General features: G+C 46.3%; 1 long non-coding RNA gene across 1 annotated transcript; it reads left to right on the top strand.

Moving 5' to 3' along the window:
• The first annotated feature begins 17075 nt into the window (after window positions 1-17075).
• LOC102410215 lies at window positions 17076-55811 on the top strand. Its single transcript, XR_006543201.2, has 4 exons — window positions 17076-17302; window positions 26723-26905; window positions 30149-30326; window positions 54806-55811. It is a non-coding gene; the product is annotated as an uncharacterized LOC102410215 (long non-coding RNA).
• Window positions 55812-72089: the final 16278 nt, after the last annotated feature.

Genomic DNA, 72089 nt, shown 5'->3' with positions numbered 1-72089 from the left:
ACCCAGGTCTGAACTTCAGTCACCTGTCTTGGAGGCAGCGTGCTTTTACCAGACAGTAAGCTTTTATTTGCTTTACTGCTTTGCAAATTCTGGGACCCTGCTGCTTTCTCCCCTTTGTGAAGATCCCCAGCTGTCCCCCCCTTTTAGGGCCATCTCTGTGCTTGCAAAGCAGCCGGCAATTGTGACTGCAGCACCCCCAAGAGTCTCGCATCACAGTCAGGATGCTCACGACTTTTGTGTGCACCAGTACCAGCCAGCCGTCTCCCAGCCCTCCATGATCATGAGAGCAGAATAAGGCTCCACAAGGCTCTGTGGATTAAGCAGAAATGAGTATTAGCGTTTAGGCTGGATGCTCCATTTATATTGAGGTATACCAAGTTAAAGGGCCTCAGCAGGTGCATAAGTGTGTGTCTATAAACCTTGCGCAGAATAGACAACAGTGGTGTGTCTGTTGCTCTGTATCCGTGCACCCAGGGGAGGAGGCTGACCTGCGGATGAGAAGCATCGTCTCTAGTCGGCTCTGCTTCCAGGCTGATGCAGGAGCCGGTGGGCTGGTTCCGTTCCTCTCTGTGCTCCGCTCGCAAACACCCTCGTAGGGAGCGTATGGATACCTCGCAGCCATAGGCAGAGCCACTGTCTTTAACCTTCTCACTGGTCCCAGCATCATTCAGAGACAATGGAGCTTTTCTAGGCAACCCAGGGATCAATCAGCGAGGCTGGACTGTGTGCCCCTCGGGGAGTGCCTTGAATCTGGGCCACGGAGCAGAATGTGCAAGCCTGATTCCCAGCGAGAAGGAAAAGATGGGGTTTCGTTTGGGGCCCGAGAGGAAAGAGAGTCGGCTGTGGAGCCCTGAGAAACACCAGTGCTCCACGAGAGACCAAGACACCAACGCTGAAAAAAACCTCCGTAATGATTTCATTCTAAATGAAATCTTCCTTGCTGCCACTGGTCCCCAAAGGGCGAAATGTTATTTGTAAAGGTCAAAGTGAAAAGGTTACTTGGCTTTCGGAAAATGACTTTCACCAAATAATTAATTAGTTATTAGTTAATTAATATGCTGCCTCATTCCAAGGAAGAATTAAAAGCAGTTTATAAAAAATATGTGACAGAGGAAACTAATTTGGGGAAAATGAGCCAGGTGAAGTCAGCATATACTTGTGTGCACCCTCAAATGCTCACTCTGCCTAGAGATGTTAGAAAGTCACATAAACGACAAGAGGTAGGGTTTGCTTTCTCCCCAGCAAAGAGAGAGAAAAATAACAACAAAAAAAGAGTTTTACAATAAAGATCTATCTGTGTTAACTTTAATTTTTTTATTTATTTAAAAAAGCACTCTTTTCGAGATGGGCAGTCAATTACATATGCCTTGAATGTATTTCTTTAACATCTTTGATGTACTATTTAACCTCCAATAAAATGTTCTGAAAAGAATTCACTATGGTATCTTTTGTTTTAAAAGTAAAAAAAGCTAATCTTGAGTCCATTAGAATTTTATATTGGAGGAATAGTGTTATGATATTCTTTGACAATTTTTAATCCTAGCACTTGGCACTCACGTCCTATATTTACTTCCCATAAGATAATTTGACAGTTTGCGGCATATAGATCACGTCTGCTTCTTCCCAGTAAGTCACAGGAAATCAATAAGTGATATATGTTTTGCTGTTCCTTCTATTTTTTGTTTAGGTAGTCGAGAGGCAGATTGTATAAAGAGTTCAGTAAGGTTCCATATATTTAAGAGTATAGAAATTCATGCATGAAGCCCCAAGTAGGTTAGTGATGTGGTTGCCGCATGTCACCCTTCTGGTCTCAGCTTCTCATCTATTAAATCAGGGGATGGGATTTAGTTGATCTCTGAGCTGCCTTCTAGTCATACATAAAATTCTGTGTTTTGAATTTTCTGTCATCTAGAGAATCCATTAATGTACGCATGATTTTTAAATATCTAGTTATATTTCAATTGGTGAAGAACTTGCATGGAAAGGAGATTACAGGGCCTGCTATTATGCAGTGTAAATCAATAAAATGAGAATGTATCCATTGACAACATTTGTATTTTCACCTATTACAGAGCTGTGCCATCTCTTTGAATACAATACACTTTTATGCCCCATTAAAGCATGCCTGACATAGCTTTCAACTACTTGCAAATGCTGAGAAGTTGAAAAACATAACATTTACAAAAGATACATCTGGTGCATATTTATATAACTTGGAATAAGGAATCATTTAAATACTGCTGAGCCATCTCCATATTAGGAGAAACGATATTCCAGGTCCATATGTGAGACAGCTAGTAAAATACATGTAGGTTTAAATTTCTCTTGGGCGTTTTTTTTTTTTTTAATTTATTTAACACACGCTAGAAGTATGGAAATATTGATTAGGGCTTAATTCAATTGGAATTTCTTTCCCCCTGAATTTTATAGATTGCATCATTAACTCTAGTTTCTGTTCTAGAAGAGATAAGTTTTGAAAGTAGTGTTTTCTACTTAGGAAACTCGCTTTCTTGGGTGTGTTAGTTCTTAACTCAGGAACCAGTGGCCCAGTAACATCCAGAGGTAAACTCCAGGGGCTCTGTGACTCTCCTGAGTTGATATGCAAACGTTAGGAAGTGTAGATAAGCAGATGACTCCCCACCCCCCCCCCCCGTAAGAGATCTAACTTACGTCTGTATCTCAAAGAGGCTAATGGTCCTGGTGGAGCAGAAAGACTTGAAATCATAAGAAATACTTGGGGTTACCCCTTACTAGTCATCGAACCCACCTTCTGCAGGACTTATCTGTGAAGCAAAAGGATTGTAGTGGGTAACCTCAGATGCCCTGCCCAGCACCTGCATTCTCCAGCCAGAAACTTACCTCCATCTATCCATGCTTAAGCCACCAATGCCTCAGCATCTGTTCTACCCACTGCATCCATCTGTAGGTTGCTCTTGTGGAGTTTCTGTATGAGGCTAGGCTGAAGCAAGCAGGGCTGCATGGATAGCAAGTTGAGGGGGGAAAAAAAAGCACACCTAAAAATTGTACAGTTCTAGAATGCCATGTGGCACAGCATATGAAATATAACTTTTACCCTCCAGCTCACACACACACACTTTAATTAATGTTATGGGCTGTGCTTTAAACTGAGAGAAGTGAGAAAACCAAGGTTAAGGATGCTCTGTTCTTCACTGTGTAGAAGGAAGAAAGAGACAGCTATGTAAATGAAGGCTTTCGCATCTCCTTGTCAATTTCTTATCTGTTGTCAGTTTGAATGATTTTTAAATCAGAAGAATGCTGAAGATCTGTTTTCCCATCAGTTTTTGAGCCCAAGGAATTTGGAGCTGAAGTTCTGAGCCAGGAAACAGTCCTGTTTTGAATTCAGAGGCTCTATTGCTGAGCGCAGATGCCAGGCTAATGATAAATTCCAAGAGGTTCGGCTTGATATTTCAACCCCAAGGTCAGAGAGAATTCCTTCCTTGGAGTTGGGCAAATGAAGAAAGCCAAGGTGGCCGGAGCCTGTCCAGCGGTTACCCTGGGAGAGGAGCACCCCGCCAGGCTGCAGTGACGTGGTCAGCCAGGCGAGACGGACCTTTTCTAAGTAGAATATTGTGGTAATGGGCACTACTGGCCTCAGGAAATACAGTAACTCTCGATTTCTATATATTTCACATGATGTAGCTTTGACATCCGCAAGGCTTTCTAAAATTTTCACTTTATAGTTAGTTATGGCGGTATCATAGAGACCCAGCCTCTGAAGCTGACATGATCTATTGTGCAAAAATTCTTAATTTGAGAGGTGTTTATGGGACAGATTCTCTCAGATTTATTTATTAATGAACCCTTGAGATGGACCATGCCAGGGTGCGCTAACTCTACACACATGTCGCAAGCCAGATTCCAATCTCAGAGGCCGGCACCCACTCTCCCTTTCTTTCATTCCCCACATACTTCTCTATATTGCAGGTTTATTAGAAACTCATTCAGTACAACAGAGGTGATAACTTTTTCTGAGTTCAAGCCCCCACGGAGACAGTTTTTCTGGGGGAGGGTCCTCTATGGAGATGTCTGTGGTCACAAACTTCATACCAATTCTGACAAATCATATACATCATGACGTGTCCTGATGACACTAGGAAATCTGAGAACATAGGGATTTATTTATTATTAATTCATCTTTCTAACGGCTGACAGAACTTTTCATGACCAACTGAAATGATAAAAAAAGAGACATGATTAAGTATTGAAATATCACAGACCAAATTTCGATGAGGAAAGAAACAAAAATGTATTTTTTTTTCTAAAAGACCTTAACTGTAATGTTCCAAAGCCTTGTCCAGAGAAAAACTACGTCCTGCACTGAATGTTTCCTGAAGCAATTGAGTTATGAACCTGCCTCTCCCGTTGTTCACCTTGATGGAAAGAAACTCTGGTTCAGTCTGTGTTTCAGGCAACCCCAGGGAAGGGAAGGTCTGAGCCAATTTGGGTAATGAAGCCATGCTCTCATCTTTGGAAGAAAGTGGAGTAAAAGACGGCCAGCACTCAGTGGCATTCGTCTACGTTAGAGGAGATCTGAGTGACCCAGTTTTGTACCCTGAAGCTCCCTGTCTGGTTGCCTCTGATTCTCCTTCCCCACCCCGCTACTCATCCCCTGGCAAGAACAGCCACTCTGGGCTTTAAATGACATTTGAGCTTTCTACCTCGGAATATTTTCAGGGGAAACTCTCTGTGTATATGGATAAAGCAACCAAAATAAAATTGAAGTTCATGCGGTGGGTGGTTTAGGCGTAAACTATCACCCCTTCCATCAACAATGTATCTGTTTATTCATAGGCCTTAATGCTATTTGACTTCCAAGAAGAACTGAAATAAATTATGTCCAGAGCTCCTTAGAAGAAATACCCTTACAGGTTGAAAGTGTCCTTACCTCCACAGGGTAAGTCCCTCCACAGGGACTTCCTAGTTGCCCTCTGCAGGAGATCATAAGACATCCCAGGAAATGGAAGGTAATGGAGAATAAACAAATGAAAAAAGATCTCTGCCACTCCTGCCAGGCACCTTATCCGGACTTTCCTAAGTCCTTTCCCTAAGGCTTGGGTGGTTCCTCCATACTTAAGTACATACCTTATTCTGATTTGGAAACCTCATTTGTCCATCATGGTAATTTGGGGGCTGGATAGCACGATTCAGAACCGGGGATAGAATTCCACCTGGGAGAAGTTATGCGTTTGCACAGGTGAGAATTGAGACTCCCTGCTTGATCTCTAATCTGGGGTCTGTGCCTAGTGGACATTTTCTTCTGTCTCTTGAACTTCTGTATTTATTTATTTATTTATGTGAATTCCAGAGCAGTTTTGCTGAGTAAATGTGAAACAGGCTTCAGGATAGAGAGAAAAATCAGCTGTTCAGCTCCCTCTCTGCTCGCCAGTGAAAGCCCCGAGACTGGAAATCTCTACGATTCTTCAGGTGTGATTTAGAAATCAGGACCATGACTTTACAAAAATGGCTGGGACAGTTTCCTAAACTACATATTTACCTTCTGAGATGGAAAGCATTATCATTTTAAATATAGAAACATTTCCTTTATTGACTAGTCCTTTTAAGAATACAAGGTCTCAAATTTCCATTTTTCCTCATATTATCAACTAGAAGGTTTTTTATTTTCTGATGAGAAAAATGACTAAAAGAGATAAGGAAATGTGCTTTTTAAAAGTATGAGTCTCCATAGGAAAAGGCATGGACTACTAAATTATGTCAATCAAGTGGCCTGCCTTATAAAATTACTCCTTCAACTTTGGGATTTTATGGGTATTTGCTGTGCCATACTGAGGGTTCCTCTTGTAGATACAGAATTTAAGAAAAACCATTTTGCCAATGATTTGCTGTGAGGGAGCAATGCAAATTAATTACTATGGAGGAAAGTACATTATGTGTCTATATTCTTAAACAGCTGGCCTGTTTAGACCAAAATGAGTGATAATTCATCTATAAATTCCAGTTAAGTTGGTGAACCAGTTAACTCAGTAAACGAATTAAGTAGAGTTAAATTAAAAAAATAAATTGGATGGTTCAAGGAGATCAAAATCAAAGAATGCTCTAAAGGAGTCTGGACATGTTTTTCCAAGTGAGGAATTTCTTGTGATGCCATTTGCAAAGAAGTGAAGATAGAGCTTGCAAACATTTTGTGTTTTTTTTGGTCAATTATTTGAGATGAATGTGTACATCTTGGGGTACATAAAGTAGGAAAGTAACTGGAGAAAAAGGCTTAGCTAGAAACCTGGAGGTTTGCAACCAAGATATTGTTTAGAAAGCTGCATATGTTTTGAATATTAGAAGGCTTCCCTCTCTCCTCTTTCAGTTATGCTGTTTAAGGTAGCTCATGGTTTTTATCAGTTTTCTTAACCTGAGTCAGATGAATTGGCCTCTGCTGGTGTTTCTGGTGCCTTGGCTGCCTTTCCAACTCGTTTTCTAAGGAGACAGTATGTGTATACTTTTTTTGCAGAAATAATTTTGGCCATTTCAACCTCTCGGTTTTAGTTTTTTTCCCCCTTCCCTTTTGCTGTGGATTTTCTTCCTTTGGTCCTTACCCCTTTTTAGTATTTCCTGGGCTTCCCTGATGTCTCAGATGGTAAAGAATCCCTCTGCCAATGCAAGAGACCTGGGTTTGATCCCTGGGTCGGGAAGATCCCCTGGAGAAGGGAACAACTGTACACTCCAGTACTCTTGCCTGGAAAATCCCATGGATAGAGGAGCCTGGTGGGTTACAGTCCATGGGGTGATAAACAGCTGGACACGACTGAGCGACTAACACTTTCATTTTGCTTTCACTTTCCTTTAATACTTAAAATCAAACCTCTAATGCCCACAGTTGCTATTCTTTGCTTTGCTCCAAGGTTCCTTTCTTTCCCAGTGATATTGCTGTATTTCTTTCCTGCCCCACCACCAAGGTTCCCTCTCAAAATCCTTGACCACCCTTTATCCCTGCATCCTTATCTCTTCCTGTTCTCTCTGCTTTTATGGACATGGTCTGTTGTCTTCTTCCACTAGAGTTCTCCCAAGCTATCGGACATTTCAAACCTGTCTATGTTGACAGGCAAGTAATTTTCATATGATTTTCTTTCGGACTTGCCCCCTCATTTTTTCTTTTATGAAGTTGCTCAATCCTGTCCTCTTCTCACAGGCACAGACACTGTCTATTCTTCCTCACTTGCCTTCTTGGGTTCTTTGTCTGGTGGGCTTTGGGTCCATCCAAGGGACTCTAGGTGGAGAGTTCTGATGAGCCCACTTCACAGGGGCAGCTAAATAGATGGCACATCCACACCCATCCTTTTGAAACAGACTTGGCTCGTCCCAGGAGGCCCCCCAGGTGGAATGTTTCTCTGTGTAAGCGTTGAATCACGGGAGAGAAAGGCAGGTTCTGATTGGGGTTCTCCCCTTGCCACTGCTGGTTTCACCCTCGGGAAACATTGGATTCTCTGCACCTCTCTGCATTCTTGGAGATTCTAACACCCAACTCTTAGAGTTTTTGTGTGAGCTGTGCACTGGGATGTTTCCAGTGAATGTGAGTTCCCTCTGCTCTTAGAGACTGCAGAAAACTTAGAGCTTATGTCAGACACAGCAGACCCGGGAGATGAGATGGGAGAAATAATGCCGTAAATGTAGTGCTTCTAGCATTTCAAAGAGTATTCAGATTGTCCATCTAGCTTCATCTTTACAATGATCCTGGGGGCTGCTGAGGACTCTGGGCCCCTCGACAGTGACCCACTTGGGACCACTGCTGCCATGCAATTCACTTGGGAGGAAAGAAATGCCCACTGAAAAGCCATGTGGATATTATGAAGGCAATGGGGACGAAGAGGTCCTCCCGAGTGTAGAAAATTGGAGCCATTCAGCCCGTTAGAAGACAGGAGTTTTATGTTTCAATCCCAAGTTCAGAGAAAAGAAAACCTTTCCTTTTCTTTCCTCTTTGCTGTTATTGGCAAGGCTCTGTGAGACGGCGACTCACATAGAAGACACACACTGGGCCAAATTTTCAAAGAGCCTCTATGCTTTGCATGTGTTAGATTTTTCATGCAGAGCTGAAGCTCTGGGTGGTGGGGAAGTCTGAAGGGTGGAGGGGAGGGTGGGCACAGATGGCTTTTCACATTTGCCACCTCACTTTGAATGTGGAAATGTACTAATTTTGTGAGACTTGGTTTTCTTAAAAGTAGAGTTCCTTAAAGGAGGCTTATATCTTGAGCAGTGCCGTCTTTAAATGAACAGTTCTGCAGATGAGATGAGAAGGAATCTGTCTGATGGACAGTGGTGAGAAGGTGCTGTATTGTTGGAAATAAAACTCAGCCAAAGAGACGCCACATTACCTTGCCATCCAAGTGGGTTATGGTGACTTCCAATTGCTTGCAGGTCATGTCAAACCTTTTTCCTGAGCACTTTTTGTCTCAAAGAGAACTTCGCTAGGGAACGATTAAATGTCTCAGAGTTAGCGATTCGATCACAGAGTCTTTTTGAGGATTTGGCTCATTCTCAGAAAGATGTAGATTCTTTCTTTCCCATGTGACCACCACTGACTTTCAACTCTCTTGTTTTGGCTCTTTGCCAGTTGTATCTGTTCGGGTAGAGAAGGTTATGCTGTGAAAATAGAAAATAACCATCAAAATCTCAGTGACTTACAATAACAATTTTTCTCCTTGATCCCATTTCTTGTCCATCGTCGATTGCAAGGGTGTCCTTCAATCGTAGACATTTATGGATGCAGGATGGCGGGGTCTTTGCTGTACCTGGTCCCACACTCACCGCAGCAGGAGGTAATGGGACCTGGGGAAGCTTGTCCTGACTTCTATAGCTTCTGTCCTGAAGTGACACCTGTCACTCCTCACATCTCATTGGTCAAAAAGTCACGTGATCACACCTGACTACACAGTGGTCTGGTCCATTCAATCCTACGCTGAGCCCAGAAGGTGGGGGAAGAGAAATGCAAATAAACTGCCTATGAGGATCTCATCCTCAGTTACACAAAACCATACAGGACAAGGATTTCTCTCTATTTATGATAATAGGCCCTTACAGGGCACATTTCTCTGTCCTAGACATTTTCAACCCTGAATATTCATTGGAAGGACTGATGTTGAACTGAAACTATAATATTTTGGTCACCTGATGCAAAGAGCCGACTCATTGGAAAAGATCCTGGTGCTTGGAAAGATTGAGGGCAGGAAGAGAAAGGAGTGACAGACTATGAGATAGTTGGATGGCATCACTGACTCAATGGACATTGAGTTTGAACAAACTCTGGGAGATAGCGAAGGACAGGGAAGCCTGGCGTGCTGGCAGCCCATGGTTGCCAAGAGTCTGACATGACTGGGTGACTGAAAAACAGCAACAAGACGTTTATGAACCTCACTAAAAAAGTGTCTCATGTCTTCACGAGAGTCTTCAGGAACTGGCTGTTTGGCCTCCTTGGATGCCTATAATACTCTGAAATGGTTTCAGTGGCCATGATTAGAATGAAAATAATAATGAAGAATAAAAACTCATTGGCAGAGAGAAACACCAATCTTAAACAGTTGCTTCAACTCCACTTCTGTTCTTTCTCTTGAAAGTGCTTTTCAAGTTTTAATCGAAGAACATCTTTGTGATCAGATTAACCAAATATTGACCCTCCAAAAGGAAGCTAAGACTCAGAGAAGATCGGTAGAGACCTTTCAAGCCTCTAATATGTGAGTTGAAGTGTTTAACTATTTTGGGAAATGACTAATCACCGACACCATCTTCACCACCACCACCATCATCACCCCTCCACCTCCATCACCATCACCACCACCATCACCCCTCCACCACCTCTATCACCATCACCACCACCATCGCCCCTCCACCACCTCTATCACCATCACCACCACCATCACCCCTCCACCACCTCCATCACCACCACTACCACCATCACCCCTCCACCTCCATCACCACCACCATCATCACCCCTCCACCACCTCCATCACCACCACCACCTCCATCACCACCACCACAATCATCACCCCTCCACCTCCATCACCACCACCATCATTACCCCTCCACCTCCATCACCACCACCATCATCACCCCTCCACCACCTCCATCACCACCACCACAATCATCACCCCTCCACCTCCATCACCACCACCATCATTACCCCTCCACCTCCATCACCACCACCACCTCCATCACCACCACCACCATCATCACCCCTCCACCACCTCCATCACCACCACCATCGCCCCTCCACCTCCATCACCACCATCATCACCCCTCCACCACTTCCATCACCACCACCATCGCCCCTCCACCACCTCCATCACCACCACCATTGCCCCTCCACCACCTCCACCACCACCATCGCCCCTCCACCTCCATACCACCACCATCGCCCTCCACCACCTCCACACACCACCATCGCCCTCCACCTCCACCACCACCACCATCCCCCTCCACCTCCATCACCACCACCACCATCGCCCTCCACCTCCACCACCACCACCACCATCCCCTCCACCTCCACACCACCACCACCATCCCCTCCATCCACCACCACCACCATCGCCCTCCACCTCCACCACCACCATCGCCCTCCACCACCCACCACCATCCCCTCCACCTCCACCACCACCACCATCGCCCTCCACCTCCATCACCACCACCATCCACCACCTCCACCACCACACCACCATCCCCCTCCACCTCCACCACCACCATCCCCTCCACCTCCACCACCACCCCCACCACCTCCACACCACCACATCACCCTCCACCTCCACCACCACCCATCCCCTCCCCTCCATCCCACCACCCCCTCCACCTCCACACACCATCGCCTCCACCTCCACACCACCCATCCCCCTCCACCTCCATCACCACCACCATCCCCCTCCACCTCCATCCACCACCATCCCCCTCCACCTCCACCACAGTCACCATTGCCGCCATCACTAGTGCCACTGTCATCACACTTGTGTTACCTGTTGAATGTTTCTCTTATACCATCATGGAGGTCATAACATTGGTAAGACTTTTAGTAATCATTTGTTTTATTCCTACACATTACATAAATCTAGGAATTAAAAGGTCATGGAAGAAAGTGACAACTCAGAACTGTGTTTGGGACTGAGTTTGGATTAAACCTGTCACCCTCTTCAATTTGAATGTGTTTTGTTGTTGTTGTTGTTTTTTTTTCAGTTTTTTCCTGTGCTATTTTATCCCCTCATTTAAACTTGAAAGAGAACCAGAGCTAAAAAAAATGACACACTCCATGACCTCCAGGTCCCAGGAAAAGGCAGAATTTACTGAAGCACCAACTTGAATTCCTTTACCACACGCATCACTCAGGTATGTTTTTTTTTTGAGTGCACAGGTGTGGCCAGGATTTCCAAAGTTGAAGCTGTTTTGTTTTCTTTTGTTTTCCCTGCCAAACTCTGCCCAGCAACCAGCAGGGGAAGCTAGAAGGACCAGTCTGAAGGAAAGTGGCACAATTACCCCGTGAATCAGAATGCTTTGGCAGAATTGTGGCAATTGGCAGGTTTCTCTTCACGAGATCACCCATCTGCTCTGATTTGGGTGTGATGCTCAGGGCCTCTGGGGACAGTGGTCAGAGTGGGCTTTCTTTGGACACGTTCCCATTGCCCACTGAACTGAGGAGATCAGGGTTCCCTCGTCGCTTTGGCTTACGTGGGAAGGATGGCATCTTGAACCCCTGCCCGCAGCCTGTGATTTAACAATCCTTTGTGAGGCCCCTGGGATCTATGTCTTTAAACACTGTTGCTGGTTGAGGTAATGGTGGGGAGTAGAAGGAATCTGGCCCAAAGCTAAAGCCCTAGAGCTTTACCCCACCCCCAAATATTAACAAAACAAGGATGTTATTAAATTACCAATCCTGGCCCCAATTGAATAGATGCCAAGAATTCCATGCTCCCACCTCACATTATATGTTTTATTTTTCTTCTGGGGATTTGTTTTCTGAATCAGTTTACTTCTTTGTGGTCCAATAATCACCAAATGGAATTCTCCCCATCTTTCATCCTTCATCATTAGGACAAAAATATAGTATCATTTTCTGGCAAGAAGTAAGTATCTCAAAATTAAAGACAATATTTTGTGACCAAAAAAAAAAAAAATCCCTCAAGAGCACTATTTTTCTGATGAATCAGAACTGGAAGTGATTAAGGGCTCAGCGCCTGAAAACAATATGCCCTCATGCCCATTCCTCCATTGTTGTTAGGACATCAAACATCCTCTTTTAAGTAAGTGAAGGGGGGTACTTGACAAATTTTTTAAGTGAGCCATAGATAAGTGCACCATAGATAAGTGCGTTGGCATGGTTTGAGGAAATGCATAGAAGAAATTAAAAATATTTATTTTATTGAGCTAATATTCCCTGCTGGAGATTAGAGTAGCAAATGGAGCCCACAGCTGTAAGAAAGATACTATTCATCAATTTAGTTTCTATTTATTTAGTCCGTAACTGTCAACTTGAACTTGAGTAGAAGTTTTAAATTATAACTTACTGAATGCTTGTAACAGTGTTCCTCAAATATAGAATCTCAGATTGTATTTTCATAACAAAATACTTAATCTGATTTTACTTGAATTTTTTTTTAACGTGTTCAGAATTCAAAATTTCTGAGAATCTTTAGGCTGACTATGATTTTGGTATGTTGTAGAGAATTATGACTTTAAGATCGTGTATTTTGATCATGCCAGTTTGGAAAATTCCTGATGCCATTTATAATGTATTTCAGAAGGAAACATTTTAAAAGGCATTGTTTAAAAAATCAGGGCTAGCTGTTTTCATCGCAGGCTGCTGCCTCTTAGCTGTTGGAATCAGAGCACACTCGTTGCAAGTGGCTACGGTCCGTCTAGTCACCAGTATCTTCTTCATGGATGTACTGCTATATACAACTTAATTCTTATTTTAGATTTACAAAGGGAAGGATATCTGGGATGCAGATATAGGTCCCAAGGTGGTCAGGAAGCACATAGCAGCTACAATAGTTAAATTTCTTTAAACAATTTAAAAATTAGTTATTAATTTTTAAAATTTAAAGTTTTATAATAATTATTTCGAATTGTAATTGCTTTCAAAGTTGTGTTAGTGTCTGCTATACAACAAAGTGAATCGTGTATATATATCCATCCCCTCCCTCTTGAACCTTTCCCTCCGACCCCCAATCCCATCCCTCTAGGTCATCACAGACCACCAGACTGAACTCCCTGTGCTACACAGCAGCTTCCCACTAGCTATCTCTTTTACACGTGACAGTGTATATACGTCCATCCTAATTTTCCATTTCATCCCACCCTCCCCTTCGCCTCATGTCTGCATGTCCATTCTCTGCATCTGCATCTCTATTCCTGCCCTGCGAATAGGTTCATCTGTACCATTTTTCTAGATCCCATGAATATGTGTTAATATATGATATTTGCTTTTCTCATGGACCTTGAGTCTGTCATACAGGGTGAAGTAAGTTAGAAATAGTTAAGTTTCAGCAAGGAGTTACTGTGTTCCAGGGAATCCAGTAAAGAATTTGATGTCCTTTATTCCATGTGGAGACAGTGAGTATTTTGCAGTAACTGTGACTATCATCATTTTACAGGTGAGGAAATGACCAGCTCAAAGCAGATACTAATTTTCCCTGCCCCCTCACCCCTACCCCAATGAGCTGGCACGTGCTGGAGGTGGTGCATGGCAGAGCTGCACTGCTCCTAAGAGGTTAGTCTTCTTCACTGAATGCCTGGGTGCTGTGGCGCTTCTTTTGCAGTGGGAACAGACCTGAGTGTTTAAAGATGGTCTTTCAAGTTCCTCAGGGAAAAGGTGGTAAGTGCAGACGACTGACTTATCCTCTTCTCCCCCACCATAGAAATTCTCTGCAAAACATCCGTGCATTTCCAAGTAGCCTTTTCCATGGACGAGCTCACGTGGGCATGTGTTCAATTCAAGTGTACTTTCCTCCAGGGGGCTCTTCCACAAGATTACAAAGACTGGGAACCTCGCCCATGATTATTAATATTTTTTAAAAATTTCTTCTGGCTTCTATCGGGGCCCTATCAGTTTCAAAGATCGCTGTCAGGGGTGGGAGCGACTGAAGTTGAAATGGCCTGAAAGCGGAAACTTCTCTTCAGAGCTGTGCAGTTGGTGGAATATTCATAGAGATGTAATCTGACACAGGATACAGAGTTGGTGTCGAAACTCAGCTCCAAACCATAGTTGCTATTTGTCAAACTGGTCTCTCAGGGACCAGCTGGGGATAAGGTAAACGGAGGTGAGGGGGTTGGGAGGGGGGCTGACTGAGCTGCAGAGTGACTGACACAGGACTGCAGGAGGGGCTTCTGGCCACAGGAATTAGGGTTCTGGGGGGTGTGGGGTGGGGAGACAAGAGGGCCCAGCCTTTCGTGTATGGGAAGGACCACCTCTCCCTCAGATGGGAGAACCCTTTCCCTCATGCTGCCTGTGTTTGAAGCTTGAACTTTGGAGGAATCGCTACAGAATCCTTATGCAGTTTGGCCAAAGGGGGAAGTGACACCATTTGCTTTTTTTCCCTGACAGTCTTCTGGCCAGGATATTGATGAAAAAAAAACAAAATATGGCACTATGGATCCCAATGAGTGTCACCTTCCGATGCTGAAATTCAATCATAAAATGAACCAAAGGGACCATCTACTGATGATCCACATTTCCTTTAAAGAATGCACATATCTCTCTCATTTCTTTTTCCCTTCTAGGAACTCTACTCATCTGTAGTTAATCTAAGAATTAACATTTAGCAAAATACTGCCTCAGTGCCTTAAATGAGGTACGTGCCATGTGGGTCTGTTGAGGACAGTCCTGTGCTAATGAGGTCATGAGTTCAGTCCCCAGGAGGGCTGACTCACTTGTCCATGGTCCCCCTGTGGACCCCCTGAGGGTCACTGGTCACCAGCGACCTTCTGGGGAAGAATCAACACAAATTCTTCACTCTTTGTGGGAAAAAAACAACTCAAAGCAGATGCCTTGAGTAGACTTGGAGCATGGCAGTGGTCCCAGGGGTGACAAAATGGTGCCCCAGAGGCTGCAAAGACTTCCTGCAGACTGACAGTGCCTGGGGCGGCCTCTGTGCTGGGAGAGCCTGTGCCGATGTGGGGAGAGGGGGCTCCATCCTGCAAGGACAGGGGAATGTCTTCAAGAGACAGCCGGGGGCGGCAATGGCTATTCAAGAGGCAGATGGAGAGGATGCTTTAGGAGAATTTGGTTGAATTTTTGTGTGTGCTAAGTCATTTCAGTCATGTCCAACTCTTTGCGACTCTGTGGACTGTAGCCTGCCAGGCTCCTTGGTCCACGGGGTTCTCCAGGCAAGAATGGCAAATTATCAATCAGAGCAGTACCACCAATATGTCCTCCTACCTTTGAGAGGTTAAAGGGTCTGGCCACTGTCCTCCCTTGTTGAACAGAGTATTGTTCATCCTTAGAAATATTTGCTCTTCCATAGGCAAAAAGTATATCAATGTTACTCTACTGTATATTTCTTTTACTAACAGCAAAACTATTTTTTATGTGACCATTTTAACATCTTTTTTTAGCAAATTTCCTATTAATGTTCTTAAGACCCATATATTTGAGGGGCCAGTGTATGTAACCTTCTCTACTTCATGGGCTATTGTAAGAACTGGTTGAAATAAACGCCTTGAATATGTTTGAAACCTACCCAGCAGTGCACAGCTGTGTTGAGCAAGTTTGTGGTCTGTAGGGGGAGAGTCAGAGGGAATGGCCACCTGGAGATGGCTGGGCTGAGCCGATGGGCACCCAGTGAAAGTGTGGGTGGCTCTCTCTGAGGACTAGAGGGCAGAGGCACCTGGGAGGAAGTCAATGAAGCCTTGACCTTGAGATTCGTTCCTGAGAGAAGGCTGCTGGAAATAGACAAGGTCAGAGGCAATATAGGGGCTGGCAACTCGAAATGGGAGCCAGTTAGAAACAGAGGAGAGGAAAAAAAAAGAAAAAAGAAACAGAAGGGAGCAACATGGGCCGGGGAGTTCAAGGAAGCCAAGGAGACGGTGCTCAGGGCTGGTCTGGACCTCACCAAGGTAGGGGTGGGGCAGGCACCTCTTCAGATGTCCTCAAACCATCATCCGGGAGAAAACACCAGCAATGTCACTTCTCTGAAAACTCATCTGAATCCCAGTGTGTTTTCCCAACGCAGGTATGTTTCTGAAGAGAACGGGAATCGGTGCCGCTGCACACAGGTGTGGTCCTTTGTGGTCCCACCCGTCTTCCCAGAAAGTCCCTGGAGTAGCCAGACCTAAGAAAGGCAAGTAACATACATAGATAAGCAGCCATTGAATGAAGATGGGATCCTGCGATAAAGTCCCTCCAGCATATGCACAGCCCCACTGATGTAAAATTCTATATATTCATTATATAGTTATGAACTTCCCAGGTGGCTCAGTGGTAAAGAAGGCAGGACATGCAGGAGATGTGGGTTCGATCCCTGAGTTGGGAAGATCCTCTGGAGAAGGAAATGGCAACCCACTCCAGTATTCTTGCCTGGGAAATCCCATGGACAGAGGAGCCCGGTGGGTTACAGTCCAAGGGGCCAAAAAGAGTGAGACATGACTGAGCGGCTGAACAAAAATAACAGCAAATATATAATTATATATACATATGTTATCGTAGAAGGCAATGGCACCCCACTCCGGTACTCTTGCCTGGAAAATCCCATGGATGGAGGAGCCTGGTAAGCTTCCGTCTATGGGGTCGCACAAAGTCAGACACGACTGAAGCAATTTAGCACTTAGCTTAGCAGCACATATGTTATACTAATGTATGTATACATAAGTTATAATTATATTATACTGAAGTTGTACTTCAGTGGTAGACAACTGAAGTGACTTAACACACACACGTTAAGTATAAATGTATGTACTATACATTGTATCATTTATATAACACAGGGATATAGGTGTATGTGTGTCTGCCTCTGGTAGTCTTCAGAGAGTGGTAGTGAGGTGTGATGGGGAGAAAGAATTATCTTTGTTTTTAATCCATTTCTAAGTGTTGTTTCCCTTGTTACAACTATTAAATAGTCCTTCTTTAATTTGGAAGTGATCCAATCAAGAAAACAAAACGTCCACCCCGCATCAGGGTTGGCAGTTTAGGAGGTGACGGGAACTGAGTTCTGCGATATTGCTGTTGCCAGTGGTGACTTGCACAGAGGAGCCCCTGGAGCCCCTGAGAGCCACACCTGGCCCCTCGGACACCGAACTCATGGCCGCCTAGCACTCAGATGATGGGGGAGCTGTGCCTTCTTGGCAGGCAGGACCCTGCCAACAGGTAAGACTTCCCGGCCTGGGAGTAAACACAGGCAGTCCTTCCAGATCAGGTGTGTGTGTCTGTCTGGCGGAGAGGAGGCAGGGATCAATTGCAGGGGAAAGAACTTGAGCTTGTGCACGAGGAAAAGTGAGAGCTTTTCCTCCTCAGTTCAAGAGCTGCCTCAGCAGCCAATGACAGAGTATCTGCCTGGGGTTTTATGTTATTTTACACCAGGTAAAGCTGCTTTCAGCCAACAATATTCCCTGTGCCAGGGACTATGCACGGACTGGGAGAAGAAGTGGAGGACAGACTGTGATGATCTCTGACTTTCTGGAGGCTCAGCTGAGCTGGGGAGATGGATGCTGCATGAGGGACTAAGCTAACAGAGGAAATGATGCTCTGAAGGAAGTGGAAATGGTGAACATCAGGGCTGGACTGTTTTGGATCTGAAGGCAAAGCAAGCACTTTCTGAGGAGAGCACCTTTAAACCAAATTAACAATTGTGGTGCTGGAGAAGATTCTTGAGATTCACTTGGACTACAAGGAGATCCAACCAGTCAATCCTAAAAGAAGTCAAACCTGAGCATTCAGTGGAAGGGCCAATGCTGAAGCTTCAATACTTTGGCCACCTGATGCGAAGAGCCGACTCATTGGAAAAGACCCTGATACTGGGAAAGATTGAAGGCAGGTGGAGAAGTGGGCAACAGAGGATGAGAAAGTTGGATGGCATCACTGACTCAATGGATATGAGTTTGAGAAAACTCTGGGAGATGGTGAAGGACAGGAAAGGCTGGCATGCTGCAGCTTATGGGGTTGCAAAGAGTCAAATGTGTTTAGTTAAAACTGAAGAACAAGAGCAACATCAATGAGGAGACAGGACCAGCAGGTGGAGAAAGGCAGGAGGCACCTCAGCCTCTCCCCAGAGTGACTGCAGAGCAGTGAGCTGGTCAGGATGAGGTCTGAGAGGCTGGCCGGCATCGGATCACATCTGCCCTCATACATGCTTTATGGGTTTAAAAAAAATCTGTTTAAAATTAATTTTTATGAGAGTATAGTTGCTTTACAATGTTGTGCTAGTTTCTGCTGTACAGCAAAGTGAATCAGCTATATGTATATAGACATACCCTCTTTTTTGGATTTCCTTCCCATTTAAGTCACCATAGAGCATTCCCTGTGCTCTACAGTGGGTTCTTATCAGTTATGTTACAGTTATCAATAGTGTATATACCTCAATCCTGATCTCCCAATTCATCTCAACCTCCCTGTGCTTCAGATTTAGAAGTTTGATTTTACCCTAAATGTCAAGGCAAGGTAAAGCATGCTCAAAATCCAACATCTTAGCATCTCGCTGAAGCACTTCAAGTTACTGGGTATAAAGATCTGTCGACTGAGCACAAAATAAACAGATTGATGTTCTATGAGTGGAAATAATCCTGTTTTACTTTATTCTATTTTTAAACTTTTGTTTTGACCCCAATTACATGAGAAATCATTCCCATTTAGATTCATTTTCATTAAAAGACCAAAGCTTACAGTGATGAGAACAGAAAGTCTGATGTTGAGAAACCGGCCTGAAGTGGAAGGAAAGGTTGGTGAGACACTGTCTCCATGACCTGGATTATGTGAAGCGGTTTCAGAAACCATCACCTGTCATATAGACGAAAGGCTTGGTGAGGCCACACCCCCGTGTGAGGGCCCAGGAACGTGTATCTCTGTTCCAGGGAACTTTCCTGGTGGTCGTTTAGGTGCTCAGTCGTGTCCGACTCTTGAGACCCCATAGACTGTAGCCTGCCAGGCTCCTCTGTCCATGGGATTTCCCAGGCAAGAATACTGGAGTGGGTTGCCATTTCCTTCTCCAGGGCATCTTTCCAACCTAGGGATCAAACCCGGGTCTCCTGCATTGCAGGCAGATTTTTGGATTCTTTACCTTCTACCGCATAATATTTTGGTGAGGATGAAAAGAAGAGAATGAAAATATCTAGCACCCAAGAGACATTCAAGAAATATTAGCATTTTTATTCCTTTAAGTAAGTAAGTAAGTGTTAGTAGATCAGTCATGCCTGACTCTTTGTGACCCCATGGAGTGCAGCCCACCAGGCTCCTCTGTCCATGAGATTTTCCAGGCAAGGATACTGGAGTGGGTTGCCATTTCCTTCTCCAGGGGATCTTCCCAACCCAAGGATCGAACCTGGGTCTCCTGCGCTGCAGGCAGATTCTTTACCGACTGAGCTACAAAGGAAGTCCTCTCAATAATTTAGGGCTTCCCTAGTGGCTCAGATGATAAAGAATCCACCTGTAATGCAGGAGACCAGGGTTCAATCCCCACCCACCTCTTTGCCCCTGCCCAGGTCAGGAAGATCCCCTGGAGGAGGAAATGGCAACCCACTCCAGTATTCTTTCCTGGAGAATCACATGGACAGAAGAGCCTGGCAGATTACAGTCCATGGGGTTGCAAAGAGTGGGACATGACTGAGTGACTAAGCACACACACCCTCAATAATTTAATGAACCCTTCCAAAAATAGAACTTCCTTCAGAGTAGAATCCTACCCATTTTTGGTTGATGGACCATCCAAAAGGACACCAGATTCTTTTGTTTGACTCTTGGTAAGTTGACTTTTCGCTTTATAAAGGAAAAAGGGGAAACCTGTAGTCCTTCAAACAATGACCCCTTTTAAAGCCTATGTTGGACTCCGATTTCAAAGAATATTCTTATTAACATAGTTCCTTACAAATGGAGTGCCACTCATCAAATATTTATAAGGAGTAGCCTGAGAAGCCAGCGCAGCGCTTGGCAAGCCTGGGGACATTTCCCACATGCACTGTGGGGTGGCCTAGGCAGGGGACACCCTTTAATTTTGTGACATGGTTTGGGGGCTCCAGCACGCTCTGGTCTTGGCATGGTTTCTCCCGGCTCTGGGCCTGATCCGACCCTGTTCAGGACTCCCATGTAGCCCGGCCTCGCAGGCAACTCACTTTGAAGTCCACAGGGGCTCTTTGAATAGAAAACATACACAACGGGGTGCTGATGCAAATAGGAATCTAGGCCTGATGTACGTGGGGAATAAAGGTGCTTCTCACCCCAAATATTAGCTCTTTAGCCAGGAAACGACGGTTTGATCATTAAATAAAAGAGCCCCCCCTTACCTCAAAAACTCCACAATCTACCACCAAAGCTTCTCCATCCATTTGCTCAGAAATGATAAACCTGCTAATTACCTGCGAGTTTTAATTAAGCAACAGATACAGGCAGTGCAGGGCTGACTGGTTTGGCTTCAAGCATATCAATAAAATAAACATTCTCAATTCCAGGGCAACTTGCTCAGTGATAAAAAAAAAAAAAAACAAAAAACGAAAAACTAAACATCACTATCTTTTGAAATATCACTCATTGAGTGTGATCATTTAGAAAAATATCTCTATTAGAGATAGTTAGAGATGTTTTTTGGTTGAAAAATGCGATCACCGATGGAGTGCAAAGCTGTGATTTGTAGACAGGCTAAGTAAATTAAATCACTCACTGTCTTTTTTCCTTTTTCTTTTTTTCCAATGGCTTTAAAAGTTAAAGGTAATTTGCAAGGAAAACGCTCCGTTTGAATTGGTTTGTAATATCTGTTAATGATCTTTAAAAAATCCACTTATTCATAATTCTGCCCCTGAGGGAATAGCAGTGTGCTATCAGAAAAATTTCTAAAGTCTGAAATGTCATTAGCAAGTGATTTCTTTGAAGTAAAAAGCCCCGAAAAAATAAATTATATAAGGTATACAAGTGCGCAGGACAATCACTTTGATGAATAATATCTGTGTTTTTCATGCCGAAAAATACAACAATTGAGATCCAGGCTGCTAAATTACAGAGCCGTCTTTTGAATTACCTCCGTGTAGGCATACCTGCTCTGTTTATTTCACACGTATATTGAGTTCTCCCATATATTTATAGACTGTTGATGTAAAAACAGTAGTGTTAGGACCAATTTTGATTATATTCCTCGTGTTTACCTTTTGGAAACACAAGGTGTTGCCTAAATACAAGGCTACAGGTGTGCCATCCAGGAGGAAAACAATGGCTTGTTTGACTGCAGCACCCTGGATGAAGAGCCAGGTGTCCAAACGGAGGTGCAAACGCCAGGCAGTGCCTGCATGGTTCACTACTAGATAACGGAGCTGTGAAATCCCACACCAAAGGGAAAATTTCCTTCCTGACCCCAGCTGGCTATCAGTTTTTTTTTTTTTTGCCTGGAAGCAGAGGCGTCTTTGTAATATAATAGCAGACAGTGTAACTGTGGATGCTGTTTCAGCTGCTATAAATAGCTAATCTTTTTTTTTTTTTTAAGGGAGGAGTTGGATTTTACTAAACCATTGGCTAGAGGTTAATTATCCATTTCATAAGAAAGTATTTCCTCCTAGACAGCCTCAATTTGTTACCTTTTAATCCCGCTTTACATAATAAGGCTGGAAATACAAGCGTCTCCTCCAGGTCCTTCATTGTTGACATAATTTCATACAACGGCTCTTTCATTTTTTTTTTCCCCTCATACATTCCTCACCTCTTTGCTCAACTGCAGAGGGTCCGAGTTTTATTCATGGTTCCTCAGGGAAAGGCATTCACTTTTCCCGATCCAACTGACCTATAGTCATAGGTGTGTATGTGTGGTCTTTTCCACTTTCTGCCCTGGAACCAACATCAGGAGGGCACATTGAACCCAGGTTCAGTTCAGTCAATCAGTCATGTCCGACTCTGCAACCCCATGAATCGCAGCATGCCAGGCCTCCTTGTCCATCACCAACTCCCGGAGTTCACCCAGACTCACGTCCACAGAGTCAGTGATGCCATCCAGCCATCTCATCCTCTGTCATCCCCTTCTCCTCCTGCCCCCAATCCCTCCCAGTATCAGAGTCTTTTCCAATGAGTCAACTCTTCGCATGAGGTGGCCAAAGTACTGGAGTTTCAGCTTCAGCATCATTCCTTCCAAAGAAATCCCAGGGCTGATCTCCTTCAGAATGGACTGGTTGGATCTCCTTGCAGTCCAAGGGACTCTCAAGAGTCTTCTTCAACACCACAGTCCAAAAGCATCAATTCTTCAGCACTCAGCCTTCTTCACAGTCCAACTCTCACATCCATACATGACCACAGGAAAAACCATAGCCTTGACTAGACGAACCTTTGTTGGCAAAGTAATGTCTCTGCTTTTGAATATGCTATTTAGGTTGGTCATAACTCTCCTTCCAAGGAATAAGCATCTTTTAATTTTATGGCTGCAGTCACCATCTGCAGTGATTTTGGAGCCCCCAAAAAATAAAGTCTGCCACTGTTTCCACTGTTTCCCCATCTATTTCCCATGAAGTGATGGGACCGGATGCCACGATCTTCGTTTTCTGAATGTTGACCTTTAAGCCAACTTTTTCACTCTCCACTTTCACTTTCATCAAGAGGCTTCTTAGTTCCTCTTCACTTTCTGCCATAAGGGTGGTGTCATCTGCATATCTGAGGTTATTGATATTTCCCCCAGCAATCTTGATTCCAGCTTGTGCTTCTTCCAGCCCAGTGTTTCTCATGATGTACTCTGCATAGAAGTTAAATAAGCAGGGTGACAATATACAGCCTTGACGTACTCCTTTTCCTATTTGGAACCAGTCTGTTGTTCCATGTCCATTTCTATCTGTTGTTTCCTGACCTGCATACAAATTTCTCAAGAGGCAGGTCAGGTGGTCTGGTATTCCCATCTCTTTGAGAATTTTCCACAGTTTATTGTGATCCACACAGTCAAAGGCTTTGGCATAGTCAATAAAGCAGAAATAGATGTTTTTCTGGAACTCTCTTGCTTTTTTGATGATCCAGCAGATGTTGGCAATTTGATCTCTGGTTCCTCTGCCTTTTCTAAAACCAGCTTGAACATCAGGAAGTTTACGGTTCACATATTGCTGAAGCCTGGCTTGGGGAATTTTGAGCATTACTTTACTAGTATGTGAGATGAGTGCAATTGTGCTGTAGTTTGAGCATTTTTTGGCATTGCCTTTCTTTGGGATTGGAATGAAAACTGACCTTTTCCAGTCCTGTGGCCACTGCTGAGTTTTCCAAATTTGCTGGCATATTGAGTGCAGCACTTTCACAGCATTATCTTTCAGGATTTGAAATAGCTCAACTGGAATTCCATCACCTCCACTAGCTTTGTTCGTAGTGATGCATCTTAAGGCCCACTTGACTTCACATTCCAGGATGTCTGCCTCTAGGTCAGTGAACCCAGGTAACTGCAGACTACTATTTAAAAAAATTTTTTAATTTATTTATTTGGCTCTGTTGGGTCTAAGTTGTGGCCCTCAGGATCTTCCATCTTCACTGGGGCGTGTGAGATTTTTAGTTGTATCATGTGAAATCTTAGTTTTGGTGTGTGGGATCCATGGGTTCCCTGACCATGGATCAAACGCAGGTCCCCTGCCTTGGGAGCATGAAGTCTTAGCCATTGGACCACCACCAAGAAAGTCCCAAGATTGGTTTTAAAAAAGATCTTCTACACTATTTTCTGTGTTAGTCCCTCCATGTGCTTCACTGAAGAAATCAACACTTGAAAATTTTGGGGATTCTTTATTGAGGTTCCACATATGGAAGCTGCAAAAAGCAGAAATATGTGACTCCATGGATGATCCTGGTGGGAATGCATCCCAGTAACCACCCCCAGGTAAGAAAAAGAACCAGCCATTGTTCCCAATGGCCTGGTGATGGTGTCCCTTCTTCCTCCTCAGAGATAGCCGCCATCCTAATATCTAATCCCATAGATTGTTTTTTCTCTTTTCTTGAGCGAGTGAGTGAAGTCGCTCAGTTGTGTCTGACTCTTTGAGACCCCATGGGCTGTAGTCTACCAGATTCCACCATCCATGGGGTTTTCCAGGCAAGAATACTGGAGTGGGTTGCCATATCCTTCTCAAGGAGATCTTCTCGACCCAGGGATTGAACCCGGGTTTCCGGCATTGTGGGCAGACGCTTTACCATCTGAGCCACCTGTTTCTTGAGTAACACTCTATAAATGGAATCATATGGTATCTGTTCTTTTGTGTCTGGCTTTATCCTTTCAACATCAAGTTCGTGAGCTGTATCTATGTCGTTGGGTATAATTATAGTATTTTTTCCCTGTTGTATTTCCTTCCATTCTAACAGTTACAAAGCATAGTTTACCCATCAGTTTCCTCCTGATCAATGTTTGGGTTTTTTCAGTTCTAGGCTAATTCCGAGAAGGCTGCTGTGGGCTTTCTTGTGGATGTCTTTGGTGGGTGTGCACATGCATTTCTGTTGTGTGTGTAGACCAGAGAATTTTGTCAGTTTCTACTCCCACCAGCAAGTGGGAGAGTTATGCTGCCCTACTTCCTTGTTCATATCTGGTTCTTAGTCTTTTTGATTTTGGGCTCTCTGGTGGTACCTAGTTGATTTCATTGTGGTTTTAACTTGATTTATTAGATTTACTAATAAGTTGAACATCATTTCATGTACCCTGGCTATTTGGGTATCTTGAGAATGGGTTTTTGCAAATGTCCTGCTGATTTTCCTGATGTATTGTTCATCTTTTCTTTCAGATTTGTAAGTATCTTACTGAGATACTTATATTGTGAATATGATCCTTTTTTGTTTATGTATATTGAAAATATCTTATACTACCCTGAGCTTGACTTTTCACTTACTTTATGGTGTCTTTGGATGAGTAGAAGATTTTAATTTTATAGTACTTTAATGTACCAATATTTTCCTTTATAGTTAATGCTTCCTATGTCCTATTTAAGAAAGCTCCCCACTCCAGTACTCTTGCTTGGAAAATCCCATGGATGGAGGAGCCTGGTAGGCTGCAATCCATGGGGTCACTAAGAGTCGGAGACGACTGAGCGACTTCACTTTCACTTTTCACTTTCATGCATTGGAGAAGGAAATGGCAACCCACTCCAGTGTTCTTGCCTGGAGAATCCCAGGGACGGGGGAGCCTGATGGCCTGCCGTCTATGGGGTCGCACAGAGTCGGACACGACTGAAGTGACTTAGCATAGCATAGCATTGCTTTCCTGATGGTCATGAAAATATTCTTTTGTATTATCTTCTGGAAACTTTATATCAATAATTTCACCTTTCTCATTTAGATCTGTAATCTACATGGTATTGACTTTCATAAGGTGTGATATTGGGATCAAGTCTGTTTATTCCTCCGTCATATTCACTTACTTCCTTTCTCTAGTACTCTGAAATATTTTTGCCATAAATTAAGTGCTCACTTGTTTATAGGCTGATCATATGATTTTCCCCTTTATTTTGTTAATGTGATGAACTGTGCAAGAAGTTTTTGAATGTCAAACCAGCTTTGCATTTCTGGACTAAACTGAATTTTGTTATGATATTTATTTTATGTATTACCACATGTTTTGATAATTTTACAATATGTATAAAAGAAATTTACTTGTAATTTTTTTTTTAGTGTAATATCCCTGCCAGGTATGTTATCATGATTTAGCTGGCTCATGAAACAAATTGAGAAGTGTTCTCAGTACATTCTCCAAAAATTTAAAACATGAATGCATGTGTGTGTGCTCATTTATGGCTGACTCTTTACAACACCACAGACTGTAGCCCCCCAGGCTCCTCTGTCCATGGGCTTTCCCAGGCAAGAACACTGGAGTGGGTTTCCATTTCCTCCTAATCTAATATAGTGATTGTATGTAGTTTGTCCTAGCGTCAGTCCTGGGTCAGGAAGATCTCCTGGAGAAGGAAATGGCTACCCACTTCAGTACTCTTGCCTGGAGAATCCCATGGACAGAGGAGTCTGGCAGGATACAGTCCATGGGGTCACAAAGATTCAGACATGACTGAGCAACTAACACCTGTCCTGAGTATGCTACTCAGGTTTCTCCAGAGAAACCTACCAATTGAATATATGTGTGTGTGTATATATATATATACACACACACACACACACACACATATAAGAGCAGACCTACTATAGGAATTGGCTAGCACAGTTACAGAGGCCAAGAAGTCACTTGATCTGCTATCAGCAACCTGGGAGCCAGGAAAGCTAATGGTGTAACCCTGTCCAAATCTGAAGGCCTGACTACTGGGGGGTTGAGGGCTGGGGGGTGGGCAGTGGCATAAGTCCTGGTTAGATTCTTTTTAAATTGAAGTGGAGTTGATTTACAGTATTATGTTGGTTTCAGGTATACAGCACAATGATTCAGTATTTTTATAGATTATACTCCATTAAAAGTTATTACAAGATAATGGAATACACTTGTGCTATGTATAGGGTTGCAGAGAGGTGGATGTGACTGAAGTGACCACATGAGCACACACCTGGTTGGACTCTGAAGGCCCAAGCACTGGGAGCTCCCATGTCCAAGGGCGGGAGAAGACGGGTATCCCAGGTGAAGCAGAGAGAAAACTCACCCTTCCTCTGTCTTTCTATTTTGTACAGACGTTCAGCGGATGGGATGCTTCTCACTGCAACATTAAGGGTGGTCCTTTTAACTCCATCTGCCCATTTGAAGGCCAGGCTTCTCCAGAAACACCCTCAACAGACAAACCCCGAAATACATTTCACCAGCTCTCTGGGCCTCCCTTAGCCCCATCAAGTTAACCCATCATACCAACCATCACAGTAAGTATTCATCACAATTATATTTCATTCCAGGTTTCTGTATATTTTGAATTAGACTTTAGGCAGAAAACTGGTTTCGTGTGAGTTTTGCATGTACGTGCATGTTCAGTCTTGTCCAACTCTTTGGGACACCATGGACTGCAGCTCAAAAGGCTCCTCTGTCCATGGGATTTCCCAGGCAAGCGTACTGGAGTGGGTTGTCATGCCCTCCTCCAGGGGATCTTCCCAACCTATCCTGTGTCTTCTGCATTACAGGTGGATTCTTTACTGATGAGCCATCTGGGAAGCCCATGGGAAGGTCAATAGGAGTTAGACTGTTTTCTAGGAGCTCTCCCATGGCACTTGGCAGTAAACATACGTGCTCAAGGCTGACCTTTGTCACTGAGTCTCAATCCTGGGCCCATTGTCAAGGTCTATCTTGGATTTGAAGAGGAACCTGTGAGATAGCAACTTTCTGGACATAGGGCAAGCATTCAGATAAATACCTGATCCCAGTGAGAATCTTCAAAACCAATTTCATCTCCTCCTTTTGACCCTTTGATCGCTGCTCCACAGACCTGTTCTTTTTAATCTCCTTCAGTACCGTGCATCTCATAGCTCACCCATCTCTCCACACCTACTTGCTGTGGTCCTCTGGGCTATGGCATTGCTAGTACACCCAGTCTTCATTTCATCCTCCTCTCAGACATCCAAGTGCTCACTTCAAAATGGAAAGCTGGTGGGTCTTCCCTGGTGGCTCAGTGGTAAAGAATACACCTGCTGAAGCAGGAGACATGGATTCAATCCCTGGTCCAGGAAGATCCCACGTGCCGCGGAGCAACTAAGTCCATGCGCCATAGCCATTGAGCCTGTGCTCTAGAGCCCGCGCACCTGACAAGAGAAGCCACTGCAATGAGAAGCCCAAGCCCTGCAGCTGAAGGGCAGCCTCTGCTCATCACAACTAGAGAAAAAAGCCCGGGCAGCACTGAAGATTCAGCACAGCCAAAAAGCAGCATAGAAAGCTGGCTACCTCAGCCCTCGTAGAGAGCTCCTTGGTGGCTTTGCGAGGTGGAGTGCAGGCTCGTGAACAGGCACCCGGAGCCCCTCTGGCTGGGCTCTGCATCCTCGCCAGCCTGCCCCCTCCCCTGCAGCATCTCCAGCTGCCCTTGGTTCTCAATGTGTACGAGGGGCCCTTTTGCACCAACCTTTGTGTGTGTTGCTCCTCCCACCAGGCATGGGCTGTCCATGGCTTCCTCCTGGACAACCCACTGTTTAACCATCAGCTCAGACCAGGACCCTTGAGCCCTCCCAACTGGCGCTGTGTGGTCTCCTGGCTGGGGCCTCATCTCTGTGATGAGATGGTGAGCTCTTTGCAGGCAGGGTCCAGGGCTCAGCCTGGTGGAGAGCAGGTGTTCAGTAAACATGTATAAATTCAAACAGAATGGACAACACTGACTAGGGGACTGGTTTGTATTTCATTTCAACTTTATTCCTTTATTTATTTGGCTGTCTTGGGTCCTGGTTGCGGCACTCAGGATCTTCCTTGCATCATATGGGATCTTTCTAAAAATGTATTTATTTTTAACTGGAGGATAATTGCTTTACATTATTGTGGTGGCTTCTGCTATATATCGATATGAATCAGCCATAGGTATACACACCTCCCCTCCCTCTAAAACCTTCCCATTACCTCCCCCATCCCGCCCCTCTAGGTCATCATAGAGTGCCAGCCTGAGCTCCCTACGCTGTACAGCAGCGTCCCACTGGCTCTGTGTGCATATGTCAGGGCTGCTCTCCCAGTTGGTCCCACCCTCTCTTCCCCACCATGTCCACAGTCTGTTCTCTATGTCTGTGTTTCCCTTGCTGCCCTGAAAATGGGTTCATCAGTACTATCCTTCCAAATTCGTATATATGTGTTCATATACACTATTTGTTTTTCTCTTTCTGATGTCTTGCTCTGTATAATAGGCTGAATTATCTTTCTAGATTCCATATCTGTGCTATGGAAGTTAGTATACCATATCTGTTTTTCTCTGACTGACTTCACTCTGTATAATAGGCTCTAGGTTCATCCATGTTACTAGAATCTTCTGTTGAGGCACACCAACTTTCTATTGTAGTGCACGGGCTTAGTTGCTCCAAGGCATGTGGGATCTTAGTTCCCCGACCAAGCATCGAACCCATGTTCCCTGAATTGCAAGGCAGATTCTTAACTCCTGGCCCACCAGGGAATTCCCTTATTTCATCTTTTTGGAAGCCTGAGATGGACTAGGATGGCCCAAATGCCATGCCCAGAAGGGAGGCAAGAAGGCCCAGGCAATGGAAAATCCGCTGATGCAATCTCTTCCTCTTTGACTAAATTCAACTCAAATAGTGGAAACTCTCTTCCGATGGCATCCGCTTTCTGTAGAATGGATTAGTAGCAAGGATTTCCTATACAGATTTTTCCAGAGTAACAAATTCAAACCATTTACTCTAAGAATTTTAATGAAAAAAAAAATCCTGCTTAAAAGGCATCTGACTGAGATGCTTCCCCTTTTCTCTTATTAATAAAAGAGTTTACACAGAAACTCTGTAAGAGATCGTGTAAGAGGTTTGCAAGGATTGCTGAAGTCCCCACTAGACGTGCACTCTCACTTTGTGAAATTGGCGACACCCTCCAAATGGTATCACAGAAATGGACTTTCTGGGGCTCGTCTCTATGAATGGGTTTTAGCTGCACAGTGGTGCCATTCATTTTATTTGGCCCACGTATTGCCAGTCCATTCTAAATTTGGCCTTAATTATTTTTCCTTTCACAAAAATATTTTGTGGGATCTTTTTGAACCCCGACAACTTCCTTCTTGTCCCTTAAACCAGAATCCAGGAGTGTTATTTTTGTTCTCCTCTAATTAAAATAATTGCTTGCTTCTTTTTAACTAGATTCGTGCAGTTATTAGCCTAATACATGGATGGGTGCCACGCGGTGCTTAAGAGACAGAATGAGAAGTGATCGTGTAACTTCACATGAAAAAGATTCCCTAGTGCCAAGGAGCATATTCCCTTTTCAGCTGGCATTTTAGAAGAGCCTTTAGTAAATTTGCGCACCCCCCCTACACCCCACAACCCCCTTGCTAAAAGACGATTAACTGAAAGAATAGTTCTATTTTCTTCGTTAGGTACACAGCTCACCCAGGACAATTTGAAGAGGGGCACTTGATATGCTGGGCAGGGTACAAAGACCTGGGCTCTGGTTTTAATTTCTGCCCCTGTTTTGTCTTCCAGAATAACTGTGTGTGAAGGGTGAAAGCCCCATGTCTCTGAAGCCAGTGGGTGTTCACAAGAGGATTATGGGAAGAGGGACAGAAGTGCCTGGATGTACTGTTCAGAGCTGGCAGGACCGGCCTCTAAAAGGAAGACTTAAAATGATGTTTTTGACATCAACACTTTCCCCAAAGTTGATGTAAGTCCTGGGGTTTTGGCAAAGGCCCACAGGCTACCTCTGACCTGTTGTCTCTTTTTAAAAAAAAAAAATTATTTATTAATTTATTTTTGGCTGCACTGGGACTTTGTTGCTACACAGGCTTTTCTCTAGTTGCGGGCTACTCTCTATTTGCGGTGCATGGGCTTCTCATCTGATGGCTTCCCTTGCCACAGAGCACGGGCTCTATGGTGTGCGGGCTTCAGTAGCTGTGGTGCATAACCTCAGTCGTTGCAGCTCAAAGACTCTAGACGGTGAGCTCAGGAGTCAGGGCACATGGGCTTAGTTGCTCCATGGCATGTGGGATCTTATTTCCTGGACCAGGGATCACCTGCATTGGCAGGCAGATTCTTAACCACTGGACCACCAGGGAAGTCTCTGTTGCCTCCTTCTGTAAGTTAAGATTCATGGGATCACCAAGGCCACAGCCATTTGTGGATGTGTTGTCTACAGCTGCTTTTGGACACAACGTGGAGCAGTGTTGACAAAGACCACATTGTCTACAAAACCTCAAAGATTTGCTATCTGGTTCTTTGCAGAAAAAGTTTGCTGACTCTTGATATACTCCACCTGATTCACTGAGCATCTGCTGAAAGTCTACTCCAGGTTGAGAAATGTGTTTATAGGAATGTGAATAGTGGTCTTCCTTTGGTGAGATGCTGAGGACCTTTGGTGATGTGTTTTTGTCCCAGGTGATCAGTACAGGTGCATCGGTAGCAGGAAGTGAGAAGGATGCAGTGCAAGAAGTCATGGTTTGAGAAAAGGTTCTGCTGTGATTGTCTTGATGGCAGGTGGTGAATCATGGCTGGGCTCTTCCTTTGTCTGCTGCCTGGAGGAGGAGGTGTTAATGACTTAGAGTGCACCTTTATTAGCTACTTCAAGACCTATGTGTGCGTGTGTGCTTATTCGCTCAGTCATGTCTGACTCTGCAACCCCGTGGACTGTAGCCTGCCAGGCTCCTCTGTCTGTGGGATTCTCCAGGCAAGAATACTGGAGTCAGTTGCCATTTTCTCCTCCATCAAGACCTATGTGCTGTGCTGTGCTTAGTCGCTCAGTCATGTCTGACTCTTTGTGACCCCCATGAACTGTAGCCCTCCAGGCCTCTCTGTCCATGGGGATTCTCCAGGCAAGAATACCAGGAGTGGGTTGCCATGCCCTCCTCTAGGGGATCTTCCCAACCCAGGGATTGAACTCAGATCTCACACACTGCAGGTGGATGCTGCTCCAGAAGATCTTCCTGACTCAGGGACTGAGCCCATGTCTCCTGCATTGCAAGTGGATTCTTTACCACTAAGCCACCAGGAAACCCTGCAGGTGGATTCTTTACAGTCTGAGCCACCAAGGAAGTCCATCAAGACCTATGATCACCTTCAATTAAAAAAAAACACCTAGGGTCATCCTGTGGACTTCTGCTGCCAGGCCAAAAGATGGGCCCCTCTGCCACCAGTGGGTGGTTGGGTGAGTCAAGTGGAGAACTCAAGTAGAGCAGAGGGTCAAATGTTTTCTCAGTCATAAGATACTATGTATAAAAGTATCTTATACTATGTGGCATAGATACTATGTATAAAAGCAGTGAATAAGTGTTATCTTTATTTGCCATGTGAAGAAATGAGAATCAGTTTAGTTAAGATCTAGTAAGCTTACTCCATGGCACCCCACTCCAGTACTCTTGCCTGGAAAATCCCGTGTACGGAGGAGCCTGGTGGGCCCCAGTCCATGGGGTCGCTAAGAGTCAGGCACGACTGAGTGACTTCACTTTCACTTTTCACTTTCATGCATTGGAGAAGGAAATGGCAACCCACTCCAGTGTTCTTGCCTGGAGAATCCCAGGGACGGGGGAGCCTAGTGGGCTGCCATCTATGGGGTCGCACAGAGTCGGACACGACTGATGCGACTTAGCAGGAGCAGCAGCAGCAAGCTTACTCCTTGGAAGGAAAGTTATGACCAACCTAGATAGCATATTCAAAAGCAGAGACATTACTTTGCCAACAAAGGTCCGTCTAGTCAAGGCCGTGGTTTTTCCAGCGGTCATGTATGGATGTGAGAGTTGGACTGTGAAGAAAGCTGAGTGCCGAAGAATTGATGCTTTTGAACTATGGTGTTGGAGAAGACTCTTGAGAGGCCCTTGGACTGCAAGGAGATCCAACCAGTCCATTCTGAAGGAGATCAGCCCTGGGATTTCTTTGGAAGGAATGATGCTAAAGCTGAGACTCCAGTACTTTGGCCACCTCATGCAAAGGGTTGACTCATTGAAAAAGACTCTGATGCTGGGAGGGATTGGGGGCAGGAGGAGAAGGGGACGACAGAGGATGAGATGGCTGGATGGTATCACTGTCTTGATGGACATGAGTTTGAGTGAGCTCCAGGAGTTGGTGATGGACAGGGAGGCCTGACGTGCTGCAGTTCGGGTTGCAAAGAGACGGACACGACTGACTGAACTGAAATGAACTGAACTGAAGCAAATGGAAGCACCAGAAGCTGTTTGCTGGTTTTAAACACTGCTTTCCAGGGCTCCATGTGCCTTTGTGCGTCGTACTTCTGGCCACGGTTTCAGGCATGTTCAGTTCTTCAGTTAGTTTGTCTCTTTCTCTTTCCCTCCCTCTCTCTCTTCTGTCTTTTCTTCACTATTCAGCAATATTTATTCATCTGCTTTTAACTGGAAAAAGAGCTGAATTTTTCAGGGAGAGTGATGATTATTTAAAGAAGAGGTGGAAGACTCATAGGATGGTTTTGTTCTTGGACTCCTGGGCTGGAGTCCTCCGGAAGTAGATTTCCTCACAGTTTCTCCTGAGCTGCCCAAGGGCTTGGTCCTTATCTGTGATATAAAGAGAGAAATGGAGTGGGGAAGGGAGAGTAGTCCTGTCACTCAATAGCGTGTTGCTGGAGACATTGTTTTAGGTTGTGTGTGTATGTGGGCACATAACATACGTGCACACGTGCATGTAAGCATGCATGTCTGTGTACATGTGTGTATACTCGCACATGTGGATGCACATATATACATATGTGTGCATGTGTGTGGGCATGTATATACCTGTGCATATGTGAATATGTGTGACTGTGTGTATATATGTGCATATGTGTGTTTACATATCAAGAAAGAAAAGAGGAAAAGAGATGAAATATTGCTAGCAGATTTCACCAACAGATACAGGATGGGGACAATCTAGGTTTGGAAAATTTGAAAGTTGAGATTTTGTACATGAAGTCCCAGGGAATCCCTATCAGAGACATTTTCAAACATGAATCATTCATTTAGATGATGTATATTAAATAGGCCAGATATGGACTTACTTGGCTTTACTGTCCCATACCGTCTTCAGTCACATTGTAGTCCTTCAGTAACGTGTCTTATAACTTTTGACATGGTGATTATCAAATGTGTGAGGAGGAAGCAGCCTGAACCATAATACAGAATGTGTTGTGTCCCAGTAGGAGATTTGCCAGTATTTTCCCTGATAGTCATAGTCAATTCTGTTGGCTACTTATGCTCTTCAGGTAGGCTTGCACCTAAAAGTCACATAATTCTCTGAAACAATGGTGCAAATAAAGTTGCCTCATAAAAATAAAACAAAGTGAACCCTCCAGAATCTTTCATGGTACAGCTGTCAACTGCACAGACCTCTGGGAAGTACAGTAGAAAATCCTTCTTATTCTTCTCTTTCTCCCACATCAGTAACTCACACTCTTGCTGTCTGAATTTGGAGGAGGGGCATCTGATCCTGCAATTCAGCATTTAAACCATGCTGTTGTTGTTCAGTCACTCAGTTGTGTCCAACTCTTTGCGACCCCATGAATTTCAGCACACCAGGCTTCCCTGTCCTTCACAGTCTCCTGGAGCTCACTCAAACTCATGTCCATGGAGTCAGTGATGCCATCCAACCATCTCATCCTCTGTCACCCCCTTCTCCCCTTGCCCTCTTGAAGCTGTGCTGTTCCTCCAATATTCCTAGGACCCAGGATGGTGCTGTTCTCAGAAACGTAATTTGTTTCAGCACAAAAAGCATATTCATTGCAGGATTTAACATTGATACAGATAACACTTTTCCTCTCTAAGAAATTGGTGAGCATTAACCAATTTATTTAACTTCCCTGCCATGAAGTGAATTCTCTTCCATTTGCTGTGGGAAAACCCTTCTTTTTCTAATTCTAATCTTTTAGCAGGTATTCTACTGAGAAATTGTCACCACGCAGGAAATGTTTTGTAGAGGGGGGAATAAATCTTTCAACACAGTGTAAAATTCCACCGAAATAGATGACCTCCATTTCCACAGTGTCTAAGCCTATTTTTAAGTGATTTAGCAATGCTCCTGAAAAAAGTAAAATCTCATTGAAAACGGTGGGAACTATTATTGTTACTACTGCTATTACTCCCATTGCCATGTGCAAAGTTCTTGATGATTTATGTGCATTATTTTGAGTTCCTCAGAAAGGAGAGCTTGAGGAAAAGCTCATATGCTATCTGTTCTGTGGAGGTTCGATCCAGGAATAGGATATGATGAAGGATCTTGAGATGGAGAGTTACCTTGGATAATCTGTATACTTGCTCAGTCACGTCCGACTCTTCAGCGACCCCATGGACTACAGACCGCCAGGCTCCTCTGTCCATGGGATTCTCCAGGCAAGAATACTGGAGTCTGTTGCCATTTACTCCTCCAGGGGATCTTCCTGACCCAGGGATCGAACCTGCGTCTCCGGCATTGGCAGGAGGGTTCTTGACCTCTAGCACCACCTGGAAAGCTCTGGATTATCTGGATAGGTCCTAAATCCAGTTGTCACTGTCCTTTTAATGAGAAGAGGCAGAGACAGAGGCAGATTTAATACATGGAAGAGAAAAAGGCAGTGTGAACACGAGGCAGAGATGGCAGTGATGGTGTGATCACCAGGCAAGGGACGTGGGCCTCACCGGGTGCTCAAAGAGGCAAGGAAGGGCCCCTCCCCCCAGTTTCCAGGCAGTACAGCCCCTGCTGATGGCTCCATGTGCACCAGTGATGCCAATTGGATACATGCCTGCTGTGTGAGCCGCCAAGTTTGGGGTAACTTGTTACAGCAGCTGCAGGGCGGTAACGCAGGTGCGTTCTCCCAGAGCATGAACTATGAGGTCTCAGGGGAGGCTGATCTGGAGGAGGAAGGGGAGGAAGAAAGTTTACCTGCCAGTTCTCACCTCTGATTGGTCAACCGCTTCCCTGAGGGGACGCTGGGTGCGTGTGTGCTCAGTCACTTCAGTCGTGTCTGACTCTTTGCGACCCCACGGACTGTAGCCCACCGGGCTCCTCTGTCCATAGGATTCTCTAGGCAAGAATACTAGAGCGGGTTGCCATTTCCATCTCCAGGGGATCTTCCTGACCCAGGGATTGAACTCGTGTCTCTTATGTCTCCTGCATTGGCATGACTTTACCACTTTTGCCACCTGGGAAGCCTGTATCATTTGCAATTACACCTGATTTCCTTTGCTCAGTTCTAACACTTTACCTATTGATGATGGTGATCATCATCTTCCTCCCCACAGTCACCACACCAGCAGATCCCCTTACCCTGGAAAGGCTTCTCATGACAGTTGCTTTCACTCTACTGCTCAGAAGACACGTCTTTCAATGAGCTCCCCACCAGGCATGATGCTGAAATCATATTTCCAGGGGACAGAGATAGATGTGGTGTACTTATCTGATTAAACTGCCTGTTGTTTTAAATCTATTTTCACAGAGACTCTTTCCTCCAGAAGACAGTCAGTGACACAATGCATTAAAAATTATATCTGTATCAGTGGTTTCCTCTGTGGCATTTCTGTAGTGTGTGCACGTGTGTGCGTGCACGTGTGTGTGCGCGCGTTCTAACCTCGTGTCCCCCGTTAGGATGGATACGCATGTGACAGTTATGAAACACTTACAGCTAAAACAATCAAGTTTGGTTACATACGTTATTTATCTTTATCTACAGTGAATACATTTATTGTCTTCCAAAAAAGATTGTCTAGAACTATGGGAATACAAGAAAAGATATTTGCAGTCAGATGTCTGGAGGTCAAAAGCCAATGCAGTTCATAAAGGGGGAGGGAATTAAAGATTCCAAACCCACATGAAAAATTCTTCCTAACAGATGTTAGAGCTTTTAACTCAGAAAGTTTGTCTTTTCAAGCACGTTGTGGAGGGTCAAGGATTGATTTTTATTTTTAAAAGATTTGTTTATTTATTTTAGTTTCGGCTGCCCTGGCTCTTCATTGCTGTGGCTCGGGCTTTTCTCTGGTTGCGGCGAGCAGGGGCTACTCTTCCTTGGGGTGTGAGGGCTCCTCACTGCGGTGGCTTCTCTTGCTGCGGAGCACGGGCTCCAGGGAGCTCTGGCTTCACTAGCTAAGCACGCATGCTCAGCAGTTGCAGCTTCCAGGCTCAGTAGCTGTGGCTCGAGGACTCTACAGGGCTAGCTCAGTACTTCTGGCTCCCGGGCTCTAGAGCACAGGCTCAGTGGTTGTGGCTCAAGCACTTGGTTGTTCACGGACCAGGGATCAAACCCATGGCCCTGCATTGGCAGGCTGATTCCTAGACGCTGGACCACCAGGCAAGCCCTCAAGGATTTAGGATTAATGCTGATTCATTGTCACTGAATGTTTATAACATCACTTTGACTAGAGAGGTACATGATATGAAGAACAGTCAAAACTTAACACATTAAATTGTTACATGGGTACATACTTCTTGACCAACTAAAAAATGATGGAATTATGTGAAACACCAAATACAGGAATTACATTAAAATGTAACAAGAAAGCCCTCCTCACCCAGTGAACGGCAGACCCACCTCTGTCACGGGCAGGTCAGCAGCAGGCCTCTCTTCCAGACTATTTCCTAATATTTCTGCTTTTCAGCAGGGCCTGGGGACCACGATGTTGGATATCCCAGCCCTTGGCACTGCCCGTATTAGAACCTTTATTAATCTTTGAGTTCTTTGCCTCCCCCCATCTTACCCAAAGAATAATGCCTCCCCCAGAATTACACAAAAATCAATGGCCAAGTTAATTGAAATCTGGATCTCTTAATGTTTTCCTCTTTCTTAAGTGATTGCTTGGTTTCTGAAGAGTGAAGTTGAACTCAGAGGATGGCTTTAACTGGTGGGAAGGGGGATGAATTGGTAAGAGAATGGATAGATCATTTTCCAAGTGACTGACAGACATATAGGATTTCCTTTCAAGTTTTACATGGGGGCTTCAGGAATGTTGGGTTCCCTGGTGGTTCAGACAGTAAAGAATCTGCCTGCAATGCAGGGGACCCAGGTTTGATCCCTGGGTTGGGAAGATCCTCTGGAGAAGGGAATGGTAACCCACTCTAGTATTCTTGCCTGGAGAAGCCCATGGACAGAGGAGCCTGGCAGGCTGCAGTCCACAGGGTTACAAAGAGTCGGACACAACTGAGCAACTAACAGTTTTCTCCAAAAAGGTAAGTGCCTGGCCCTCCACTTCCTCTCTCTTTCCCCAAAAGCCTGAAGACCCATGCCTCCTGACCCCCATCACTGGTTGGGTCATCTTGGACAAATTCCAACTCATTGGACCCTCTGTTTCTTCCTCTACAAAGCAGAGATCAAAATATTGGTCCCACTTGCCTCAGCAAATTGACGTGAGGATCCAGTGAAGTAGCATTTACTTTGCATGTTATGGGCTTCCCTGGTGGCTCAGACGGTAAAGAATCCACCTGCGACACAGGAGACCCAGGTTCAGTCCCTGGGTTGGGAAGATCCCCTGGAGAAGGACATGGCAACCCACTCCAGTATTCTTGCCTGGGAAATCCCATGGACAGAGGAGCCTGGTGGGCTATAGTCCATGGGGTCACAAAGAGTCAGACAAGACCAAACAATGAACACTTTCAACACTCGTTGAAACACTTGTTACAGACTGCTATAAAATATAAAAAGTAAGGCAGGAGGAGCCAAATTACAGGCCAAACACCTAGGATATGAAGACTCCAATTATCAGGAAAGTGAGAATCCTTAAAATAAAGAAGCTGGACACCTTTCTAGTGGTCAGTCACCTCCATCACCTTCTTTCTTCCTTCTTCCTCCCCAGGTTCCTTGGGAGGAGGAAAGAGAAGAGGCTGACCTCCTTCAGAGCATCTCAAGCCCTTTAAGAAACCAGCAGAGCCGGAGCTGGGCCATGTAAATGCCATGGTCACTAGTTCCATCCAGTAACACTCCTGAAAACTGCTAGTTGCTCAATTGTGTCCGACTCTTTGCCACCCTGTGGACTGCAGCCTGCCAGGCTCCTCTGTCCATGGGATTTCCCAGGCAAGAATACTGGAGTGGGTTGCCATGTCCTTCTCCAGGGGATCTTCCCAACCCAGGGACTGAACCTGGGTCTCCTGTGTCGCAGGTGGATTCTTTACCGTCTGAGCCACCAGGGAAGCCCATAACATGCAAAGTAAATGCTACTTCACTGGATCCTCACGTCAATTTGCTGAGGCAAGTGGGACCAATATTTTGATCTCTGCTTTGTAGAGGAAGAAACAGAGGGTCCAATGAGTTGGAATTTGTCCAAGATGACCCAACCAGTGATGGGGGTCAGGAGGCATGGGTCTTCAGGCTTTTGGGGAAAGAGAGAGGAAGTGGAGGGCCAGGCACTTAACCTTGTTGGAGCTCCAGATGGCAGGGGGTTGGCAAGGCTCATCTCTAGCCAGTTGGGACCCCCGTGCTTGCTCGATGCCAAGCAGACCACTGGGTGCTGTGATTCAGAATGCTGGTTTCCACCCTTGTTGGTGTCTGCAGCTTCCAGAACACTCAGACAAAGGGCTCTGAAAAGCATCTGGTCAAGCTTTGCAAAGGGAGAAAGCTTATCCTCCCATTCCTGAAGCCCCGAAGTCAGGGATTTGATTATGCTTATCATGATCTCAGCTTCCACTGCTCCAAATGCGATTAGTTTTGTAATTAGTTAATGTCATTACCTGTCATCAAATCCAGACAACATTGGGCTCCAAAACCTCCCGTGGCAGAGAAACCCACAAGCTGACATCTTTCCACTGCTCAACACAGAGTTTCTTTAATAATCCTGGCAACCGGCCCCTTCTTCCTAGACCACAGGTCCGAAAGTTAGGAGAAAGACGTACTTCTTGTATTTTTCTTAAAAGGCCATTTAAAATTCTTTGGTCCCTTTCCCCCAAACTTTTCTTCATTCCAAGCAAAGCATAAATATAATCTTTTCAGCAACTCGTCTATGCTTTTCCATTTCTCTTCTTATATATGTCGGCTGTATTTTGCTCTGGGCAGAATGGTCAAAGTAAGAACTGGTTTACCGTAGGGAAACACCCTGTTAAGGACTATTTTTACCTTTTACAAAATGCTGCTTGTTACCTACTTGCTGTTAAGTCCTGGGCGAGTGGTTTTCTTCTTTGCTTCTCTGCAGTCATTCGGTAAATACTCTCTGAGTGCCCACTGTGTGTGGGCACTTGTGGGCACTTGGGACCCAGCAGGGGATAGACTGTATCCTGGTCCTCTGGGAGCTTAAAGTCTGGTGGGAAAAGAAGATGAAGGGAAAGTCAACTATGTGGGGGCTGGACATCTTCCTTGCACCCCTGCAGACCCCCAGTCCCTTTACACACCTGTCATGTGGGAAGGGACACGGGAAATGCTTCAGGAGCCTTTTTGCCCCCGGGGTTTGCCCCTAAACTGGGGAGTAGAATGGTAGGGTCAGTGTGATGATGGTTCCGTCCCCTCTTACGGCCTGAGGGTGACATGGTCGCTTTTCTGTTGGTTAGAAATCCATCCTCCCAAGGCTGCTTCCAGCCCAGGGTGATAACTGCTCATCCCGGGTTTGGTTTTCTAACCCCAAGGACCCTTCCATAAACAGACTGCTTATTAGGGTCTCTCCAGTCACCTGCTTGAAGGCTGCTCTTGTCCCCAGGGCACCCTGGGGTCAGAAGGCAGTGCTGTGGGACCCCCCATCTCTTCCGTGCCCAGGGCACCACCTTGTCACCTGCACATTTTTGGATTAAAGGTCCACGGGTTTCAGGCTGTATTGTTCCCTGTGACTCAATGACTCGTTCCTAAGGCACGTGATGGTCCATCATCACTATACGTGTATCACTGTATGTGATGAAAGAAACACACCTACCTCCCCATGTGTCCTCTGACCCTGCTTGGTCAGCCCTCGGTGCCATCCGGATTCTGGGGGGTGATGAGGACCTGCCCGTCCACTGGCCAGTTTAGCAAGGCCTCAACAGCCTGCACGAATGCGTCCAGCACCTCAGTGTGGCCGTGGAGACCTTCCTCCACCCCCAGCCCTGCCTCCTGCCCTGCTGGGTGAGGCTTTATCTTTTTTTAAAGTTTGTCATTTTAATTTTTTATTGTCCTGCTGCTGCTGCTGAGTCGATCAGTTGTGTCCGACTCTGTGCGACTCCATAGACAGCAGCCCACCAGGCTCCCGCGTCCCTGGAATTCTCCAGGCAAGAACGCTGAAGGGGGTTGCCATTTCCTTCTCCAATGCATGAAAGTGGAAAGTGAAAGTGAAGTAGTTATAAAAAAAATGCATCTCTATGAAAAAACCATCGTTGTTGTTGTTCAGTCACTAACCAAGTTGTGTCCGACTCTTTGTGACCTCATGGACCGTAGCCCATCAAGCTCCTCTGTCCATGGGATTTTCCCAGGCAAGAATATTGGAGTGGGTTGCCGTTTCCTTCTGCAGCAGAATCTTCCCAACCCAGGGATTGAACTTGCTTCTCCTGCATTGGCAGGCAGATTCTTTACCACTGAGCCACCAGAGATGCTCCGGCCAAAAAACCATAGAGAACATAAAACACAGAAGTGAAGTTAAAAACTGTCTCACTGACATACAGAAGCACCATGAAAGTTTGGGATGAATTAAGGGGGCATTGTCTTTAGCTTGTAGGTGGGGAGCACTTTTATCTCTAGCCAGGCCACCTCTGCTGACCAGGGTCTGTCTTTTCTAAAGAAGGTTTATAGATTCTCAGGCTCTTCAGCCTGCCCAGTTCACACTGGCCTGAACTGTCCACTTCAGCCAAACCAAGTATTTTCCTTGTCTGTATTTAAGCTTTTGTTTGTATTTTGGGGAGTGAATCTGGGCTCTGAGCTCTGCAGTTCATGGCGTCGTCTCTTCTGGAAACAAGGTCCAAGGGCTCAGATGGCTGGGAGCACGCCCATCTAGGTGGGTGGTTTACGTACTTAGGAAGCCCCAGTGGATGCCATCCGGGCCAACTCTGCTGCTCTGCCCAAGGTTTTCAGGGTTACTCTGTACTTCCCCCCCAGGGACCTCAGCATGTGTTAAAGCCACACCAGGATTTCCTGTGCAAAAAGCCCTTGAAATATGAAGTTCCCCATTCCTCCTGATGATAAAAGGGATGCAGAAAGAAAAAAAAAATAACAGCTTCGTTACCTGATGGTACTTATTAGTTAGCTTCTCACAGAAAGAGTGATGAGAGATTTCCTGTGGATTTTGGTTTATATTCTGGGGAATTTGTCTGCAAAAGCCATGGAGTGGCTGTCGCTCCTGTGGATGTGATTTTTGTCTGTGATAATCGAAACAAGGATAATGTTCTTCGTTGGGTGATGCACTCAAGAATCATTCAGTACAAGTTTCGATTTAAAGCTTTTCTAGTTTCCAACAGCTTATTAAAAAACACACTCCAGTCTGGCTAAAAAATATCCTCAGGAAACCAGGCTGGAAGAAGAGGGGGTGAGACAGGAATGAGCTATTTAGCTTTTCTTGGAAAATGGCATAGTTCTCGGAGGAATGAAAGGCCGAGCATTCCCTGGATTTTTCTCAGGCACACATGCCAGTCTGCGAAGTGTTGAAACCCCAGACACAGAACCTGGATTGATTTCACTTTCAGTCACTCAGGTGTTGGTGGCACAGAATAAACACCACCCAGAATGCAGTACCTGGAATTACCAGAAGTTCCAGGGTGCAGCATCATTTTAGGCAACGCTTTTGGCTTCTACCTTGGGATAGTAAGGCAGTCATTCCGTCCACGTAAGCAGAAGATTTCACTCTGTAAAAAAGAAATCTGAAATCAACTGACATCTGGGACGAATCTGCTGAGTGAATTTATTGAGGTGGCCGAAATTTTGTTCAGGTTTTTCTGTAACATCTGACTCTTTGCAACCCCATGGACTACAGCCCACCAGGCTCTTCTGTCCATAGGATTTCCCAGGCAAGAATACTGGAGTGGGTTGCCATTTCCTCCTCCAGGGGATCTTCCCGACCCAGGGATCAAACCTGGGTCTCCGGCATTGCAGGCAGATTCTTTACTGTCTGAGCCACCAGGGAAGCCCCCAAGATCTTTACCTACATGAGGTAGTTGAATTCTAATCATAGCCATGTGACAAGGTGTTTTCACTCCCATTTTAAAGGTGAGCAAAATGAGTCTTAAGGATATTAATTTGCTCAAGATCACAGGGAAGGAAGCTGCTAAACTGGGATTGTATTGGGGACATGGAAGCAGTCTCTCTATTTGTTGTTGTTCAGTCACTAATTCGTGTTCAACCCTTTGCAACCCCATGGCCTGTAGCATGACAGGCTTCCCTGTCCTTCACTATATCCTGGAGTTTGCTCAAACTAATATCCATGGAGTTGGTGATACCATCCAATCATCTCATCCTCTGTTGCCCTCTTTTCCTCCTACCCTCAGTCTTTCCCAGCATCAGGGTCTTTTCCAATGACTCAGCTCTTTGCATCAGGTGGCCGAAGTATTGGAGCTTCAGTCCTTCCAATGAATATTCAGGGTTGATTTTCTTTAGGATGGCCTGGTCTGATCTCCTTGCAGTTCAGGGGACTCTCAAGAGTCTTCTCCAGCACCACAATTTGAAAGTATTTCCCTCCCTTTAAATTAGAGCACTGGGCTCTGGGGTTACCTGCTGTTTGCATATTCTTACGTGGTTAGTGAAGAGCTGAATGGGAAAATTTGGGTGTAAAAACTGAAACACACCTGGATATTTTCTGAGTTTCAGAGCTGATAAGGAAGGGGAGGGAGGAGCAAGCTGGTGTCCCCTGCAGTGATGCCCTACAGCCTGAGGTCCTGCTGACCCTGCAGCTCCCCAGAGCTCTGTTACATGGCAGGGGATCCTTCAGGGTGGGTCACTGTCCTCTGATCAGACAGTTTGCACACTTGCTCTGTTCCCCATGGACAAGCTTCAGGATGTTTTCTGCTCAGAGAGGAGTCTAGGAACCTGCACCAGATGGCTAGTTTTCTCCAAACTTGCCTTCCTTTCTCCCTGGATGTGAAGTCACTCATCTAGAGACTTTAATTCCCACCTTCCCCTCAGGACAAACCACTACATTTTTGCCATAAAATGGGGGCTGAAGTATTGTGAGCAGCCTCTGTTCCCTGCCTTCACTGGGCATCGCTTTCCTCCCCTCCCCATCTTTCTCCCCATGGACTGGAACCCGGATGGGCTGGGACCGCATTGAACCAAGCAGGTGCTCAGTGCCTGGCAGGACAGTGGAATGACAATAGGCAGAGAATCTGGATCTCTTCATTGCCAAGTGAAACGGAGCATCCTGTCTGCCCAGACTGTCCACTCCAGAGAGTTATGGGAAAGAGAAAATGATTTGATCCTGTGAGCCACTGTATTTTGGGATCTGTTTAATCTAAGAGCTGAGATTTTTACCCCAAATAATATACAACGTTACTGGGTGGGGAAGTAGAGCCTTGATTTCAAGTCAATGCCTTGTCTTCCTTCAGGTTTTTCTTCTTTCCTTCCTTCCACAAATATTCATTGCTGTTGTTGTTTAGTCGTTCAGTCATGTCCGACTCTTTTGTGACTCGATGGACTGTGGCTCTCCAGGCTCCTCTGTCCGTGGGATTTCTCAGGCAAGATTCTGGAATGGGTTACCATGTCCTTCTCAAGGGGATCTTCCTGACCCAGGGATTGAACTCAAGTCTTCTGCATTGGCAAGTAGATTCTTTTACTGCCGAGCCACCAGGGAAGCCCCACAAATATTTACTGAGCACCTACTGTGTACCAGCAGTGTGCAAGTTACTGGTGATGCTAAGAGATCTGTGCCTGGATCTTCCTGGATTTTGCCTTCTTGTAGTGGAGACTGACCACAGCAAATAGATGGATGTTAAATTAAGACTATCCACTCAAGACTGGACTATGAAGGATGTAGCCTTGGGGCTGGGGAGAGAGAAATAGAAGAGAAAAAGCTACTTTAACTAGGACTGCTCTGTGCTGAGCCCTCAAGCAGTCAGGAAGCCAGGCATGCAGGCAGAGAGGAGCATGTGCAAAGGCCCTGGGACAAGGAAGAATCTGAGCTTAAGGGACTGATAATGGGGGTGGAGGAGGGCAGAATGCACTAGAAGATGGGCCATACCCTTGGGGCTGGGTCTGGGTTTCACTCTCTGGGTCCTGGAAGCTGCTGAGTTCACAAGAAGTGTCTGTGTATGTGTGGGAGTCAGGTGGGGGATAGATAAATCACCTGATTATTTTATGAGATCACTTCTGCTACTTTATGGATAAAGAACTTTGAAAAGACAAGAATCCCCACCATTGCCACGGGCTGTTGTGGTCCTGGCAAGTGGTGGTTGAGAAAAGTTATTCAAAAAATCATGGAAGAATTTCTCTGGTGATGTAATATTTGAATTCCTTAAAAAAAGTATGCCCAAGCCAGTTGTTTGAAGAATTATGTTGCAAGAGAGTTTCTTCTTCTTTTTTTGTTTAAAGTCTTTATTGAATTCGTTTCTGTTTCTGTTTTATGTTTTGATTTTCTGCTGCAAGGCATGTGGGATCGTAGCTTACTGACCAGGGTTTGAACCCAGACCCCCTGCACTAGAAGGTAAAGTTTTCACCACTGGACCAGCAGAGAAGTGCTGCTGGAGGCTTTCTTGGACAATAGGCTGTCCAGAAGCAGGCTGAGAAAAGCTGGTCATGGTTCTGCGATGCTGTTCTCCTGACCACATTCATCGTTTGGGGTTGTGGGCGAAGCTGGAGGAAGGGGTTGGAGGAGCTGTGATGGGGTTTTCAAAAGCTTCTTAGGACCCTGGTCTTTGGAATTTCTGCCTCTGGTTTAGAGACAGCAAAGGAGGAAATGGAAATGTTAATTTTTAAAAGCTTCCTGGACCACAGCAACCCATTTTTCTCAAGCAAGTGAAATCTGTGTGTAAGGACCATCCTTTCCTTCCAAAATTAATTTTTAAGTGCTATTTGACCTCTTAAAGATCAACATCCTGACTCCTTTAGAAATAACTCTGAACAAGTAAGTTATTTCAGGAAGGAGACGACAGAGCTCCTGAACATGCTGGTGTCTGTGCAGTGACTGTGAGGATTTTCTTTAGAAGGTTTTCTTCTCTCCCCTGATTTACTGAGATAAATGGACATGATGTTGTGTAGGTTTAGGTTTACAGCGTGTGGATTTGATATACGTATATTGCAAATTTCTATGCTTTTTTTAAACACTGTCCTCAAAAATAGGAAATTGATTTCTCTCTTCTTAAATTCATTTTATTTTGTTTTATTTTATTTTGATTTCTGTTTCTTAGAGGGGTGATGTAAGGATCTGAACTAGTCTGTGTTAAGTACACCGTCAGACTCCTTTTGTGAGGTTCGTGTTTGCATATCTGAAACATCTAAAGAGAGAGGAAGTCCAGGTTTCAACTTCTGCACATCAGGAAATAGTTATGTGTCCTAGTCTGGCCTCGCGATGGGCTGGTGTGGCGGGTTGGCCTCCTTTCTCCCCACCCCCATCTTTCCCATCTCTCACCTCAAGGCATTTCTGAGGACTCGGAGTATGCTTGACTGCCCCCGAGAGTGGCTGGCGGTCAGCATAGCTGCTCCATGGGAATCAGCCTTGGAGCCGGGCTCTCCAGGGGGCAGGACGAGGGGCCAGGGAAGCGGGGGTCAAGCACACCTGGGTTTCCTATCCCTGAGTGCATCCCTGGGAGAGGCCTGGGGAGTCAGATCAGACGGGCTGGCTCAGAGCCTAAGCTGGGCTTCTCTGGGCCTGGATCCCAGGACAGGGAAGGTTAATGAGATGGACATGGCAAACACCGAGAGCTTCTGAGAAAGAAGAGCCTGCTCCACACTGTCCCCTGAGAATACACCGTCAGGCCCCCCAGATGGGGACGGATGATTGAGCTCTCCTCCAGGAAGACCCAAGTGCCTTCATCAGACAATTCAGAAGTAGCCTTTATTCAGGGCTAGTCACTCAGCACACAGCCGCTGAGTCAGGAATCAAGAAAACATCCCATTTTATTTTGCCTCTGACTTTGCATAAGCTTCACCCAACCCTTGTCACCTTTCCAAAAGCCAGGACTTCCCCAGCAGTCCAGTACTTAAGACTTTACCTTCCGATGCAGGGATGCGGGTTTCATCCTTGGTCAGGGAGCTAAGCTCTCACATGTCTCATGGCCAAAAAACCACAACATAAAACAGAAGCAATATTGTAAAAAATTCAATAAAGACTTTGAAAATGGTCCACATAAAAATTAATCTTGAAAACACCCCAGATATGCAGGATTCCTATCTGGAAAGGATTGGTCTTTTCATTCCAAGAAGTTAAGTCTGTGTTGAACTGTGATAAAATGGACATAGTTAAGGATCAAAACCAAGCAGAGCAGACAGATGAGAGTCTTCTTTGGTTGGAGGGTTTTTTTGTAGAAAATACTCCTGAGAAAAGGCAAGACAGAAATGTGTACGTATATGTGTGTTTATGAGTATATTTTTTAAAAATGAACTCTAAGTGGAAAGGAGAAAAGAAAGAAGAAATTTGGGTGAATCTATGAGATTGTCACAATTTATGAGAGTTTAAAAAGGCAATTGCTTTTTCAGGAGCCAATTCTTAATTTCCCACATAAAAGTATGGGAATTGAATGGTAAATCCTTCTCTGCTGACAAGACCCCTGAAAAGAGTTGGGAGAAAGAGTTACTGTTCCGTTTCCATTCATGTGTCTTGAAAGCCCGTGGCTGCGAAACTGCCCGGGACCCACAGAGGCCCGGGTTTCAAAGCTGCCCGATGACTTTTCAGAAATGATCTATTGTGGGGCTTTGTTTCGTCTGGGTCGCCCTCGTTTTGTTCTGCTCGGCCTGTATCACTCTTCTGCCGCTGCCATTAATCCACCCTGTCTCTCCTCCCCATTCAGAGGCGCATTTTAACCCTGCCCCGCACAGGGCGCCGGCTTGAAAGGCTGAAAGGCTGAGCATCACTGCGGGTAGAGGGAAGGCAGGCGGGTGGGAGTGATGGAGGGATGGAGGGAGGGGACGGGGAGGTGGGGGGGAGGCGGGGGGCGGGGGGCCCTGGGTGCACAGGCTCACCTGGGGTGAGGGTGTCCAGGAAGCAAAGAACAGGGGAGCTTGTGGTATAAACCGGCTCTGTCTGTCTGCTGGGAGCTGGACGAGTTGAGACAAAACCTTTTTTCTCACAGGGTCACCATCTAGCTAAGCTGACTGCGCTGGGAGCTCAAGCTCCTGGAGCCTGCAGATGAGGCGGCCCTTATTTTTCTGTTTTGATTTGATGTCCTTGCTTGTAGTTACCAGGCTCCTTGTAGCTCGAGGGTTTGTCAGACTGGGATAAGATGGCAAGAGATACAGTGATTCACATTAATAAAAAAGAAGAATTAAATCAGAAACCTATTGTTTAGTTAGTCCTCCTGGAGGTCTGATTATATTCAATTATATCCTAAGTAGAGGAGAAGCTCGATTTTTACCTCCTCCCATGTGGCTATGCTCCTATGCGCACCTCCTATGCGGCACGCCGCTCATTTTTAACGGTGCACAGGCATCGTCCAAAAGCCCCAAAGGGTCCTGAGAGATGCTGGGTTATCAAGTAGAAACAAGCATTCCCCAAGTGCCCTCTGCTTCACACCATCTGTGGTTCTGACGACACAGCCAGTGGGAGTCGGCAAGGGGCTCTGCTCCTCCCGGTCCTTCAGGGACTGCTGGCAGTGGAGAGTCAGTTTCCACCTGTGCACCCACGATCCACACGGACTGAAGAAGCCATCTTGCAAGGCTTTCACCACGGCAATGAAATCTCCAGCTCAGATGAGCCGTCCCCAGCACTTAGTCCAGAGGCTGCCGCCAACAGCCAGCCCTGGGGGTTCTGTCTCTAGGGCCCAGGGGAAGGAAGAGGCAAACCAGCCACCCGCCAGCCAGGACTATCCTGCATAAGCTCTCCGGGATGAGGGGAGGGGCATACCTGCCAAAACAAACAAACAAACAAACAAAAAACAGAGCAGCAAAGTACATTCAAAATTTTGGTGGTGGTGGTTTAGTTGCTAAGTTGTGTCCAACTTTTTGTGACCCCATGGACTGTAGCCTGCCAGGCTCCTCTGTCCATGGGATTTCCCCCAGGCAAGAATACTGGAGTGGGTTGCCATTTCCTTCTCCAAGGGAATCTTCCCAACTGAGGGATCGAGTTTTGGTCTCCTGCATTGCAGGCAGATTCTTTCCTGACTGAGCCACTGGGGAAGCCCAGATGTTTTTATTGAATAATAAAGTCAAGGATTAATGATTTCAGGGCTTCCCAGGTGGCTCTTGGACTTCCCAGGTGGGGCTAGTGGTAAAGAACCCACCTGCCAATGTAGGAGATGCGAGAGATTCAGGTTCAATCCCTGGGTTAGGAAGATCCTCTGGAGAAGGAAATGGCAACCCACTCCAGTATTCTTGCCTGGGAAATCTCATGGACAGAGGAACCTGGTGGGCTATAGTCCATGCTGAAGCTCCAATACTTTGGTTACCTGATATAAAGAGCTACACATTGGAGAGGATCCTGATGCTTGAAAAGATCGAGGGCAGGAGGAGAAGGGTATGATAGAGGATGAGATGGTTGGATAGCATCACCAACTCACTGGACTTGAGTTTGAGCAAACTCCAGGAGATAGTGAAGGTCAGGGAATTGTGGCGTGCTGCAGTCCACGGGGTCACAAAGAGTTGGACACGAGAACGACTGAACAACAAATGATTTGACGATAACATACTTCATCATAGCTCCCACCATCGTTTGGGCTGCATGGCCTCAGGCAAATCACTATCCCACGGGGCGTCCATTTCATCCCAGACAGAGGTTCAGTGGGTCTGGGTCTGTGGTTCTCAAACTCGAATGGGCTTTAGATCAGGGCAGGACTTAGTAAAGCATTAATGCAAGACCTCAGCTCTAGCATCTCTGATTTAGCAGGTTAGGGGAGGCAGGAGGCAGGACTCAGCATTTCTAACAAGTTTCCAAGTGATGCTAATGTTGCTGGTCCAGAGAACACACTTTCAGATGGTCTCTAGCTGAACTTGAGAGTCAGACATAGCTAGAAAACCCAGCCTTTCCTGCACGGGATGAGGTAGAATCAGCTGAGGGAGGTGACTGCTGGTGACAGTAGAATTTTCACGTGGAAATTTGACTGGAAAGCGATTCGTCGGAGCATCACTAACCTTTAACCTTTTCTGAGAGCACATTTGCATGCTGGGTTGACACATTGCGTTTAAAGACACATCTCAATTACAATATGTGGTCCAGACGGCTGCCCTTGTGGGGACAGAGGCGGCCACTAAACTCTGAGCAATTACTTAAAATTAGACTTGTCAGATTTGTTTAGGGTGACCAGGCAAGTACATACATTGACCCAGTGTCACTCTTCCTGGAGAGACGTTCTAATGATTTTGTATATCAGTCAAACTGTTCAAATACTAATGCCGTCTTCATGCTTTAATCACCATTCTAGTCAGATGTCATTTTTAGAAGCCCTTGGGGATTTGCATTCCTTAATGATTCTTCAATACCCAAACCAAGCATTCTTTAATTGGTGTAAATTGAGCAGTGTTCCAATGCAAACAAGGAGAGGGCACACTGATCAATGATGCTGTACGTGTCTGGCTATTGGAAAGCCATTGCTGGTAGATCAAGTAACAAATCCTCTGCTCCGTCCGCCTTGGAGGAAAACCAGCTCGTGGAGCCGACAGATACTGTTGCTAGTTGTCATCATGATTTGGAAGCACAGAACAATTTGAGATCCCCAACCTCATCTTTTAGGAAAAGGGATCAAAAAATGCATCATAAAACGTTCTCTGTTCCAGTGTCAGAAAGTGCATGCGGAATCTGCCTGCCAACGCAGGAGACACAGGAGACGCAAATTCAATCCTCGTGTCGGGAAGATCCCCTGGAGGAGGAACTGGCAACCCACTCCGGTATTCTTGCCTGGGAAACCCCATGGATTAAGGAGCGTGGCAGGCTACAGTCCATGGGGTCGCAAAGAGTTGGACACGACTGAGAATGCACACACTGTGAGTTCAACGAGAAACAGTATCTCTATCTTCTGGCGATTTGTGTCTGCCTCTCTGCCTCTATTTGTAAATTGCAAACAATATACAATTCTTGTTAACTGGACAAGCCATCTTTTTCCATGATTTTTTTTTTTTGTCCCAATGGTACATGATCCATCTAATCATCCGAGCCGTGATCGGGAAACATGAAACAGGTGTTCATTCCCTGCTACCTCTAGTAAGACTGAAAAAACTCCAGGCTTTATACTGAAGAAACCGAGGACAAATCCTTCTCATAAATGTGTCAAGCCCACTTTTCACTCCTGTCTTTTTCCATCAGCTCTCTCAAATTGAGTATTTATTACTGGGGTGGGAAGAAAAGGCGGTAGCAGGCCCATTACAGCCCCCTCGGCTCAGGCCTGCCAGCCTCCTGCTCCCTCAGCTTGGCTTGGACACTACGGGTCTGGTGACTGCCTGTATTCATTTTTAATCTATCTGGTTTTTGACAGAACGTGCTGGTTCTTATGGGGGAGTCTCTCAAGTTGATTTAAGGTTGAGTTTTAAAGCGGTCCAGTGCTTCAGATGAGTGGTGAGGAGGAGTGAGAGGCTATCGGCATCCTTAACAACTGCACTTAGGAGCTTGGATGTAGAGAGGAGTTTTGGGTGGCTCAGACGGTACAGAATCTGCCTGCAACGAAGGAGACCTAGGGTTGATCCCTGGTTAGGGGGAAGATCCCCTGGAGAAAGGAATGGCTAACCACTTCAATATCCTTGCCTGGAGAAGCTCATGGACAGAGGAGTCTGGCGGGATGATGTAATCCACATGCATTTCCCCAGAGGGTGTACTGATTCCCTTCCGATGCTCTCGCCAAAGGGATTTGAGGGCCTTGGGGGTAAACCTTATGCACATACCCTGGACTCTGGGGTTCCCTTACAGGCTCGTCTGGAGGAATGAGACAGAACGACACCTGATAGCCACTTCCTGTGCCGGGAGGTCTCGTTGACCAGAACATCACCCTCAGAACAAAAGCACATTCATGCAGGGGAAGCCAAAGGGGGTCAGCATTTCTTTATCTGCATCAACTTGGGAGGGTATCAAAGAGCAGGCTTGGAAAGGACTGTAGAATTAACCTGCCCCCCAACATTTTTGAGGTACCCCCAGGTCTTCAGTGCTGTGGCCCCCTGTCCTACATGTCTTGTTTCTGTCTCCCTTTCTTTTACACTGCCACCTGCCTTTCTTCCAGAGAAGGCAATGGCACCCCACTCCAGTACTCTTGCTTGGAAAATCCCATGGGCGGAGGAGCCTGGTAGGCTGCAGTCCATGGGGTCGCTAAGAGTCGGACACGACTGAGTGACTTCGCTTTCACTTTTCACTTTCATGCATTGGAGAAGGAAATGGCAACCCACTCCAGTGTTCTTCCCTGGAGAATCCCAGGAACGGGGAAGCCTGATGGGCTGCCGTCTATGGGATCACACAGAGTCGGACACGACTGAAGTGACTTAGCAGCAGCAGCTGCTGCCTTTCTTCAGCCCTGCAGCAGGCATAGAGAACTTGTGACTAAAATTCTTGGTTCCAGTTCTGGCTTCTTCCCTGAGCTTCTTCCCTTCGCATGGCTTCTTTCCTGAGCTTCTTCCCTCTCTGGCTTCCCATTTCTTCATTCCTAAATGAAACAGTAGAATGAAATGAACTGTAAGATCCCTTTGGGGCTTCCCATGTGGCTCAGTGCTAAAGAATCTGCTTGCCAATGCAGGAGACGAGGGTTCGATCCCTAGGTTGGGCAGATCCCCTGGAGGAGGAAATGGCAAGCCACTCCAGTATTCTTGTCTGGGAAATCCCATGGACAGAGGAGCCTGGTGGGCTACAGTCCGTGGGGTCTCAAAGAATCTGACACGAGTGAGCAACTGAACAACAAGATCCCTTTGAGCTCTAACAGTTGAGGAATTATTTTCTCCAACGCCGGCTCACATGAAAGTCAAGGGAAGATGGATGTGTCTTCGAGCCCCTGGTCTGACTGTTTTTCACGGAAACAAACAACAAAACCAGCACTTCCCAAACTTGCATGTGCATTCAAATTGCCTGGGGTTGGTGTCTGGCTCAGGGGGTCTGGGGTGGGGGCTGGGATTCTGTTTCCCTGGCTGCTCTCAGTGGATGGGAGCCAGACTGCGTAATGAGGCCTCAGACCAGAAGCTAAGTGAGGGCCAGGGCTTGTCTGCTCTGCTCACCGGTGGCCCCCACACAGCCTGGCTCAGAGTGCACAATGACTCGAAGTTTGGACATGTGCATCCTGGGGGGAGGTGTTCAGAGCGAAGTCTGAGCCGTGGACTGCTGGTTCCTGAGCCATGTCTCAGCCTCACATCCCTGCTTTACTTCCTACTGGACTGAAAGGTTTCAGTTGCAGGCTTGGCCCCCGTCTCACTGGGTGCCGTACAGGGGTAGGCGCAGGGGACGGGCAGAGTCTGGGGGAGGTGCTGGAGGGGAGAAGCAGGGGACCCTGCCCTTTGCGTCCTGGCTCCCAGCCCACTGCACAGGGCCACTGCTCTCAAGCTTATATGTTGTCTGCTTTCTTTTCCCCTTTGGTTGTTTCTCTTTTTTAAAACTTTATTTTGTATTGGGGCATAGCTGATTAACAATGCTGTAATAGTTTCGGGAGAAAAGGGAAGGGACTCAGCCATACATATACATGTATCCATTCTCCCCCAAGCCCCCTTCCCATCCAGGCTGCCATGTAACATTGAGCAGAGCTCCCTTGGCTATACAGTCTGTCCTTGTTGGTACTTATTTATTTTTACTTGCTAGAGACATTACATTGAACATTTCAGCAATTAAGACTTGAAGCATATAAATCTATGTGTTTGGAAACACGGGCTTCAGTTTGTGTGTGCATGTGTATATGTGTGTGGGCACACATGCGTGTATGTGTATGTGTGTATATGTGCATGTGTGTCTGAATGTAAGGTCCTTGGAGAGCATTTTATCCAGTGGAGGATGCGGGCACACCCCATGTCCCCTTTAAGACAGATTCAGGGTATGAATAAACCAAGTAAGGACACGATCTCTCTCTCCTGAAGGACAGACCCTTTCTACATGTAGTCCGCTTTTTCTTCCGAAAGAAGTAGCTCGGGGTACCGAGGCCAAAGGAAAAGGCACAGATGAGCCTGATCAAAGTTGCCGTTTGGCAAGTAACTCTCCAATCACCACTTGACACTTTGGAGGTCCTTGCTTTCATTTTCCTGTCTTTCTGGGACTTGTCTGCCTCTTCTGTCCCTTTGTGAGCAAAGGGCTTCCCTGATGGCTCAGACAGTAAATTATGCCTGCCATGTAGGAGACCTGGGTTCGATCCCTGGGTGGGGAAGATCCCCTGGAGAAAGGAATGACTACCCGTTCCAGTATTCTTGCTTGGAGAATCCCATGGACAGAGGAGCCTGGCGGGCTACAGTTCATGGAGTCGCAAAGAATCGGACATGACTGAGTGCCTAACTTTTTTACTTTCTGCTCCTTTGTAATCTGTTCCACCTGGTGAGTCCACCCCTGCTTGCCTAGCTCCCTCTCTATTTTGATTTCTCCTCTCCTGCCATCCTACTGGTTTGGTTCAAAAGGCAATGGGTGTCCCCTAAAGCATGGTGTTCTTGGGCCTACTCTTAAATACAGGAGTTTATTAAAGGGTGGATCGCCAGGCTTTCTGGACTGTTCGCCCTAATCACTAAAATATTTTGAGCACAAACTCCCAATATACACTTGCCGATTTATTATTTGTTATTTCTTGTGCACAGATACCACTGATGATATAGATGATGCTACGCTATGCTAAGTCACTTCAGTCGTGTCCGACTGTGCGACCCCATAGACGGCAGCCCACCAAGCTCCCCCGTCCGTAGTATTCTCCAGGGAAGAACACTGGAGTGGGTTGCCATTTTCTTCTCCAATGCATGAAAGTGAAAAGTGAAAGTGAAGTCACTCAGTCGTGTCCGACTCTTAGTGACCCCATGGATTGCAGCCTAACAGGCTCCTCTGTCCATGGGATTTTCCAAGCAAGAGTACTGGAGTGGGGTGCTATTGCCTTCTCCGGATATAGATGATATATATCATAAAATAAAAATAAATGTGAAAATTCAAAATGATGAGTATTTTAAAGAGATGTAGACTTTCTAATATTTTCTTCCCATGTCCCACACACTCCCTTTGGTGACCATAGACAAGAGGTGGAAAAGACTTTTCCAGTCTAACTTTAGGGGCCCCAAGGATGCTACAAACTGCTTGCCCCTTCTCAAGGCAGCCCTTCCTTCCACAGCCACCTGTCACCGCAGCCGCCGGCTGGCCTCCTGGGAACCACAGGGTGGAAGTCGCTGCTGCAGTGACCTGGGCTGTTTCCTTCCACCCCTTCCCTGGCTCGCAGGTCTCACGGCAGCTCTTGGAGCCATAGCTGTGTTCTCTGTGTTCCCTTTCTTGGGGAGCACCCATCCTCGGCCAGCCGACGAGCCCTTCACCCTGTGGGAAGCTCTGGCCCCTCTCTGCTGCCTATGGGCCAAGCCCTGTTTGTACCTGGACACTGGCCTTCCAGCTGTATAAACACCTGCTTGTTATCACCAAGGGTGGATGGTCTTCTAGGACTGGTCCAAGGTCTCAATCAACTCTTAAAAGGCACAGAAAAGCAAGGATGGGAGACACACAGCATGGACTGTGTCTTGTGACAGAGCGGAGCCTAGCAGATGGGTGCCTCCAAGATGCAAGTTCCTAGGAGCCGAGATGCCCTGACCCACCTCCATACGCAGCATCTGGAGCCACGGCCGTTCAGAGGATAGGCTGAATGAATGAATGGGGTATGACATGCATTTGGCCTTCACTTGCTGATAATTGGGAAGCTTCTTCCACCGCTTGCTTTGGTTTGGGATCTGACAACACTCTGTCATCTTCACTCAGGTTGTGTCCTGTCCAAACCGGGAAGATGAGACTCAGCTTCTGAGTATAATCTCAGTGATTAATTTAGATGGGAAACTGTGAGCTTAGGGCAAGAAATGTCCTTCCGTGCTTTCCAGCATCTCCTCTGTCCCGTGGCCTTGGAGCCTCCATAGTCCCCAGTGCGAGGCCTGGCTTCTTTCTAGAAATTGATTTCACCATCATACTTTTTTTTGTCCTTCTGTCTCCAGACATTTTTTTTCCTGGCCAGCTTTTTAAAACCCTTGGCCTCAAAATCTTAGTTCCCCACATCCGGCTCCCCCACCTCTCCCCACAAATAAACTGTCACTTGCTCTGGGCTTTCTTTCCAGTGCAACCATCCCTGCTTTGTAAAAGCAATGACAAATTAAACAATTAAACAAAAACTGTATGATTCCATTTATTTATTAATTGAATTATAGTTGATTTACAATATTGTGTTAATTACTGCTATACAGCAAAGGGATTCAAATGTATATGTCTGAATATCTATCTATATACATACATACACATGCTTTTTTCAATGTTCTTTTCCATTATGGTTTATCATAGGATTTTTTAAAAGTCTTTACTGAATTTATTACAATATTGTTTCTGTTTTGGTTTTCGGCCTTGGGCATGTGGGATCTTAGTTCCCTGATCAGGGATTGAACCCTCCCCCCGTGTTTTGAAAGGCAAAGTCTTAACCACTGGACCACCAGAGATGTCCTTAGTGTAGGATATTGGATACAGTTCTCTTTGCTGTACAGTGGGATCTTGTTGTTTAACAGTTTTTTTTTTTATTGTAGTAAAAAAGTGCAACATACAATTTATCATCTTTACCGTTTTTAATTGTACAGCTCAGCAGCATTGAGCATACTCACATTGTTGTGAAAAAGAGCTTCAGAAGTGGCAAATCTGAAAGTCTATCCCCGTGAAAGGACAACTTTTCTCCCTTCCCCAGACGTCTGGTACCACTTTCTCTTGTTATGAGTTCAGTTATTCTAGATACCTCATAGGAGTGGAATCATACAATATTTGTCTTTTTGTGACTGGCTTATTTCACTTAGTGTAGTGTCTTCAAGTTTCATCTACATTGTATAGTATCTTATGGGATTTACTTGCTTATAGAGTTGAATAATATATAATTGTATGTACACACTGTATTTTCTTTATTCATTTTTGATGGACATTTGGGTTTCTTCTACCTCTTGCTGCTTCTGTTGTTCAGTTGCTCAGTCATATATGACTTTTTGTGACCCCATTGACTACAGCCCACCAGGCTCCCCCATCCACGGGATTTCCCAGACAAGAATACTGGAATGGGTTGCCATTTCCTCCTCCAGGGGGTCTTCCCGACCCAGGGATCGAACCCAGGTCTCCCACATCTCCTCTGTTGCAGGAGGATTCTTCCTGCTGAATCACTGGGGAAACCCCTATTTTAGTTATATATTACAGAGATTTTAATGAAAATGACACATTGAAAAGGAGAGATTTACCTAAAGCTTTCTATTGGAGGGCCATGAAGACAGCTGAAAAAAAAAAAAAAGCAGTTTGGATATTTTCTAATTATAGGTAATTGGCAATTGAATTTTATTAATTTTTTTTGAGTTTTTTTCATGCCAAAAGCTTTTCCCCTTATTAAAGTAATAAACAAGTGTCTGCCTAAAGCTATTATTTTATGGGTCAAATAGCTCCATCTTTGTACCAGTATCATAAAATTCTGGTTTTAATAATTCAACGTTATGGGGCCTATCTAGAATTTCTTATGGGAAACACACAGAAATCTAGGATCTTACAAAATGATTAATCTTTCATTCATGTTTTAATCCTACTTTTAGTAAAACTTGAATGTTAGTAGATACGGCTGGTACCGTGAAGCCCTGGTCAGTAGGTAATAAGTAGGTTATCATTATCCACAGCATTAGAAGGGCTTCCCTGGTGGCTCAGTGGTAAAGAATCTGGCTGCAATGCAGGAGACCTGGATTTGACCCCTGGGTTGGGAAGATCCCCTGGAGGAGGGCATGGCAACCTACTCCAGTATTCTTGCCTGGAGAATCCCATGGACAGAGGAGCCTGGTGGGCTATGGTCCATGGGATCTCCAAGAGTTGGACACGACTGAGCGACTAAGCAGCAGCAGCCCAGAACTAGAAACTCCTTAAAAACGAAATATGCGGGGCAGCCCCCAATGTTTTCTCTTCTGAAACTGCCAAGCAAATAGGAATTGCCTGAGCCTCTGAGGCATCCCACTGAATCCATCTAGTCCCTCAGGTCTTCTGTCCTTAGACCATGGCTGGGGTCTCCTGAGACCCTGAGGAGCTTCAAGCATGACATCCCCTGTCAGAAGATTACTGTACGTACGCCTTCTTTTATGCAGCTGAGCCATCAGAGTGTCACATTTACCTCTAACATCTCTGCTTTGTGGTTTTAAAAACCCCACACAAGAATTCTTCTGGAATAGATCTGTCAAGACTCTGAGCTTGGGCTCTCTGATTCCCCAGGGCTATTTGTGGCTGGTTCATCTCTCTGAGGGTGAGAGGTTCTGTCTTACTTCACTTGAGGTTCAAGTTTTCCCTGACAACAGATGGTGTGATCATCGCCACTGTGATCTCCTTAAAGGAATAGATGGGATGTAAGAGAAGTAGAAGGGCAAACTCTGTAAGTATGATCACCTACCCGACATCACTCATATGCAGAATCTAAGAAGAAACAAACGAACTTATTTATGAAATAGAAACAGACGCACAGACTTAGAGAAAGAACTTATGGTTACCATAAGTGACCATAAAGGTGGGACGGGGAGGGTAGGGGCTTTGGGATGGACACATACACGTTGCTGTGTTTAAAATGGATAACCAACAAGGACCTCCTGTAGAGCAGTGGGAACTCTGCTCAACGTTATGTGGCAGCCTGGATGGGAGGGCAGTGTGGGAGAGAATGGATACATGTGTATGTATGGCTGAGTCCCTTTGCTGTCCACCTGAAACTATCAGAATATTGTTAATTGGCTATACTCCAGTGGGTTACCAAGGTGGCACTAGAGGTCAATACAGAAGACTAAAGAGACGCAGTTTTTATTGTGAAGATCCCTGGAGGAGGGCCTGGTACCCCACTCCAGTATTCTTACCTGGAGAATCCCTTGGACAGAGGAACCTGGTGGACTATAGTCCATAGTGTCACAAAAAGTCAGACACGACTGAAGCAACTTAGCATGCATTCAGAATATAAAATAAGAAGTTAAAAAAAAGAGAAGTAGAAGGACAAACTAAAATATATAGGTGTGATGCAGAGGGGAAAAAAACAAGCCAGTATATGAAGTATTATAAGAGTAACATGAATTTTGAAAGTTACAGTGAAAGGTAGTAACAAAGGCTTGTTGTTCCTAATGACTTTGGGGTCATGCTGCTCAGAAAGAGGAAGCAGGGGGATGTGTGGGCCCACATGGAGAACCCTGGAAGCCCTTGTCATGCTCTTGCCCAATATCCATTCAATCAGCCCCATCCTTAAGGATTTCTGTACACAGAGGATGGAGTGAGTGAGGGTGGTCAGCTCCCTGCTGCCTCTGGAACACTGTCCACACATCCCCTGACCATTACTGTCTGGAAGAGACCATAAAGCCCCCAGAGAAAGGCTTGCTCCATCACCTGTCAACTCACCCAGTTCAGGAACTGGTTGAGTATCCTGGAGGGACTGGTGAGTGGACATCCTGGCATCTCCCTCATCTCTTTCCTGGCAGCTGGGCTCCCCGAATGCCGATGTGGGGCCACCCCCTCTGCTCTGCTGGAAGGGAACAGCTGGGGAGGGTTCTCTGGAGTCTGGACAAGACCATCAGGCTTAGCGTACTGGCCTGACGAGACGTTGAAATATTTATTTTTTTGAAGTTCAAAAGTCCTTGTCATGCCTAGGCTGAAGTCTGTGGACATGAGAGGAATTCTTAATCAGAGGGGGCCTGCTTCCACTTACTGATGACCTTGGCGTGCAGCAGGCAGAAGGCAAGCGGTGATCTCTGCCTTGCTCTGCCAAGTGTTTTTTTCCCCCTAATGAAACAGAAAGTCTGGGAAACAAAAGAAAGCAATCCAAAACACTCACCTGTTTGGTGGTCTCTCATCAGTGCTTGTATGAAATATTTTCTCATGTGAGTGAAAACAGAAGCAAGTAACTTTGCCGTTTTACTTATTTTTTTATTTTTATTAAAAAAACTTGTCTGGGGGCTGCAGTGGGTCTTCTTTGTTGCACGCAGGATTCCTCTCGCTGTGGCCAGTGGGGGCTACTCTCTAGTTGTCGGGCGTGGGCTTCTCGTTGTGGCGGCTTCTCTTGTGCAGAATGGACTCCAGAGCACAGGCGAGATAGTTGTCGTGCACAGGCTTAGTTGCTCTGCAGCATGTGGGATCTTCCCGGACCAGGGTTTGCATATATGTCCTCTGCACTGGCAGGTGGATTCTTAACCTGTGGGCCACCAGGGAAGTCCCAACTTTGCTATTTTCAAGTAGACTTTTTGTAAGAATCATGTTTAATCTTAAAGATGCTTGTTTCTTAATTCTTTTTGAGCATCTACTCAAAGCAAAGGAAGAATTGTGGAATTATTCAGATAATTCGGACACAAATGCTGATTTTCCTTTAAACGTGTAGACAGTGGGAGAAAAGTGTAGCTACATCTGCTGTGTGTGTTTGGAATACTCTTTTGGCCTGACCCTCAAGCCAAGTTGCCCATTGGTGGAAACACATTCGTTATCTGTTATAAAAATTGGCCTCAGCTTTTGGCCCAAAGTGAACAACTGTTTTTCTTTGGTGTTTACACGCTTTGATCCATCACACTCAACGCTGATCACAGAGAAAGATGGAGGTCCCCATCTGGGTATAAGGTGACTCCTGCTTGCGGGCCTCTCTACCTGTCCAGTTCCAGTACCTCCGTTCCCCAAGGGACCCCGTGCTGTAGGGAAACTTCCTCTGTGTTCTCACGCCCGGGCTGGATCACCGTCTTCCCCCCCTCCTCCTCCCGGGCTTTACATCAACTATGCGCTCCTGACCCTCTCCTGACTGCTCTGCGGACAGCAGCTTTCCTGTGTCCTCACGGGAGCCCCCTCCATACGCATCTCCTCCTTGCCCCCCTTCTGACTCATCCACCTTCTACCCTATCCTGTGCTGAAAAGGGCATCTCTCCTTTGGGCTCTCATTTCCTCCTCCTCACATCTCTAAAAGACCACCTTTTTCTTTCAAGGGCACAGATATTCACAGAGAGCCTCAACTGTGATTGGTCCCTGCTGGGATGGTGAAAAAACGCAGTCCCAGCCCTCATGGGGCTTACATTCTAGTAAAGGAGAAAGTAACAATCAGTCATATAAAAGGATACCAGTGGAGTGGTTACAAAAATATGCAGGGGTTTTCCTGTCTGACTTTCCCACACTCTGTGAATCCTGAGAACAGGTCCTGGGGGACCCAGCAAAGAGTATTCTCGAGGCAGTAGATTAGGAAGGAATGAACAGTTACAAGGAGTGTTCACTGGACATCTGACCATCATCCCAGTCTTTCCAGCACTGGAATGTAAAAGGAATAAGAGATAATTTTACTTGTCTTTCCAGATGGAACATTTTCTCTCCTTTAAGAACATCTCAGTGGCATTTTCAGAGATGAAGTGAAGTCTTCCCTCTGATTGGAAAATCAGTGTTGGTTCATACAGACAGGCACATCCCTACAAATGTCTTTTGTCTGCGATGACGCACCACTTATGCCGATTGCCCACCAGATACGTGGAAAATGATGGTTCTGTACTATAGGTTTTCATTCCTATTAAATGCTATGGCATGCGATCTTGAACAAATGTTTGTAGTCAATGTTTGATCAAAAGCCCGATTCGATCAAGTAAATAAAGCATTAGAAAAAATAATTTCCTTCCTTTTGCTAAACTAAACCCATTAAGATGCTAACACAAGAAGGGCTCAAGACAAGGGACTTTGAAAACAGCAAAACAAGTGAGACCCATTGCATATTTGCATCCGGAAATTAATTGTTGCCCTAATTACTTGCTGGGAGAAGCATAAATTAAGCAAATATAACTTAGAGGACAGAGGAGGCAATGGCACCCCACTCCAGTACTCTAGCCTGGTAAATCCCATGGACGGAGGAGCCTGGAAGGCTGCAGTCCATGGGGTTGCTAAGAGTCGGACACGACTGAGCGACTTCACTTTCACTTTTCACTGTCATGCATTGGAGAAGGAAATGGCAACCCACTCCAGTGTTCTTGCCTGGAGAATCCCAGGGACGGGGGAGCCTGGTGGGCTGCCGTCTATGGGGTCGCACAGACTAGGACACTAAGTCGACTGAAGCAACAGCAGCAACTTAGAGGAAGGTTTTCGACACCTATGGGACTCTCCCCTCTAGAGGAAATTGTCATAATGGTTCGGTATGAGAGTTTCCTTTTGCTGCCTTCCTGTGATGGAGGGAAGACAGAGGTTGAAACGGAGCCCATGGAAATGAAACAGACTCCAGAGAAGGAGATAGATACTTGCCAGGTGACTCAGTCCGTAAAGAATCTGCCTGCCAATGCAGGAGATATGGGTTCAAATCCCTCCTGGGGAAGATCCCCTGGAGTAGGAAATGACAACCCACTCCAGTATTTTTGGCTGGGAAATCCCAGGGACAGAGGAGCCTGGCGGGCTACAGTCCGTGGGGTTGCAAAGAGTTGGATATGACTGAACGACTAAACCACCACCACCACCACCACCAGAGAAGAAGACAGACGCAGGTGGGTACTCATAGTTTTTCCCTGTAAATTTGGATAGACTGCAACCAATGCAGCATGGTGGGACCAGGAGCAGCTTTGAAATATTACTATTAAGCGGGACCCCACCACCCCAACTTGGAACCAAAAGGTTGAAGATGCAGTTAGTGTGGAGCTGTATTCATCTTGATGACATCAGTAGGATTGAATGGTTGGAGTGCTGGCTCTGTCGGCTTTCTGGAACACTGTGTCCGTAGAGCTAGAGGTTTCTGGCTTCGGCTGGAGTATTTCTTGCTGTTGCATAATTAGGCATATATTATCAATGACCTCTCTCAAAAGCTTAGGAAGCAGCAAAATGATGCTAAACAACAAACAGCTCCAAATTTCAATGACTTACGTCATTAAGCCCCAGTTCTGGGGCTTCGGGTCAGCTGTGGCTGGGCCAGTGTGGGCTGGGTTTGGTTAGGCAGCTCTCCTCCAGGTTTGGGGGCCAGTTGGGACAACCCTGCTTCAGGCTGCAGCTGGAGCTCAAGTCTGTTTCATCTGCTTTTCATTCTGCAAGGATTGTCTGAGGGCTTAGAACCGTATAGACTGATCTTTCCAAGGTGGAGGCAAATGCTCTCAGAGGAGTGAGTGTAAACACGCATGCATTAAGGTCCAGACTCCAAATCTACATTCGATATATCTGCCCACATGTTATCGGCTAAAGGAGGTCCCGTGGTTGAGCTCATCATCCGTGGGATAAGGAAGTGAATTCAAGACTTCCTTGGTGGTCCAGTGGCTAAGACTCTGAGCTACCAGTGCACGGGACCTGGGTTCCATCTAGTTCCCTGGTCAGGGAACTAGATCCCACATGCCACAACTAAAGATTTCCTGAGTGTTGCATTGAAGACTGAAGATCCTGTGTGCTGCAAATAAGACCTGGCACAGCCAAACAAATAAATAAATAAATAAAAATAAATATTTTTAAAAAGAAAGTAAATTCATGCCAAGGAAGTCAGTATAGTATGTGTTTGGGGCATGCAGTGAATGTTTACTAAACAGTAATTTAATCTACCATGACTACACGCATGCTTAGTCGTGTCCGACTCTTTGTGACCCCATGGACTATAGCCTGCCAGGTTCCCCTGTCCATGGAATTTCCGAGGCAAGAATACTGGAGTGGGTTGCTATGCCCTCCTCCAGGGGATTTACCCAACCCTGGGATGGAACCTGCATCTCTTGCATTGGCAGGCAGTTTCTTTAGCACTGAGCCTTCTGGGAAGCCAACCTATCATGAATACCTGTCTGTAAAAGAAGACCTTTATTTTCCGATTGAGGTCTTTCCACACAAACTGCTTAAAATTTGCTCCTTTTTCTTTTCTGATGAGTTTGTTAGTTATAACTGAGTGAGACTAGTTAGAAAGACCTTCTCTCTGTAGGACAGAGAATTTAGAAAGAAACATGGGCCAGCCTCCAGCAACAGTGGCCTGGGGTGATCTGGTTGACTCTGCATCCTGCTGTTGGGATGTGGGCGTGCAGGCCTTACTCAGCTCGTGGCAGTGCGTGGAGCTGCTGGGGACAGACCGGCCAGGCAGGAATCTGGCCGCGCAGGAATCCCACCTTGGCGGCTGTGTGTGCAGCTCCCCTGCTCTGATGACGGCACCTCCTCTTCCCTGTCACCAACTGGCAACTCGCGGCAAACGATGTTTTTCTGATCATTTTGCGCTCATTAAATGCAGCTGTCACAACACGGGATGCGAGGATGCATGCAAAACTTTTCTGCCACGTCAAAATACAGCTGAAGAGCATTTAAAAGAGGAGCTGAGCCCTTTGAAGCTGATTCTCAAGGAATATAGGAAATTTCGCCTTTTGTTGTTGACAATTGAAAGTGTTCCCTTGCAACACAAATTAAACCTCGGCCTGAGCAAAAAAAGCATCATCATTCATCAAAAATCTGCAGCAGGGGCTATTTGGCCAAGCAGTAGACCAAGTGCGATTGTGCTGCTCCTGAGTCTCCATGACCCAGAGGAGCCACGTTCACGGGCCTGGCTGGTCCCTGATAATGGTTCAATGGGCCGAGTGGTTCCTTGACCCTTGAAGAAGTGTTATGAGAATGAAATCTCCACACCCCTATTGCATACCCCATTAGAGAAGAAAGCCAAAAGAATGGATTCTGGGAGCATAGCACACACTGACTGAACTGGACTCCCTGGGTAGGGGTGAGGGTCTCCCATGATCTTGGTGTGGTCATCAGAATTCCCTTCTGATTCCAGGTTCCCATGGGCCTGCGTGCAAACCAGTGTAAAGGACTGTGTGCTCACTAATGTGCTTCCTGGTGCAGTTGTGTGTGTGTATGTGTGTGTTCAGTTGTGTCTGACTCTTTGTGACTCCATGGATGGTAGTCCTGGAGAAGGAAATGGCAACTGACTCCAGTATTCTTGTCTGAAAAATCCCATGGACAGAGGAGCCCGGTGGGCTACAGTCCACGGGGTCACAAAGAGTCGGATACGATTGAGAAACTAAGCACGCACTCTTGGACTGTAGCCCACTGGCTCCTCTGTCTATGGGATCCTCCTGTCAAGAATAACAGGGTGCATTGCCATTTCCTTCACCAGGGGATCTTCCCGACCCAGGGATTGAAACCTGAATTTCTTGCATTTACTGCACTGGCAGGTGGGTTCTTTACCACTTTGCCAGTTCACTTCAGTTCAGTTCAGTCACTCAGTCATGTCCGACTCTTTGCGACCCCATGAATCGCAGCACACCAGGCCTCCCTGTCCATCACCAACTCCCGGAGTTCACTCAGACTCATGTCCATCGAATCAGTGATGCCATCCAGCCATCTCATCCTCTGTCGTCCCCTTCTCCTCCTGCCCCCAATCCCTCCCAGCATCAGAGTCTTTTCCAATGAGTCAACTCTTCGCATCAGGTGGCCAAAGTACTGGAGTTTCAGCTTTAGCATCATTCCTTCCAAAGAAATCCCAGGGCTGATCTCCTTCAGAATGGACTGGTTGGACCTCCTTGCAGTCCAAGGGACTCTCAAGAGTCTTCTCCAACACCACAGTTCAAAAGCATCAATTCTTCGGTGCTCAGCCTTCTTCACAGTCTAACTCTCACATCCATACATGACCACAGGAAAAACCACAGCCTTGACTAGATGGACCTTTGTTGGCAAAGTAATGTCTCTGCTTTTGAATATGCTATCTAGGTTGGTCATAACTTTCCTTCCAAGGAGTAAGCGTCTTTTAATTTCATGGCTGCAGTCACCATCTGTAGTGATCTTGGAGCCCCCAAAATAAAGTCTGACACTGTTTCCACTGTTTCCCCATCTATCTGCCATGAAGTGATGGGACCAGATGCCACGATCTTCGTTTTCTGAATGTTGAACTTTAAGCCAACTTTTTCACTCTCCTCTTTCACTTTCATCAAGAGGCTTTTTAGTTCCTCTTCACTTTCTGCCATAAGGGTGGTGTCATCTGCATATCTGAGGTTATTGATATTTCTCCCGGCAATCTTGATTCCAGTTTGTGCTTCTTCCAGCCCAGCGTTTCTCATGATGTACTCTGCAGATAAGTTAAATAATCAGGGTGACAATATACAGCCTTGACGTACTCCTTTTCCTATTTGGAACCAGTTGGGGCCTTTTAAATTTCTTTTTTCTAAGTGTCAATCTTTTTCTTAAATATTTGATTGTGCTGGACCTTCGGTGCTGCGCATGGGCTTTCTCTAGTTGTGGTGAGCGAGCTTCTCAATGCGATGACTTCGCTTTTTGTGGAGGATGGGCTCTAGGCCCTCAGGCTTCAGTAGTTGTGGTGCATGGGCTTAGTCGCTCCACAGCATGTCGGATCCTCTCAGGCCGGGGATCAGACCTGTGTTTCCTGCGCTGACAGGCAGATTCTTAAACAACTGGACCATCAAGGAAGTCCCTAAGTGTCAGTCTTAACTTTGGACCCCTCAAACGTTGACCCTGGGTTTTGCTCCTCTGATAAGTCTCTCCTCTTGAGATAAGAGGAGAGTGTCTTGTCAGCTGAAACGGGCCGGATCCATAACACCTGATGCCGTGGGTCCTCTCTTGGCACTTCTTCTCTTTCTTCATCGTGCTGTGCATACAGAAAGGCCCAGAACACATCCTTGAGGTACAGATTTTTATTCGCAATTTTGAAAGTCTATTTTACTCTAAGCTTTCTTTGCAGTTAAAAAAGAACATGGCTCTTGTACTTTGAAGTAGTCCCCAGAATAAGAGTATATTTATTCTCTTAACTCCATCATGGCTGGTTAATTTTGCAGAGAAATTAGAAACCACAACCATACACGTGCTTTCAATGCATCATACAGTGTGACATATCTATCTTTTGTTTTTTTCTATAAAACTTTATTAATAAAATATTTTGGAGCAAACAAACAATCAAAAAAAGCAAACTGTGTGGTGGGCTGGGTAAGGGCCACTGGCTGTGCTCCCTTTGTGGAAGCCTGGTCCACCTGGACTGTGATCACTGTTGCAAGGACTCTGCTCAGGGGTGTCTATCTGGCATCCCCGCTAGGCTGGAATTTGTGAAGTAAATACTGGGGTTATCACGTGTGCAGCCTGATGGTGTGATGCAGGGCTGGTTCTGAAACCTGGTGGAGAGCAGAGGGGAGAAAGGAAAGAAGGGGGCTTCTAGGGGTGGGCACATGTCCACATCAGGAGACACAGATACAGATGTTCAGCCCCTCGCTGCCCCCTCCTCCACCTCTAGGCATACACCCCAGCCTTCTGGCTCATGGGCAGGAGTTATCAAGAAATAAGAGCTGCATTTATGTCATGGGTCTTGGTCAGAGTACAGCCAGGAAAACCTCCCTACCTAGACATCGCTTATCTTTCAGGGTCCACCTAAGATCGCTTTGGATAGATCCTAAAGGGGGCAGGAGGATGGGGTGGGCTGAGTCCCAGCCCCATGGCCCTAGAGCAGAGAGAGAAGGGCAGGTATACTGGCCTGGTGACCGTGAGAGCACATCTTTAAGTGACCCACAGCTGGACGCACGACTATGGGCTCTGATGGCTGCGTCTGCCTCACCCTGGATTCTTGTGCTTTGGGATGACCTTAATGGGGATCCCAAGGAAGAAAATGTAAGACACTGAGGTGCCAGCTTCCCTGTGATGCCTCACGGGTGAGAAAACCCACAGCCTGGAGAGAGATGATGAGTGTAAAGGAATCGTGGGTGAGAAGCTAGTATTCTCTGGTGTTTTGGTTGTCGTGCTGGACACTGAGCAGAGATCAGAAAGGAGATGTCAAGGGGGTGGTGGAGGATGGGAATGTGCAGAGCCTGGGGTGTGGCCCTGTCCCAGGTGACCCGTGAGGGACCAGAGGCCCTCCATCCTCCTACGAAGTGAGGAACCCACCTACTGCCTGCTTCGTTTATACACAAGCATATTTTGGCTAGATTTGATTTGAAGTTAGTAGAATCTACTAGGGGCTTCCCCAGTGGCTCAGCAGGTAAAGAATCTGCCTGCAGCACAGGAGACACAGGAGTTACCTGTGTTACGCTGTCTTGGAAAGATCCCCTGGAGGAGGGCATGGCAACCCACTCCAGTATTCTTGCCTGGAGAATCCCATGGACAGAGGAACCTGACGGACTACAGTCCATGGGGTCACCAAGAGTTGGACATGGCTGAAGCGACTAAGCACAACACACAGAATCTATTCGATTTGAATTTATCAGATCTTAGTTCATTGACTCTTAGAGAGGCAAGGTTGATTGTGTCTCCTGCGTGCAAAAGACCTCTTCCGGGATCACCTTCCTCCCTGCTGACTGTCTCCCTTTTCTTTCTGCACCCCCACCCCCGTGGAAGCCTTTCCTGGAGGCTGTCCTTGGAGATCCGGTTTGAAGTTGGTCTCTCCCCTCTTTCATGTCCTATCTTAGGCTCCTGCTGTGTTCCCTGCTAACACGAATTATAGTTTGTAATTAGCTCGCGTCCCTGTTTGATTATTTGCTTGCCTCCTCCAGGAGGACAGGGTGGTGCTCGGAAAGGTAGTGCCGAGCCTGGTGTTTAATGGAACAGACGCATGAACACGGCTTGGTGGATATCACAGCGTATTGTATAAAGCTGAGTAAGATCCATTCCTTTTCTCCAAGACTTCAGAATATCGGGAGGAGCCACACAAGCAGATAAGGATCAGGACACGGCAGGACAGTTCCTATCTTGAGTGATAGCACAGAGCGCTTGCGGCTGCGTGGCACGGGCTGGTGTGTGGGGAGGGTCTGCTCTTTCTCAGGTGAGAAGGGCCAGCAGAGAAGCAGGGCCGGTTCGTGGTGTCAACAGAAAGAGGACCAGCCTCTGCCCACAGCTGAGAGATGCTCTGCCTGCTCTGTATTCTGACCCCAGTTATGTTGTGTGTACACATGTGCATGTTGTGTGTGCATATATGTGTATGCGTGTGCACACACGTGTAGATGTGTTTGAGTGTGTGTCTGCATACATGTGTGTATGTGTGTGTGTGCGCACCCTGAGCCTGGAGTAGCAGGTGACTTTGGTGTCGTGGGCAGGTGCCAGCCTGTTGGTGGGTTGCCCTGGTATCTTCTGGTCTGCCTCCTGCTTCTGTCCCATCTGTTCCTTCCTGATATCAAGCTGACTATACTGTGTCCTTCTCGATGGGGACCCACATGCCTGTCATCCCCAAGGGAGTGACAGGCACTGACACCCAGTCCAGAGGCCACCCAGCCAGTGTTCAACTATATTAGTCATGCCTCTCTTAACGGGGCTGCGGACATACCTTTCATTTCAATAAGGAAACGTTCACAATTTGGTATAATGGGGACCTTTTCTGAGTATTCCTGAAAACTGTGGAGGATAATTCAGAGGGCTATGGGATTTGCTGAAACCATAAGTGGGTCTCCGAGGGTTAATAGCGCTGGCCTGGAAGGGGACCCTGACACGGCGACTCCCAGGAAGGACCCAGCCTGACCCCGAGATTTAGGGCTCTTTAGCACAGGGAGGATCACCCTGGCCTTGGGAAGCGCTAGCATTGATTCCTACATTACTGAGAGCTTCAGAAAACACAGTGTCCCTGATTCCCTTCTTGGAAAGATGGAAACTTTAATGTGCAGTTAATTAAATGTTGTGTTGATTTGCAAGCCCTGAGCTCTCAGAGGCCCCGGGGAGGTGGAGGCAAGTTGAGAAATCAAACAACGGGAGGACTGCCTGTCCCTGTCTGACCACAGACAGGGCGGCACTGTTTACTCCCGACGCCCAGGGGGCGATGGAGGTGCCCGGTGACGGGGACCGGCGCTCCAGGCGCGGTGCTCCCACTCTGTTTACAGCAGAGACGGAGAGGAGCCGGCAGAGCCCTAGGGGGAAGGAGGCTGGCTCGACCCTGCCTCTCTCTCTGCCGCTTGCTTGCTTTCAGAGGCATTCTTTTTTTTTTTTTTCCCCTTAGTGCTTCGGCACTTCTTTGTACTGAGCAGAGCTGTGTCAGGCTGGAATCTTTTCACACAAACTGAAGAACCCAGCTGTGGCTCTGGATCAGCCTGCAGAGATGCAAGCCTCTCGTGGCACTGCAGTTTCTGGGGGCGGCTTGGCCGCCCAGGTGGGCTCGCTGTGTCCAATGTGGTGCTGGGTGCCTGGGTGGCCGGGATGCTGTGCATGAATGGGTACCAGGGGGCCTCCGAGGAGAGGGAGGGGGGAGGGCTTGCTGGAAATCTGAGCCCCCAGGATGGGAGGCGGCATGGGGCAGGCCCCCAGAGCCCACTTTTCCTTTCCTGCCCCCCCCAACATTTTAGGGATGGGGGCACGCAGGCAAGAGATTCAGTGGCTCGATTTCTCGAGAGAAAGCATGGTTTGCTCCAAAGAACGAGCACCTGTTAACAGTGACAAGCTTATCATCCGCTTGGCCCTGGCGAAAGGCACAACTTATGTAGTTACCAAATGACAACTTGCAGGGTGATCTGCCGCCAGAGCCGGCTTTCCTGAACCCCACGCCTGGCAAGAATCAGGCGCCAGGACCCGAGGCCCACACGCTTGTCTGGTATTTGAGTGTCCCAAGCCCTCACCTGCTGCCCTTCCTTGCGGTCCTCTTGTTTGAGATGCCCCAAAGAGCCGCCCAGGCTTCTGGGCCTGACTTTGGAAAGGGTTGGCAATGTGACTATATTCTTATTATGAATAAAAATTTTAAACCCAAGCTGATAAACATATTTTTTTTTCACACTGAATTCATCAGGAATACATTAACATTTTCTAAAAGGTAAAGACAGAAGAAATGAAAGAATTGTAAGGAGTACATTAGGAGGTACTTGGCCATTAGGATCCCTGTTGCCATCAGCTCCCGTGCACACGCCAGACCGTCACCCCGCAGAACTCGGCGCTCGGGGAATTAGCCCGTGGAATAATTATCACCCTGGATGAACACACTCAGAGCTGGTTCCCGTGTGTGGCGAGCCATTCATCCTAAGAAAGAAATCTGGAGTGAAAGCTCACAGCATATTTTACACAGGTTCTGCAAAAGGATCCAGGCAAAACAGGCTTTGCAACATTAGTTATGAGCATATATGGGAAAAGCAGTTACTTTCTGTGCTGACATATGGCTGACTTGGTACCATGCCCAGGAATCTCAATGTTCCCCCCCCACCCCCTCCGCCCAGGAAGGGTGAGCCCAGGCTTCCTCCTTCGCCCCGTTGTCTCTGGGACCCATGGCACAGGCAGCTTGTGGCTAGATCACCGGAGAAGTAAAATCGCATCCGTGCGTGCCAAGACCAGGCTGCTGCGGGCACCGGCAGTTGGCAGGTGCCACCAACCCATCGGCGATAATGATTTTTCCTAAATCAGGGAAATTATGAATGGAGCCCAAACCCATCTGCTTAGCGTTCAAGCGCGGGGACGGGCCCTAGTAAACAACAACAGTGGCGACAACACAAAAGCACGGGAGCGCTTTTGTCCCGGGGCTGCTTCCAGTCTCCGAGGATGGAAATCGCATCTTGCTCTGATAATATTCCATAACCCATGCAGACGCACCTCCGGAATGTCTAGCGTGGGGTTTTGTTTTGGGAGAGACAGGGGCACGTGGCCGCTGGAGATCAGGGTGCTCACCCATTCGCTCGCTCGTTTATCTGAGCCTCACTTGGTTCACTGACAGCTCCCTGCGAGCCAGTTCTGTCCTCACCAGGGGGATGCAGAATGACCTTTGCCTTTAAGGCATCAGTCTTAAAAAATGACCTGTTTATGTATGTATTTATGGCTGTGCTGGGTCTTCGTTGCTGCGTGGCTTTTCTCCGGTTGTGGAGACTGGGCGCTCTTCTCTGGCTGTGGTGTGCAGGCTTCTCACTGCGTGATGCACGTGGGCTCGGTATTTGCAGCACGTGGGCTCACGAGTTGAGGCTCCGGGCTCTAGAGCACAGACTCAGTAGTTGTGGTGCACGGGCTTAGTTGCTCTGCGGCACATGGGATCTTCTCAGACCAGGGAACGAACCCGTGTCCCCCTGCAGTGGCAGGTGCATTCTTCCCCACTCGGCCACCAGGGAAGCCCAGGGATCAGTCTTGTGGGGAGGACAGATACGACAAAGCCACCAGGTGATGCGTGATCCATTTGTGCGGAATCCTCAGAGGGAGTGAGAACCCTTTTGAGATTGGGAGGCTTCCTCCCCACCTGGGAAGGCAGGGAGCACTTAAACCTTCTGAGTAAGGCTGAATGGAGGTGGAGAGGGCCATGCCTCTTGGTCAGGGCCCACCTGGCTGAGCTCCCAGGTTAGGATGCTTCCTATCTGCCCCCAAATGAGGGATCCCCCTTCAGATCTTGGCTTCCTTGCTTGTAAATCCAAGATGGTGATCCTTCTTCCTGGGGATGTTCTGGGGCTTCAGTGGGGAACTTTGTGCAAAGAGCTTCATGGGGGCCCCAGTGGTGGTGGATGCAGATGGCGGTAGCTGGTGTTACTGGGGGAAAAGGAGCCCCCAGGGGTGTGGGGTCCTGGATGTTCTTCAGCATAAGGAAG

The sequence above is a fragment of the Bubalus bubalis genome, chromosome 12 (assembly GCF_019923935.1).
Source record: "Bubalus bubalis isolate 160015118507 breed Murrah chromosome 12, NDDB_SH_1, whole genome shotgun sequence".
In the NCBI taxonomy this organism is placed as follows: Eukaryota; Metazoa; Chordata; class Mammalia; order Artiodactyla; family Bovidae; genus Bubalus; species Bubalus bubalis.
This window is presented reverse-complemented; position numbering and strand designations above follow the sequence as displayed.